Source organism: Aegilops tauschii, chromosome 2 (assembly GCF_002575655.3).
Source record: "Aegilops tauschii subsp. strangulata cultivar AL8/78 chromosome 2, Aet v6.0, whole genome shotgun sequence".
Taxonomy (NCBI): Eukaryota; Viridiplantae; Streptophyta; class Magnoliopsida; order Poales; family Poaceae; genus Aegilops; species Aegilops tauschii.
In genome coordinates, this window is record NC_053036.3 from 556,713,990 (window position 1) to 556,786,078 (window position 72,089).

General features: G+C 43.5%; 2 protein-coding genes, 1 long non-coding RNA gene and 1 pseudogene across 8 annotated transcripts; 2 read left to right on the forward strand and 2 right to left on the reverse strand.

The window, feature by feature from the left end:
• The first annotated feature begins 30,341 nt into the window (after positions 1–30,341).
• Positions 30,342–32,950, forward strand: LOC109785002 (uncharacterized). Of its 5 annotated transcripts, none has more exons than XR_012203300.1 (3): positions 30,342–31,894; positions 32,234–32,323; positions 32,432–32,950. XR_012203300.1 is itself a non-coding variant. In XM_073508991.1 (2 exons), exon 1 carries the CDS (start codon positions 30,427–30,429, stop codon positions 31,852–31,854), a length of 1,428 nt encoding a protein of 475 aa, XP_073365092.1. In that variant the 5' UTR covers positions 30,342–30,426; the 3' UTR covers positions 31,855–31,894; positions 32,432–32,950. The 5 variants fall into 5 exon arrangements, 3 of the variants coding, with proteins under 3 accessions (XP_073365092.1, XP_020199202.1, XP_073365091.1); XR_012203299.1 differs by having other exon boundaries at positions 30,343–31,894; positions 32,207–32,323; XM_073508991.1 differs by lacking the exon at positions 32,234–32,323.
• Positions 32,951–34,443: 1,493 nt separating this feature from the next.
• Positions 34,444–39,929, reverse strand: LOC109785001 (uncharacterized; annotated as a pseudogene).
• Positions 39,930–46,649: 6,720 nt separating this feature from the next.
• LOC141041777 (uncharacterized) lies at positions 46,650–51,042 on the forward strand. 2 transcript variants are annotated; one of them, XR_012203302.1, is made up of 3 exons: positions 46,650–47,338; positions 49,082–49,313; positions 50,274–51,042. It is a non-coding gene; the product is annotated as an uncharacterized lncRNA (long non-coding RNA). The 2 variants fall into 2 exon arrangements; XR_012203301.1 differs by lacking the exon at positions 46,650–47,338 and adding an exon at positions 47,402–47,719.
• Positions 51,043–51,141: 99 nt separating this feature from the next.
• LOC109784999 (norbelladine synthase) lies at positions 51,142–51,983 on the reverse strand. Its single transcript, XM_020343611.3, has 2 exons — positions 51,686–51,983; positions 51,142–51,583 (listed from the first exon to the last, which is right to left on the reverse strand). Exons 1-2 carry the CDS (start codon positions 51,960–51,962, stop codon positions 51,270–51,272), a joined length of 591 nt encoding a protein of 196 aa, XP_020199200.1. The 5' UTR covers positions 51,963–51,983; the 3' UTR covers positions 51,142–51,269.
• Between the last annotated feature and the right edge of the window lie 20,106 nt (positions 51,984–72,089).

Consider the following 72,089-nt stretch of genomic DNA (forward strand, 5'->3'; position numbering starts at 1 on the left):
AAGCTCCGGCGCAATGGCGATAACACCGATGACACCACAGTTAATGCCGGATTCAGCGGCTCCAAGTCCGGTCAACGGAAGAAGCCCTACAAAAGGAACAATGAGGGACCATCTAGCTTGGACCGCATACTCGATCGTCCGTGCCAGATACATGGCACCCCAGACAAACAAGCCAATCATACCAACAGAGATTGTTGGGTTTTTAAACAGGCTGGCAAGTTAAATGCCGAGAACAAGGAAAAGGGATCACAAAGCGAGTATGAAGACGAAGAGCCCCGGCAGCCGAACACTGGGGGGCAGAAGAAATTTCCCCCTCAAGTCAAAACGGTGAACATGATATACGCTACACACATCCCCAAAAGGGAGCGCAAGCGAGCACCCAGGGACGTCTATGCGGTAGAGCCAGTCACCCCAAAATTCAATACGTGGTCGTCATTCCCGATCACCTTCGATCGTCGAGATCATCCAACTCGTCTCTGCCATGGCGGTTCGGCCGCACTAGTCCTCGAACCAATCATCGACAGATTTCACCTAACACGAGTCCTAATGGACGGTGGTAGCAGCCTCAACCTGCTCTATCAGGATACAGTGTGTAAAATGGGCATTAATCCCTCACGAATCAAGCCCACAAAGACTACCTTTAAAGGAGTCATACCAGGCATAGAGGCCCATTGTACGGGCTCAATCACGCTGGAAGTAGTCTTCGGTTCTCCGGACAACTTCCGAAGCGAAGAGTTAATCTTCGATATCGTCCCCTTCCGCAGCGGCTACCATGCACTGCTTGGACGAACTGCATTTGCTAGATTCAACGTAGTGCCACACTATGCTTATCTCAAGCTCAAGATGCCCGGTCCACGCGGCGTCATAACAGTCAATGGAAATACCAAACGCTCCCTCCGAACAGAGGAGCACACAACCGCCCTAGCAGCAGAGGTACAGAGCGGCCTTCTCAAGCAGAACCATAATCCGGCTGCCGAGCCCCTGGACATCATTAAGAGAGTCCCGACCACACTGCAACGGGACGGTTCGGCTCATCAAGAGCTCGACTAGCAATTCGTCCTCTGTCCCGGTCCTGATGAGGTAGCCGCATCCACACCACGCGTACATAATTACGCACTCAAGATCCCATGGGCATCGACGGAGGCACAACTAGCTTGTAGTTCAGCTACACCGATCCCGGACTCACTGGTATCTCTACTATTCTCTTTTTTCTTTTCCTTTTCCCTTTTTTTCAGGTATCTTTTATACCGGCCTCCTCCGATGGCCTGACTACCGGTCCTGTCAAAGGACAAGTACACCAGATTGGCACAGAGCACAGGCATACAGGGGAAGCCCTAGAGGACAATCCAACGACTACTCTACCTATCTTTCAGTACCCAAATGCAGCTCTCCTCTGGTTCTGGCATGTTAAATAGCCGGTTGCTTATTGCATTATTTGTATAAATGTGCTTTGACACATTAACCCAACCATAATGGAAGCAGTTTACGGCCCAAGTCAAGGGGCCCCAGATACTACCTCTGCTCTTTTTCTGTTTCCCGTTGCTATTAATTACTTATATCCTCGCACCCGTGCACTTTGGTACGTTTCATATTCGCCAGGGGCTCCTTATCACCCCATAATACGGCAACAAAGTCCGAACACTTCTTATAGATAAGTTCGGCACCCCGAATTTAGCATTATATGCATTGACTCCGAATCATGTCTTTGGTCAATAGTTGGGTTGCCCGGCTCCTGTGCTTGCTACCCTACGTTCCGCTACATTGGCTAGGGTAGTAAAGGGAGAACTACTGCGATTGTGCCCTGGTCTAAACCGGATGAGCACCTTAGTAGAGAAAGCCGAAAACTGACTGTCATGATGCGGCGAGAGCCGGTCAGCTGTTCGGAGGTCACAAATCGTTGGAGATTTTTTTCCACATTTCGCGAAGGATCGGTACTTCCCGATCAGACGCTAACAGCACTCTGGTTCGTATACCAGGGGTTGCGCCTATGTTTTATTATAAAACTCCTATGGCTAAGTGAGGGCGTTTAAGCCGCATAGTCTGATTGCATGGTTCGTTGCGCTAAACAACTCCTTCAAGGACCATATAATTGGATCAAGATTGTTTAGATTACATCCCGAACACCTCCGTACTACCTACGTGAGGGCAGAAGCCGACGACTGGTCAACCCTCAGATTCCATACAACACAGCCGCACAGGAGGAAACAATCAAAACATAACAAACATTATATTACAAACTGGATTTGTTTTCATCATACAAGACAAAAAAAGAATGTCTTCATTCAAAAATAATGTCCTGCCCGCACTGCGCTGCTGCAAGTCGAGACCCCTCCAGGACATCCGCAAAATATCGCTCGAGTGTGCGGTGCTCCTTGCCCTCCGGCGGCCCCTTGGCCACCTCGACGTCGTCCATCTTCGCCCACCACATCTTGCAACGAGCGAAGGCCATGCTGGCACCTTCGATGCAGACTGATCGCTTGACGATGTCTAGCCGCGGACAAGCCTCCATTACCCGCTTCACGAGGCCAAAATAACTGCTAGGTATAGCTTCGGCTGGCCAAAGCCAGATTATTAAATCCTTCATGGCCAGTTCGGCCACCCTGTGCAGCTCGACCAACTGTTTCAGCTGATCGGCAAAGGGCACCGGATGTTCTGGCACAACATACTGCGACCAGAACAGCTTCACCATGGAATTCCCTTCTCCGGCTCGGAAGAACTCCGCAGCATCGGACACGCTGCATGGCAGATCCGCAAAGGCCCCTGGGCAACTCCGAACCCCGGTTAGTAAAAGGTACTTCTTCTCCGCATACTTGCTTTGCATGTTAAAAGCCTTACCCGTTGCGATCTTCTTGGCCTCCTAGATCTCCTGGAGAGCGCCCCGGGCTTCATTCTGTGCGCCCCCCATGCTCTGGCGAGCTTTGGTAAGTTCGGTCTCTTGAACCGACGCTTCGCGCTCCAAAGCCTCACACTTCTTCACCGCGTCCTGGAGCTCCTGCTGGATCTCGCCGACCCGGGCCTTGAGCTTCTTACGGGCGGCTTGCTGCTGAACAGCCTTCCCCTCGGCTTCGGTCAGGGCATTTTTTAGGGCCTCGACCTCGGTCGCCGCCCCTACACATATTATGACACTCCGGTCAATACTCACCGCTTACTCTTTCCGAATACACAGCAAGTCATTACTCACCTTGCTTCTCGCGGAGCTGAATTTTCACCTCGCCGAGCTCGTTCTCGGTCCGCTCCAATCTCTGCTTCAGTTCAGAGACTTCGGCAGCATGCGAGGTCATGGCCAACAGCGACGCCTGTTTAATCACAAAATTAGTCTCCTACAAAGGGTTGATCCTCTGTCCGGCCTTTCTTTCCGAACACCGGACAGTGTCTCAGGGGCTACTGTCAGCACGGGGTGTTCTCTTTCTACGTGACTTACCTCGAAACCTGTCAACAGGTTGTTGCAGGCCTCGTTTAGTCCGCTCTTGACGGACTGAACCTTCTCGATCACCGTACCCATAAGGATACGGTGCTCGTCCACAATGGAGGCGCCTCGTAGTGCCTCCATTAGGTTATCTGGTGCCCCGGTTGGACAGGTGCCATCGGTGGAATGGGCGCGCCCCCCTCCTTCGAAGGAAGACGCGCGCCGGATTCCGGGGCCATATCGGTACCTGGGATCGTATTCGGCTGAGGGCCGAACTGAACACGTCCCTCTTTGCAAGTCTCCATGGGGATCTGCTCCCCCATGTGTCCGGCAGCGGAGGTCTCACCTTGCGGCGCCTCCTGGACAGTGTCCTGGGCCCCTTCCCGGCTTGGAGCGGACCTCCGGAACAATACTTCGGTGTCTTCCTTGGCCTCGGGGGAATAAGCGGGCGGCGGCGACGTACTGACCATTTCCACCGGATCCAACGAACCCCCAGATGAGGATCGCTGGATGCTACCACGGGCCGGACTGCAATGGCACAATTAATCACGATAAAACAATGAAAAGGAGAGGTCGGGCACACTTATGTACGAGAGTCATAATACTTACGGTGCGGCCCAAGGCTTAGTGCGAAGGCGTCGCTCCGGACTGCTGTCGACGTCCCACGCGGTGTTGACCGCAGGGGCGCCCTTCCCCTTCTTGGGCGTTCCCGCCTCCAGATTCGTGGAGGCCCCCCTCTTCTTCTCCTTAGGGGGAGGGTTCTTCTCCTCCTCCTCCTCTTCCTCGTCGACGTCCTCAGGGACGGAGGAATGGGCTTCCTCGTCTTCGGACGTCACGTCCGAAGTGCCCTTGCGACGGGGGCCACTTTTGGCCCCCTTGGGCTTCTTCTTGGCCTTCTTCTCCGGCACCTTATATGGCGCCGGCACTAGCATCTTCACCAGACGCGGGATGACCGGTTCTTCAGGCTGCGGAGCCGGACATTGGATCCGCTTCGCCCTCTCTGTCCAATCCTGAGAAAACAATGATAAAAGCTCAGACATCATCCTCAAAACAAGCAAGTAGGGGATGCGTTAAAAATAACATACCTCGCTGGCGGGGTGTTTACTGTCGTGCCCACGGTCTGAATCTGTGGCCGGCGGTTTCTCGTTGCCCTTAAAGAGCAACCTCCAGGCACCCTCGTGAGTGGTTTCAAAGAGCCTCACCAGGGTTTGGTGCTTCTTCGGATTAAACTCCCACAGAGGGCGGCTTCTACGCTGGCACGGGAGGATCCGGCGAACCAGCATCACCTGAATTACATCGACAAGCTTGACGCTCTTAGCTATCATACTTTGAACACGCGTCTGTAGCGCAATCAGCTCGTCGGGCGAACACCAGTTCGGACTCTTCTTGACCCAGGAGGTGAGACGCATGGGAGCACCGGAGCGGAATTCAGCAGCTGAGGCCCAGGTGGTGCCGCGGGGTTCTGTGATGTAGAACCATTCTTTCTGCCACTCCTTTACTGTCTCCACGAAAGTACCTTTCAGCCAGGAGACGTTTGACAGCTTACTCACCATGGCTCCCCCGCACTCCGCGTGCTAGCCATCCACCACCTTCGGCTTCACATTGAAGACTTTGAGCCATAGCCCGGAGTGGGGTTGGATGTGGAGGAAGGCCTCACACACGACGATAAACGCCGAGATGTTGAGGAAGGAGTTCGGGGACAGATCGTGGAAATCTATCCCGTAATAATACATCAGCCCGCGGACGAAAGGGTGGAGAGGGAACCCTAGTCCGCGGAAGAAATGAGGGATAAATACCACCCTCTCGTTGGGCTCCGACGTGGGGACGACTTGTCCCTCGGTCGGCAGACGGTGGGCGATTTCCTTCGCCAAGTATCCGGCTGCCCGAAGCTCAGTAATGTCCTCCTCCTTGACGGAGGAGACCATCCACTTGCCCTGACCTCCGGATCCAGACATGGTCGAGTGCTAGCTAGAGTGGAAAGGAGATGAGAACTTGGGCGCTGGAGCTCGAGATTGGAAGGGCAGAGATGGAGAGAAGGCGTGGGAGAGGAAGAGGGAATCCTTATCCCTGTATAAAGGCAGTGAATATTGAACGCCTCCCCGCTCGCCTTAGAATTCGCCTGTTCCCAAGGGCTGTATAAACAGACTGGTTGGGTTACCCATACCCACATTGATGAAAATCCCACGATAAGGGGACACGATCTCTGCTTTGACAAGACGTGCCAATGGCAACCGTGTCTCGGGACGTGGAGCGGCGGACACAGAAACGGTTCGGAATTATGACCGGTCGAACGTGATGTCATTCTACAAAACATTTGTCAGCGGATTGGATTCGTGTAAAAACTATATTTTCTCTGTGGTTGTGTATGGTGCGTGTGACAGGTCCGGATACTATCATTGCGTCCCAAGACTATCTTGGAGTTCGGGAAGAAGGGAACCCGCCTTGCAATGCCGAAGACAATCTGCGCGCCGGACTCCTCGTCATTGAAGCTAGGTTCAGGGGCTACTGAGGGAGTCCTGGACTAAGGGGTCCTCGGGTGTCCGGCCTGTTATCCATGGGCCGGACTGGTGGGCTGTGAAGACATGAAGGCCGAAGACTCTACCCGTGTCCGGATTGGACTCTCCTTGGCGTGGAAGGCAAGCTTGGCGATCAACTATGAAGATTCCTTCCTATGTAACTGACCCTATGTAACCCTAGATCCCCCCGGTGTCTATATAAACTGGAGGGTGTAGTCCGGAAGGGATATACTCATTACCATAGTCATACAGGCTAGACTTCTAGGGTTTAGCCATTACGATCTCGTGGTAGATCAACTCTTGTAACACTCATATTCATCAAGATCAATCAAGCAGGAAGTAGGGTATTACCTCCATAGAGAGGGCCCGAACCTGGGTAAACATCGTGTCCCCTGTCTCCTGTAACCATCGATCCTAGACGCACAGTTCGGGACCCCCTACCCGAGATCCGCCGGTTTTGACACCGACAGCTCCCACTTTCAATATGTATCCAGATTGAGACTTAGAGTCATCTGGATCAGTGTCAAAACTTTCATCGACGTAACCCTTTACGACGAACCTTTTGTCACCTCCATAATCGAGAAACATATCCTTATTCCACTAAGGATAATTTTGACCGTTGTCCAGTGATCTACTCCTAGATCACTATTGCACTCCCTTGCCAAACTCAGTGTAGGGTATACAATAGATCTGGTACACAGCATGGCATACTTTATAGAACCTATGGCTGAGGCATAGGGAATGACTTTCATTTTCTTTCTATCTTCTGCCGTGGTCGGGCTTTGAGTCTTACTCAATTTCACACCTTGCAATGCTGGCAAGAACTCCTTCTTTGACTGTTCCATTTTGAACTACTTCAAAAATTTGTCAAGGTATGTACTCATTGAAAAAACTTATCAAGCGTCTTGATCTATCTCTATAGATCTTGATGCTCAATATGTAAGCAGCTTCATCGGGGTCTTTCTTTGAAAAACTCCTTTCAAACACTCCTTTTATGCTTTCCAGAAAATTCTACATCATTTCCGATCAACAATATGTCATTCACATATACTTATCAGAAAGGTTGTAGTGCTCCCACTCACTTTCTTGTAAATACAGGCTTCATCGCAAGTCTGTATAAAACTATATGCTTTGATCAACTCATCAAAGTGTATATTCCAACTCTGAGATGCTTTGCACCAGTCCATGGATGGATCGCTGGAGCTTGCACATTTTGTTAGCACCTTTAGGATCGACAAAACCTTCTAGTTGCATCATATACAACTCTTCTTTAAGAAATCCATTAAGGAATGTAGTTTTGACATCCATTTGCCAGATTTCATAAAATGTGGCAATTTGCTAACATGATTCGGACAGACTTAAGCATCGCTACGAGTGAGAAAATCTCATCGTAGTCAACACCTTGAACTTTGTCAAAAAAAAATTCGACAAGTCTAGCTTTGTAGATAGTAACACTACATCAGTGTCCGTCTTCCTCTTGAAGATCCATTTATTTTCTATGGCTTGCCGATCATCGGGCAAGTCAACCAAAGTCCATACTTTGTTCTCATACATGGATCCCATCTCATATTTCATGGCCTCAAGCCATTTCGCGGAATCTGGGCTCATCATCGCTTCCTCATAGTTCGTAGGTTCGTCATGGTCAAGTAACATGACCTCCGGAACAGGATTACCGTACCACTCTGGTGCGGATCTCACTCTGGTTGACCTACGAGGTTCGGTAGTAACTTGATCTGAAGTTACATGATCATCATCATTAGCTTCCTCACTAATTGGTGTAGGAGTCACAAGAACAGATTTCTGTGATGAACTACTTTCCAAGAAGGGAGCAGGTACAGTTACCTCATCAAGTTCTACTTTCGTCCCACTCACTTCTTTCGAGAAAAACTCCTTCTCTAGAAAGGATCCATTCTTAGCAATGAATGTCTTGCCTTCGGATCTGTGATAGAAGGTGTACCCAACTGTCTCCTTTAGGTATCCTATGAAGACACATTTCTCCGATTTGGGTTTGAGCTTATCAGGATGAAACTTTTTCACATAAGCATCGCGACCCCAAACTTTAAGAAACGACAACTTTGGTTTCTTGCCAAACCACAGTTCATATGGTGTCGTCTCAACGGATTTAGATGGTGCCCTATTTAACGTGAATGTAGCTGTCTCTAATGCATAACCCCAAAATGATAGTGGTAAATCGGTAAGAGACATCATAGATTGCACTATATCTAATAAAGTACGGTTACGATGTTCGGACACACCATTACGCTATGGTGTTCCAGGTGGTGTGAGTTGCGAAACTATTCCGCATTGTTTCAAATGAAGACCAAACTCGTAACCCAAATATTCTCCTCCACGATCAGATCGTAGAAACTTTATTTTTCTTGTTACGATGATTTTCCACTTCACTCTGAAATTATTTGAACTTTTCAAATGTTTCAGATTTATGTTTCATCAAGTAGATATACCCATATCTGCTCAAATCATCTGTGAAGGTGAGAAAATAACGATACCCGCCGCGAGCTTCAATATTCATTGGACCACATACATCAGTATGTATGATTTCCAACAAATCTGTTGCTCGCTCCATTGTTCCGGAGAACGGAGTCTTAGTCATCTTGCCCATGAGGCATGGTTCGCAAGCATCAACTGATTCATAATCAAGGATTCCAAAAGCCCATCAGCATGGATTTTCTTCATGCGCTTTACACCAATATGACCTAAACGGCAGTGCCACAAATAAGTTGCACTATCATTATTAACTTTGCATCTTTTGGCTTCAATATTATGAATATGTGTATCACTACGATCGAGATTCAATAAACCATTCACCTTGGGTGTATGACCATTGAAGGTTTTATTCATGTAAACAGAACAATAATTATTCTATGACTTTAAATGAATAACCGTATTGCAATAAACATGATCATATCATATTCATGCTTAACGCAAACACCAAATAACATTTATTTAGGTTCAACACTAATCCCGAAAGTATAGGGAGTGTGCGATGATGATCATATCAATCTTGGAACCACTTCCAACACACATCGTCACTTCACCCTTAACTAGTCTCTGTTCATTCTGCAACTCCCGTTTTGAGTTACTAATCTTAGCAACTGAACTAGTATCAAGTACTGAGGGGTTACTATAAACACTAGTAAAGTACACATCAATAACATGAATATCAAATATACCTTTGTTCACTTTGCCATCCTTCTTATCCGCCAAATACTTGGGGCAGTTCTGCTTCCAGTGACCAGTCCCTTTGCCGTAGAAGCACTTAGTCTCAGGCTTAGGTCTAGAATTGGGCTTCTTCACTTGAGCAGAAACTTGCTTGCCGTTCTTCTTGAAGTTCCCCATCTTCCCTTTGCCCTTTTCTTGAAACTAGTTGTCTTGTCAACCATCAACACTTGATGTTTTTCTTAATTTCTACCTTCGTCGATTTCAGCATCACGAAGAGCTTGGAAATCATTTCCGTTATCCCTTGCATATTATAGTTCATCATGAAGTTCTAGTAACTTGGTGATAGTGACTAGAGAACTCTGTCAATCACTATCTTATCTGGAAGATTAACTCCCACTTGATTCAAGTGATTGTAGTACTCAGAAATTCTGAGCACATGCTCACTAGCTGAGCAATTCTCCTCCATCTTGTAGGCAAAGTGCTTGTCAAAGGTCTCATACCTTTCGACATGGGCATGAGTCTGAAATACTAATTTAAACTCTTGGAACATCTCATATGCTCTGTGGCATTCAAAACGTCTTTGAAGCCCCCATTCTAAGCCGTAAAGCATGGTGCACTAAACTATCAAGTAGTCATCATATCGAGCTTGCCAAACATTCATAATGTCTGCATCTGCTCCTGCAATCGGTCTATCACCTAGCAGTGCATCAAGGACATAATTCTTCTGAGCAGCAATGAAGATAATCCTCAGATCACGGATCCAATCCGCATCATTGCTACTAACATCTTTCAACTTAGTTTTCTCTAGGAACATATCAAAAATAAAACAGGGGAGCTAAACGCGAGCTATTGATCTACAACATAGATATGGAAATACTATCAGGACTAAGTTCATGATAAATTAAAGTTCAATTAATCATATTACTTTAAGAACTCCCACTTAGATAGACATCCCTCTAGTCATCTAAATGATCACGTGATCCAAATCAACTAAACCATGTCCGATCATCACGTGAGATGGAGTAGTTTTCAATGGTGAACATCATTATGTTGGTCATATCTACTATATGATTCACGCTCGACCTTTCGGTCTCCAGTGTTCTGAGGCCATATCTGCATATGCTAGGCTCGTCAAGTTTAACCCGAGTATTCTGCGTGTGCAAAACTGGCTTGCACCCGTTGTATTTGAACGTAGAGCTTATCACACCCGATCATCACGTGGTGTCTCGACACGACGAACTATCGCAACGGTGCATACTCAGGGAGAACACTTGTACCTTGAAATTTAGTGAGAGATCATCTTATAATGCTACCGTCGAACTAAGCAAAATAAGATGCATAAAAGATAAACATCACATGCAATCAATATAAGTGATATGATATGGCCATCATCATCTTGTGCCTTTGATCTCCATCTCCAAAGCACCGTCATGATCACCATCGTCACCGGCGCGACACCTTGATCTCCATCGTAGCATCGTTGTCGTCTCGCCAACTATTGCTTCTACGACTATCGCTACCGCTTAGTGATAAAGTAAAGCAATTACATGGCGATTGCATTTCATACAATAAAGCGACAACCATATGGCTCCTGCCAGTTGCCGATAACTTTATTACAAAACATGATCATCTCATACAATAAAATTTAGCATCATGTCTTGACCATATCACATCACAACATGCCCTGCAAAAACAAGTTAGCCGTCCTCTACTTTGTTGTTGCAAGTTTTACGTGGCTGCTACGGGCTGAGCAAGAACCGTTCTTACCAACGCATCAAAACCACAACGATATTTCGTCAAGTATGTGCTGTTTTAACCTTCAACAAGGACCGGGCGTAGCCACACTCGATTTAACTAAAGTTGGAGAAACTGACACCCGCCAGCCACCTGTGTGCGAAGCACGTCGGTAGAACCAGTCTCGCGTAAGCATACGCGTAATGTCGGTCCGGGCCGCTTCATCCAACAATACCGCCGAATCAAAGTATGACATGCTGGTAAGCAGTATGACTAGTATCACCCACAACTCACTTGTGTTCTACTCGTGCATATAACTCCTACGCATAAACCTGGCTCGGATGCCACTGTTGGGGAACGTCGTAATTTCAAAAAAAAATCTACGCACACGCAAGATCATGGTGATGCATAGCAATGAGAGGGAAGAGTGTTGTCCACGTACCCTCGTAGACCGAAAGTGGAAGCGTTATGACAACGCGGTTGATGTAGTCGTACGTCTTCACGATCGACCGATCCTAGTACCGAACGTACGACACCTCCGCGATCTACACACGTTCAGCTCGGTGACGTCCCTCTCTATGGCGCGCCCTAGGGGAGTCCTACTCCCACCGGGAGTAGGATTCCCCCCCCTTCCCTAGTTGGAGTAGGAGAGGAAGGGAAGGAGGAGTAGGAGAGAAGGAAAGGCCCCCCCAAACCTATTCCGATTCGGTCTCCTGCCCAAGGGGGCGCACTAGCCCCTTGTGGGCTGGTGTGCTTCCTTCTTATGGCCCATAAGGCCCATAACTTCTCCCGGGGGGTTCCGGTAACCTCCCGGTACTCCAAAAAAATGCCCGAACCACTCGGAACCTTTCCGATGTCCGAATATAGCCTTCCAATATATCGATCTTTATGTCTCGACCATTTCGAGACTCCTCGTCATGTCCGTGATCTCATCCGGGACTCCGAACAACCTTCGGTACATCAAATCACATAAACTCATAATACCGATCGTCACCAAACGTTAAGCGTGCGGACCCTACGGGTTCGAGAACTATGTAGACATGACCGAGACACGTATCCGGTCAATAACCAATAGCGGAACCTAGATGCTCATATTGGATCCTACATATTCTATGAAGATCTTTATCGGTCAAACCGCATAACAACATACGTTGTTCCATTTGTCATCGTTATGTTACTTGCCCGAGATTCAATCGTCGATATCTCAATACCTAGTTCAATCTCGTTACCGGCAAGTCTCTTTACTCGTTCCGTAATGCATCATCCCGCAACTAACTCATTAGTCACATTGCTTGCGAGGCTTATAGTGATGTGCTTTACCGAGAGGGCCCAGAGATACCTCTCCGACAATCGGAGTGACAAATCCTAATCTCGATCTATGCCAACTCAACAAGTACCATCGGAGACACCTGTAGAGCACCTTTATAATCACCCAGTTACGTTGTGACGTTTGGTAGCACACAAAGTGTTCCTCCGGTATTCGGGAGTTGCATAATCTCATAGTCATAAGAACATGTATAAGTCATGAAGAAAGCAATAGCAACATACTAAACGATCAAGTGCTAAGCTAACGGAATGGGTCAAGTCAATCACATCATTCCCTAATGATGTGATCCCGTTAATCAAATGACAACTCATGTCTATGGCTAGGAAACTTAACCATCTTTGATTCAACAAGCTAGTCAAGTAGAGGCATACTAGTGACACTATGTTTGTCTATGTATTCACACATGTACTAATTTTCCGGTTAATACAATTCTAGCATGAATAATAAACATTTATCATGATACAAGGAAATATAAATAACAACTTTATTATTGCCTCTAGGGCATATTTCCTTCAACCGGATCTCCCAAATGGTGGTGAGAGCCTCGGGTCCCGGGGAGGGGGCGATCGCCTGGTATAGGGATTTAGTGGAGAATTGGCCAGATGGCATTAGACGCCACCTGGTGCGGTCATCACCCATATCCAGGTCAGGCTCGTGCAGCACGATGCAATCGAGCAAGTCATGCCAATCGGCGGTTTCCGCAGGTCCGAATGGTCACCGGAACGCGAGTTGCCCTAAGTCAATAAGGGCCACCGTGACAGATATCCGCGGCTCTACCGCAATGGCGAACAAGCCAGGAAAGCGATCCGCGAAGGGTGCGTCCCCAGCCCAACGATCGAACCAAAACAGCGTGGCGGTGCCAGATCCAACCGCAATCGAGGTCCCTATGCGGAGGACTGGGAGGAGCTGTATGTTGAATTGCCAGAGCTGGGAGCCCCCGGACCGCTGATAGAAGGCGAGTGGCTGGTCACGGAGGTATTTCTGCTGGATGATGCGGAGCCACAAGCCGCCCTCTCCATTAGTAATCTGCTAGAGCCACCTAGTCAGCGGAGCAATGTTCATGCGTTTGGAGGACATGATCCCGAGGCCACCCTGATCACGAGGCTTACATATCTCAGTCCACCAAACCATGTGGTACTTTTGTTTATCGCCCTCGCCAGCCCAGAAGAAGCGTCCCTGGACTCTAGCAATCTCATGGTGCAGCGTCTCAGGCAGGCTGTAGAAGCTCATAATGAATAGGAGCAGGCTAGATAAGGACGAGTTAATGAGCACAGTCCGGGCTGCTTTAGAAATCCACTGCCCCTGCCAAGGCTCGATGCGGTGCTGGAGCTTGCCCACCGTAGGGCACAGCTCGGCCACCGTGAGCCATGTGTCACTAATGGGGATCCCCAAATAAGTCGTGGAGAAGCTCCCGAGCTGACAGTTAAACCAATCCGCGATGCTCTTGCATTCGTCTTGGGGGTAGCCCAAGAACATTACCGAGCTCTTATCAAAGTTAATCCTAAGACCAGACATCCGCTGAAAGCAGAGCAGGAGAAACTTCAAGTTCGTGATGTCGCTAGCAGAGCCTTCTACCATTATAATGGTGTCATCCGCATATTGGAGGGAGAGCCCATCCCAACAAGATGCGGTACTATGCCCTTGATATGCCCCGCAGCCTTAGCTCTATCTAAGATGGCTGCCAGGGCATCAACAACCATGTTAAAGAGGAACGGGGAGAAGGGATCGCCCTGCCGCACCCCACAGAAGGTGGGGAAGTATGGGCCAATCTCGCTGTTAATGTTGACCGCGGTCCGGCCCGAGGAGACCAATTGCATCACGCGGGTCACCCAACGATCGTCGAAGCCCTTCCGGAGCAAGCATTCCCAAAGGAAAGCCCAACTAACTGTGTCATATGCCTTGTGGAAGTCAAGTTTCAGGAAGACCGCCTTGAGGTGTTTGGCGTGCACCTCGTGGAGTGCTTCGTGAAACACCAGGACTCCATCAAGGATATAGCGTCCCTGGATAAATGCCGACTGATCCGGGTGAGTGATCCGATTGGCTATTGGGGTCATCTATTGGCGTACCCCTTCGCAAGGATGCGGAAGATGACATTGATCACCGTGATCGGGCGGAATTGGCGGATATCTGAAGCGCCAGTTACTTTGGGGATGAGGGTGATTATCCCAAAGTTGAGCCTGGAGAGGTCGATGGATCCTACGTAGAACTCCTCAAAAAGGGCCATCACCTCAGGCTTGATGACCTCCCAGAAGGTCCGGAAGAACTTGACCGGAAGGCCATTGGGGCCAAGCACCAAGGACGGGTTCATGCCCTTAATGGCCGCCCACACTTCTGCCTCGGAGAATGGGGTCGTTAGTGCCACATTATCCGCAACCGAGACACAGCAGCGAGGTGGCCATATATCGTGAGCAAGGGCCAGCCCTCCCTGAGGGAAGGCAAAGAATAGGTCTCTGTAAAAGCCATCTACATGGGCCCGAATGGCCTCCGGCTGCTGCAGAAGGGTCTCTCCGTCCCATAGAAGCGGGATGGAGTTACGGCGCCACCGGCCATTGGTGATGGCCTGGAAATAGGCAGTATTGGCATCCCCTTTGAGGACCCAATTCTGCGTACCCCTTAGGCGCCAGTATGCCTCCTCGTCCATGTAGATAACCGTGAGCTGGTCTTCCAAATCGTACCTAAGCAACCATTCCTCGGCCGATAGGCCCAAGGCATCTGCCTAGAGATCTAGGGACTGGATGTCCTCTAGGAGAGCTCTCTTCTGCTCCCGAATGTCGCGGCCCAAGTTCGCACCCCAGCCTTTCATGAATTGGCGCGACCGCTTAGCACAAAATGCCAGGAGTCGACGGCCGAGAGGGAGCGGTGGGCTCCTTCACGTGCCTCGCGCCAACGTGCGACCACCGCAGCGGCAAACCCAGGCTGCTTCAGCCAGAAGGTTTCGAAGCGGAAGGGGGGGCTGGGGGGGTCGATCGTTCTTAGAAGAGAGAAGGAGGGGGACGTGATCGGAACCAATCCGAGTAATCGCTCGGAGCGACGCTAGGGGGAAATGAATGTCCCACTCAGGTGATGCGAAGACCCGGTCAAGGACCGACCGGGTCGGGTCAGCGTGGCGATTGTGTTCGGAATCGTAGCATAATTTAAAATTTTCCTACGCTCACCAAGATGCATCTATGGAGTCTACTAGCAACGAGGGGAAGGGAGTGCATCTACATACCCTTGTAGATCGCGAGCGGAAGCGTTCCAATGAACGTGGATGACGGAGTCGTACTCGCCGTGATCCAAATCACCGATGACCGAGTGCCGAACGGACGGCACCTCCGTGTTCAACACACGTACGGTGCAGCGACGTCTCCTCCTTCTTGATCCAGCAAGGGGGGAGGAGAGGTTGATGGAGATCCAACAGCACGACGGCGTGGTGGTGGATGTAGCGGCTCTCCGGCAGGGCTTTGCAAGCTTCTGAGAGAGAGAGAGGTGTTGCAGGGGAGGAGGGAGGCGCCCAAGGCTTAGATGTTGCTGCCCTCCCTTCCCCCCACTATATATAGGGCCAAGGGAGAGGGGGGCGCAGCCTTGCCCCTTCCTCCAAGGAAGGGTGCGGCCAGGGGGGAGTCCTTCCCCCCCAAGGCACCTCGGAGGTGCCTTCCCCCCTTTAGGACTCTCCCTTTTTTCTTATCTCTTGCGCATGGGCCTCTAGGGGCTGGTGCCCTTGGCCCATATAGGCCAAGGCGCACCCCTTACAGCCCATGTGGCCCCCCGGGGCTGGTGGGCCCCCTTGGTGGACCCCCGGACCCCTTTCGGCACTCCCGGTACAATACCGATAAAGTGCGAAACTTTTCCGGCGACCAAAATAAGACTTCCCATATATAAATCTTTACCTCCGGACCATTCCGGAACCTCTCGTGACGTCCGGGATCTCATCCGGGACTCCGAACAACTTTCGGGTTTCCGCATACATATATCTCTACAACCCTAGCGTCACCGGACCTTAAGTGTGTAGACCCTACGGGTTCGGGAGACATGCAGACATGACCGAGACGCCTCTCCGGTCAATAACCAACAGCGGGATCTGGATACCCATGTTGGCTCCCACATGCTCCACGATGATCTCATCGGATGAACCACGGTGTCGAGGATTCAATCAATCCGTATGCAATTCCTTTTGTCAATCGGTATGTTACTTGCCCGAGATTCGATCGTCGGTATCCCAATACCTAGTTCAATCTCGTTACCGGCAAGTCTCTTCACTCGTACCGCAATGCATGATCCCGTGACTAACGCCTTAGTCACATTGAGCTCATTATGATGATGCATTACCGAGTGGGCCCAGAGATACCTCTCCGTCACACGGAGTGACAAATCCCAGTCTCGATCCGTGCCAACCCAACAGACACTTTCGGAGATACCCGTAATGCACCTTTATAGTCACCCAGTTACGTTGTGACGTTTGGCACACCCAAAGCACTCCTACGGTATCCGGGAGTTGCACGATCTCATGGTCTAAGGAAAATATACTTGACATTGGAAAAGCTCTAGCAAACGAAACTACACGATCTTTTATGCTATGCTTAGGATTGGGTCTTGTCCATCACATCATTCTCCTAATGATGTGATCCCGTTATCAATGACATCCAATGTCCATGGTCAGGAAACCGTAACCATCTATTGATCAACGAGCTAGTCAACTAGAGGCTTACTAGGGACATGGTGTTGTCTATGTATCCACACATGTATCTGAGTTTCCTATCAATACAATTCTAGCATGGATAATAAACGATTATCATGAATAAGGAAATATAATAATAACCAATTTATTATTGCCTCTAGGGCATATTTCCAACAGTCTCCCACTTGCACTAGAGTCAATAATCTAGTTCACATCACCATGTGATTAACACTCACTGGTCACATCACCATGTGACCAACATCTAAAGAGTTTACTAGAGTCAACAATCTAGTTCACATCATTATGTGATTAACACTCAATGTGTTCTGGTTTGATCATGGTATGCTTGTGAGAGAGGTTATTAGTCAACGGGTCTGAACCTTTCAGAACCGTGTGCTTTACGAATATCTATGTCATCTTGTGGATGCTACCACGCGCTATTTGGAGCCATTTCAAATAATTGCTCTACTATACGAATCCAGTTTACTACTCAGAGTCATCCGGATTAGTGTCAAAGTTCGCATCGACGTAACCCTTTACGACGAACTCCTTTCCACCTCCATAATCAAGAAAATTCCTTAATCCACTAGGTACTAAGGATAAGGTCGACCGCTGTCACGAGATCCTTTCCCGGATCACCATTGTACCCTCTTGACCAACTCATGGCAAGGCACACTACATGTGCGGTACACAGCATAGCATACTATAGAGCCTACGTCTAAAGCATAGGGGACGACCTTCGTCCTTTCTCTATCTTCTGCTGTGGTCAGGTCTTGAGTCTCACTCAATACTCACACCTTGTAACACAGCCAAGAACTCCTTCTTTGCTGATCTATTTTGAACTCTTTCAAAATCATGTCAAGGTGTGCTGTCTTTTGAAAGTATCATCAGGCGTCTTGATCTATCTCTATGGATCTTGATGCCCAATATGTAAACAGCTTTATCCAGGTCTTCCTTTGAAAAACTCCTTTCAAACAACCCTTTATGCTTTCCAGAAATTTTACATCATTTCGGATCAACAATATGTCATTCACATATACTTATCAGAAATGTTGTAGCGCTCCCACTCACTTTATTGTAAATACAAGTTTCTAACAAACTTTGTATAAACCCAAAAACTTTGATCACTCCATCAAAGCGTATATTCTGACTCCGAGATGCTTGCTCTAATCCATGGAAGGATCGCTGGAGCTAGCATACCTTTTAGCATCCTTAGGATCGACAAAACCTTTCTGATTGTATCACATACAACCTTTCCTTACGAAAACTGGTAAGGAAACTTGTTTTGACATCCATCTGCCAGATTTCATAAATGCAGCTAATGCTAACATGATTCCGACGGACCTAAGCATCGCTACGGATGAGAAAAACTCATCGTAGTCAACTCCTTGAACTTGTGAAAATACTCTTTGCCACAAGTCGAGCTTCATAGACGGTAACATTACCGTCCATGTCCGTCTTCTTCTTAAAGATCCATTTATCTCAATGGCTTGCCGATCATCGGGCAAGTTCACCAAAGTCCATGCTTTGTTCTGATACATGGATTCTATCTCGGATTTCATGGCCTCGAGCCATTCGTCGGAATATGGGCCCACCATCGCTTCTCCATAGCTCGTAGGTTCATTGTTGCCTAGCAACATGACTTCCAAGACAGGATCACGCATTACTCTGAAGTAGTGCGCATCCTCGTCGTCCTACGAGGTTTGGTAGTGACTTGATCCGAAGTTTCATGATCACTATCATAAGCTTCCACTTCAATTGGTGTAGGTGCCACAGGAACAACTTCCTGTGCCCTGCTACACACTAGTTGAAGCGACGGTTCAATAACCTTATCAAGTCTCCACCATCCTCCCACTCAATTCTTTCGAGAGAAACTTTTCCTCGAGAAAGGACTCGTTTCTAGAAGCAATTACTTTTGCTTCCAGATAGGAGGTATACCCAACTGTTTTTGGGTATTCTATGAAGATGCATTTATCCGCTTTGGGTTCGAGCTTATCAGCCTGAAACTTTTTCACATAAGCACCGCAGCCCCAAACTTTTAAGAAACGACAACTTAGGTTTCTATAAACGGTGTCGTCTCAACGGAATTGCGTGGTGCCCCTTTTAAAGTGAATGCGGTTGTCTCTAATGCCTAACCCATAAATGATAGTGGTAATTTGATAAGAAACATCATGGTATGCACCATATCCAATAGGGTGCAGTTATTATGTTCGGACACACCATCACACTATGGTGTTCCAGGCGGTATTAATTGTGAAACACTTTCCACAATGTCTCAATTGTGCGCCAAACTCGTATCTCAGATACTCATCTCTATGATCATATCACAGACATTTTATCCTCTTGTTACGACGATCTTCAACTTCACTCTGAAATTACTTGAACCTTTCAATAATTCATACTAGTGTTTCATCAAGTAAATACACTCAGCATCTACTCAAATCATCTGTGAAGTAAGAACATAACGATGTCCACTGCATGCCTCAGCACTCATTGGACTGCATACATCAAAATGTATTACTTCCAATAAGTTGCTCTCTTGTTCCATCTTACTGAAAACGAGGCCTTTCAGTCATCTTGCCCATTGATATGATTTGCATGTCTCAAGTGATTCAAAATCAAGTGAGTCCAAACGATCCATCTGCATGGAGTTTCTTCATGCATATATACCAATAGACATGGTTCGCATGTCTCATTCATTTCAAAAACGAGTGAGTCCAAAGATCCATCTACATGGAGCTTCTTCATGCGTTCTATACCAATATGACTCAAGTGGCAGTGCCACAAGTATGTGGTACTATCATTACTATCTTATATCTTTTTGGCATGAACATGTGAATCACTACGATCGAGATTCATTTTAGGTGCAAGACCATTGAAGGTATTATTCAAATAAACAGAGTAACCATTATTCTTCTTAAATGAATAACCGTTTTGCGGTAAACATAATCCAATCATGTTCAACGCAAACACCAAATCTCGATAGTAGAGGGAGCATGCGATGCTTGATCACATCAACCTTGGAAACACTTCCAATACATATCGTCATCTCACCTTTAGCTAGTCTCCATTTATTCCGCAGCTTTTATTTCGAGTTACTAACACTTAGCAACCGAACCAGTATCTAATACCCTGGTGCTGCTAGGAGTACTAGTAAAGTACACATTCGTATAACGTATATCCAATATACTTCTGTCGACCTTGCCTGCCTTCTCATCTACCAAATATCTAGGGTATTACTGCTTCAGTGACCGTTCCTCTCATAGAAGCACTTAGTCTCGGGTTTGGGTTCAACCTTGGGATTCTACACTAGAGCAGCAAACGACTTGCTGTTTCATGAAGTATCCCTTTTGCCCTTGCCCTTCTTAAACTAGTGGTTTTACTAACCATCAACAATTGATGCTCCTTCTTGATTTCTACTCTCGCGGTGTCAAACATCGCGAATAGCTCAAGGATCATCATAACTATCCTTGATATGTTATAGTTCATCACGAAGCTCTACTAGCTTGGTGGCAATGACTATGGGGAACTATCACTATCTCATCTGGGAGATTAACTCCCACTCGATTCAAGCGATTGTGGCACTCAGACAATCTGAGCACATGCTCAACGATTGAGCTTTTCTCCCTTAGTTTGCAGGCTTAAGAACTTGTCAGAGGTCTCATACCTCTTGACGTGGGCACTAGTCTGAAATCCCAATTTCAGTCTTCGGAACATCTCACATGTTCTGCGACGTTTCAAGAACGTCTTTGGTGCCACAATTCTAAACCGCACTGAACTATCACGTAGTCATCAAAACGTGTATGTCAGATGTTTCGTAACATCTACAGACGACGCTGAGGTTCAGCACACCGAGCGGTGCATTAAGGACATAAGCCTTCTGTGCAGCAATGAGGACAATCCTCAGTTTACGGACCCAGTCCGCATAATTGCTACTACCAACTTTCAACTAAATTTTCTCTAGGAACATATCTTAATCAGTAGAACTAAAGCGCAAGCTATGACATAATTTGCAAATACCTATTTGACTATGTTCATGATAATGAAGTTCATCTGATTATGAACTCCCACTCAGATAGACATCCCTCTGGTCATCTAAGTGAAACATGATCCGAGTTTAACTAGGCCGTGTCCGATCATCACGTGAGACGGACTAGTCAAGATCGGTGAACATCTCCATGTTGATCGTATCTTCTATACGACTCATGCTCGACCTTTCGGTCCTCCGTGTTCCGAGGCCATGTCTGTACATGCTAGGCTCGTCAAGTCAACCTAAGTGTATTGCGTGTGTTCCGAGGCCATGTCTGTACATGCTAGGCTCGTCAACACCCGTTGTATTCGAACGTAAGAATCTATCACACCCGATCATCACGTGGTGCTTCAAAACGACGAACCTTCGCAACGGTGCACAGTTAGGGTGAACACTTTCTTGAAATTATTATAAGGGATCATCCTACTTGCTACCGTCGTTCTAAGAAAATAAGATGCTAAAACATGATAAACATCACATGCAATCAAATAGTGACATGATATGGCCAATATCATTATGCTCCTTTGATCTCCATCTTCGGGGCACCATGATCATCTTTGTCACCGGCATGACACCATGATCTCCATCATCATGATCTCCATCATTGTGTCTTCATGAAGTCGTCACGCCAACGATTACTTCTACTTCTATGGCTAACGCGTTTAGCAACAAAGTAAAGTAATTTACATGGCGTTATTCAATGACACGCAGGTCATACAAAATAAAGACAACTCCTATGGCTCCTGCCGGTTGTCATTCTCATCGACATGCAAGTCGTGAATCCTATTACAAGAATATGACCAATCTCATACATCACATATATCATTCATCACATCTTCTGGCCATATCACATCACATAGCACTTGCTACAAAAACAAGTTAGACGTCCTCTAATTGTTGTTGCAAGTTTTTATGTGGTTTGTAGGTTTCTAGCAAGAACGTTTCTTACCTACGTATGACCACAACGTGATTTGCCAATTTCTATTTACCCTTCATAAGGACCCTTTTCATCGAATCTGTTCCGACTAAAGTAGGAGAGACAGACACCCGCTAGCCACCTTATGCATCTAGTGCATGTCAGTCGGTGGAACCTGTCTCACGTAAGAGTACGTGTAAGGTCGGTCCGGGCCGCTTCATCCTACAATGCCGCCGAAACAAGAAAAGACTAGTAGCGGCAAGAAGAATTGGCAAACTCAACGCCCACAACTACTTTGTGTTCTACTCGTGCATAGTAACTACGCATAGACCTGGCTCATGATGCCATTGTTCGGAATCGTAGCATAATTTAAAATTTTCCTACGCTCACCAAGATGCATCTATGGAGTCTACTAGCAACGAGGGGAAGGGAGTGCATCTACATACCCTTGTAGATCGCGAGCGGAAGCGTTCCAATGAACGTGGATGACGGAGTCGTACTCGCCGTGATCCAAATCACCGATGACCGAGTGCCGAACGGACGGCACCTCCGCGTTCAACACACGTACGGTGCAGCGACGTCTCCTCCTTCTTGATCCAGCAAGGGGGGAGGAGAGGTTGATGGAGATCCAACAGCACGACGGCGTGGTGGTGGATGTAGCGGCTCTCCGGCAGGGCTTTGCAAGCTTCTGAGAGAGAGAGAGGTGTTGCAGGGGAGGAGGGAGGCGCCCAAGGCTTAGATGTTGCTGCCCTCCCTTCCCCCCACTATATATAGGGCCAAGGGAGAGGGGGGGCGCAGCCTTGCCCCTTCCTCCAAGGAAGGGTGCGGCCAGGGGGGAGTCCTTCCCCCCCAAGGCACCTCGGAGGTGCCTTCCCCCTTTAGGACTCTCCCTTTTTTCTTATCTCTTGCGCATGGGCCTCTAGGGGCTGGTGCCCTTGGCCCATATAGGCCAAGGCGCACCCCTTACAGCCCATGTGGCCCCCCGGGGCTGGTGGGCCCCCTTGGTGGACCCCCGGACCCCTTTCGGCACTCCCGGTACAATACCGATAAAGTGCGAAACTTTTCCGGCGACCAAAATAAGACTTCCCATATATAAATCTTTACCTCCGGACCATTCTGGAACCTCTCGTGACGTCCGGGATCTCATCCGGGACTCTGAACAACTTTCGGGTTTCCGCATACATATATCTCTACAACCCTAGCGTCACCGGACCTTAAGTGTGTAGACCCTACGGGTTCGGGAGACATGCAGACATGACCGAGACGCCTCTCCGGTCAATAACCAACAGCGGGATCTGGATACCCATGTTGGCTCCCACATGCTCCACGATGATCTCATCGGATGAACCACGGTGTCGAGGATTCAATCAATCCGTATGCAATCCCTTTTGTCAATCGGTATGTTACTTGCCCGAGATTCGATCGTCGGTATCCCAATACCTAGTTCAATCTCGTTACCGGCAAGTCTCTTTACTCGTACCGCAATGCATGATCCCGTGACTAACGCCTTAGTCACATTGAGCTCATTATGATGATGCATTACCGAGTGGGCCCAGAGATACCTCTCCGTCACACGGAGTGACAAATCCCAGTCTCGATCCGTGCCAACCCAACAGACACTTTCGGAGATACCCGTAATGCACCTTTATAGTCACCCAGTTACGTTGTGACGTTTGGCACACCCAAAGCACTCCTACGGTATCCGGGAGTTGCACGATCTCATGGTCTAAGGAAAATATACTTGACATTGGAAAAGCTCTAGCAAACGAAACTACACGATCTTTTATGCTATGCTTAGGATTGGGTCTTGTCCATCACATCATTCTCCTAATGATGTGATCCCGTTATCAATGACATCCAATGTCCATGGTCAGGAAACCGTAACCATCTATTGATCAACGAGCTAGTCAACTAGAGGCTTACTAGGGACATGGTGTTGTCTATGTATCCACACATGTATCTGAGTTTCCTATCAATACAATTCTAGCATGGATAATAAACGATTATCATGAATAAGGAAATATAATAATAACCAATTTATTATTGCCTCTAGGGCATATTTCCAACAGATTGGTCCAGGTAAACCTGGCACCCACTCTATCTAGCTCACGGAGTCCCATGTCCACGATATAGTCGTTGAACATTTGCATCCAGGGGAAGTTGATCAAGTTATTGCTCTTATCCTCCTCCGACCGGATGAGGCTAAAGTCGCTGCCCACCACGACCGGTAGCTGGGCGGCCGCGACCTTCATGCGGAGCTCAGCGAGGAAGGCCTCAGAGCGGCTATGATCTACATGTCCGTAGACGGCAATGATCTCCCACTTGAAGTTGAGAGCCTGCTCAAAGATCTCCATGCTGATGAAGAACTCGCCCCGGTCCATGCTTCCTACCTCAAAGGTGGCATCCTTGACTCCTAGAAGGATGCCACCCGAGTGGCCTGCGCTCCCACTAGAAGGGAGCCAGTGCCAAGCAAAAAGGTCGAAACTCAAATGCTCGAGTTCCGAGAGTGAGAATTCGGTGCGCATCGTTTCTTGAATGGCCACAATGTCTATTCGCTCGTTACGCATGTATTCGATCAATTGGCAGCGCCAGCCATATTGACCGAAGCCACGGATGTTCCAGAAGAGGGTCCGCATCACAAGATCATCGGAGGGGCTGCTTGACCCCAAGACTCGGGATGCACTCTGTGCCCGGAGGGCTGCGGTGCAAGAGCGAGTGCGTCCCCGGATCTCAGCTGAGTCAGCCACTGCACGAGGCAGGGTGCCCACAGGGGCATCGGCAGCGGTGCTGGAGGTGGCCTGAAGGCGTACACGGGTCTCGGCAAGGCGCCCATCGAGGATCTCTCGAGCATGGATCGCTTCAATCTGGACTAACGGGGATCCTATTTCACCTCTGAACACGATGGTCGAATCTGCTGACACCTTTGCGAGGTGGCCTAGCGGTGCCGACTCAAGAGCAAAGAACGAGCAAGTATCGGTGGTAGCTGGGATGGGCGGAGTACCCGGCTTGAGGTTTCGGGCAGTTGCCCCGAGCTCTGCCCGCTTTGGAATAGGCAGAGCTGGGCTGCCCTCCGGTCTGGCCGCCTCGATCCTGGCACTGCGGCGCGAGGACGTCACCGGAGTCGAGGTCGATCTGCCCCGCCTAGAGTAGGCTTCATTGTCTTGAGAATCTTCATATATCTTTAGTACGGAAAAGTCTTGCATCTTCTTGATTGTCTTAATCCTGAAAAATTGAGAATATTTGATCTTGTACCATCTATGTTTTCCAAAAATCCTGTGAAAGATATAAGGAGAGCGAATAGGAATTTGATATATATACAGTTAGTATAATTAATTATCTCATTCAAACCTATATGAGGAATCCGTTGGAAAACTCATAAGGAAAGAATTCAATTTATTTATCATCAGAGGATAATAATAAATAAGTTTTAGTTCTAGGAGTTTTCTCCCCCTGAACTTTGCAAATTTCGTAGTTTTCTCATACCAATGCCATGAATGCACTTTTGAAATGGCGTTGACGGTAAAGACTTAGTGAACAAAACTGCAAGATTCACAATATTTTATTTGCAAAATATCAATGTCTCCATCTTTTTGTAATTCATGAGGAAAAAATAGTTTTGGAGAGATATGTTTTGTGATATTACTTTTAATATATCCCATATGCATTTGAGCAACACATGCAACATTATCTTCATAGATAAGGGTTGGTGATTCTAATGAACCAGTACCGCATGATGTTTGAATATGATTTATCACCCTGCAGAGCCATACACATTCTCGTGAGGCTTCAAATAATGCAATTATTTCAGAGTGGTTAGTGGAAGTTGCTACTAATGTCTGTTTAGTTGACTTCCGTGAAATAGCAGTTCCACCAGGTAAAAATACAAACCCTATTTGTGATCTGACATTATGGGGATCAGAAAGATATCCAGCATCATAATAACCAATCATGGTCATGTCTTGATTTTTCTGATAAAATAAACCAAGATCTTTAGTGCCTTGTAAATATCTGAAGATATTATTTACTCCCGTCCAGTGGCGTTTTGTTGGAGCTGCACTATGTCGAGCCAGTAAATTTACTTCAAAGGCGATGTCTGGTCTAGTACAATTTGCAAGGTACATTAGTGCTCCTATGGCACTAAGGTATGGGAACTCAGGTCCCGATACTTCCTCGTTATCGTCCCTAGGTCTAAAAGGGTCCTTCTTCATATCAAGGGATCTGACGACCATAGGTGTTTTGGATGGATATGATTTATCCATGTTGATATTTTCCAAATTTTTCTGAATATAAGCGGGTTGATAAACGAGTATTCCTGAGGTGCTCAAGTTGTGTACGTGGAATTTGGTTTTTCTCAAATCTTTCATATCAAACTCCGTCATTAAATGATTGCGTGCCACAGTTATATTTGTTGCGTTACCAATGATGTTGAGATCATCAACATATACTAAGATGATACAAAAATCCCTTTGAGGATTTATTTATAAAAACGCATGGGCAATCATTGTTATTCGAGTATCCTTTATTGATAAGGAATTTACTGAGTCGGTTATACCACAATTTTCCTGACTGCTTCAAGCCATAGAGTGACTTTTGTAGTTTTACACAATACATGTTGCGATCTATATTTGGATTTGGAATTTTAAGTCCACCGAGAACTTCCATATAAATTTCTGCATCGAGTGACCCATATAGATAAGCGGTCACCACATCCATTAACTGCACTGATAGATTCATTTGTACTGCCAAAGATATTAAGTATCAAAATGTAGTTCCATTCATTACACGAGAATATGCATCGTCGTAGTCGATACCAGGTCTCTGCATAAACACTTGAACTACTAGTCTCGTTTTATATCTCACCACCTCATTGTTTTCGTTTCTTTTTTGTACAAAAACCCATTTAGCTCCCACATGGAAGACTTTGTGAGGAGTAGGCATTATTTCAAAAAATACCTCTCTTTTGTTAAGCGAGCGCAATTCTACCTCAGTTGGTTCCTTCCATTTAGGCCAATCTGAGCGCTTGAGGCACTCTTTCATAGATTTTGGCTCTGGATCCAGTTGAAGGGTTTCAACAATTTTTGAGGAGAAATCTGTGTCGACAACTGTAGTGTTTCTATTGTAAGTTTCTCCTGAATCAATATAATTTAAGGATATTTCATTAATTTCTTCAGGCATTGTGTGATTTCCCATAACAACGGAGTCTGATTATTTTGATATCCCAACATTATAATTTGTGTGCACATTTATGTTGGGTTCTTGGTGTTAAACATCTATTTGTCATAGATTTTGATTTTCTTTGTTTCCGCGGAGGTTTTAGAGAAGACTTTTCCCCCGTGACTAGATTTCTCCCCTTTTATTTATAATTGGGAGTTTTGTAGTTTTATTTGGTACCTCTACTCGTTCTGATACATCAAGTGCAGGGATATAAGATTTAGTGACACTTTTATGATCAGTAAATGTGTCTGACAGGTTATTTGCGAAGTGTTGCAAATCTACAATTTGCTAAACTTCAGATTTAGATTCTTTAGTATGTGGAACTAAGGACTGAATGCCTGTAACATTCCAATCTATTTCCTGGCATTCTTTGTGGTTTGTTTCTCCCCCTAATGCCAGGAAATGGTCCCCATCAAAAATTGAGTCGGCATACCGGGATGTGAACAGGTAGGGGTTCTAAATATTTTATAATTTACGGAGAATTATATCCCACATAGATTGCTAATTTTATATGGGGGCTCATAGAGGTACGCTACGGTGGTGATATCGGTACGTATACAGCGCAACCGAATTTTCGCAGATGGAAAATAATTTGGTGATTGCCACGCACTATTTGGAACGACGAGGTTTCTTGATATGCAGTTGGTCTGACTTGCATCAGATCTGCGGCGTGTAAAACCGCATGTCCCTAACAAGTGGTTGGTAAATTGCAACTCTGTAATAGAGGTCTAGCAATTACTTTTACTCGTTTGATTAAAGATTCGGCCATTCCATTTTGAGTATGAACGTAGGGTACTGAATGTTCTAGATGGATTCCTAAAGCCATACAATAATCATTTAATGCACATGAACTAAATTCAGAAGCATTATCCATTCTTATTGTTTTTATCCTATGTTCAGGATGATTCGTTCTCAATTTGATATTTTGAGCAATTAATTTGGCAAGAGCATGGTTACGTGGGGATAATAGACACACATGTGACCATCTAGTAGATGCATCGATTAGCATCATGAAGTACCTAAATGGTCCAGATAGAGGTTATATTGGATCACATATACCTCCTTGAATTCTTTCAAGAAAATTAAGTGACTCATTTTTTATTTTAAGGTAATATGGCTTAATGATTAATTTCCTGGTAGCACAGGCGGTGCATACAAAAATATGATGATTTGGAAAATCTTTAATTTGGTAAATTATGACCAACAAAATTACTTGTAATTTTTCTCATCATACGTATTCCAGGATGACCAAGGCGATCATGCAAAGTCTTGAACTTATCAAGATTTTGAAAAATTATTTTGTACGCAACATAAGGTACGGGTTTTATGTATATAAAGTATAATCTGGATGAAAATGAAGGGAACTTTTCAAGAGTATGTTCCTCATATCCATTGCTTCTTGTTAAAAGCAAATATTCTTTGTTATCCACCTCTACTATTTTTAGATGGAAATTGTTAGATCGGATATCTTTGAAACTTATAAGGGTACACGTAGATTCAGGATACAAGAGTCCATTCTGAATTATTATAGTAGTACCCATAGGAAGTATGAATGTGGCTCTTCGTGAACCAATAATTGCTTTGTTATTTCCAATTATATATGGTCATAACATTTTCCTTTCTCTTAGTAAGAGTTTGAAAGACTTGAAGTCCCGAAACCTTATGAGAGACAATTCTCTTTGGGCTTCCGGCAACATTACGGCTCTTTATTGGTCATATCTCTCCTTGAGGGAGTCCCATAAAGTTAATGGATCCTCCTCTATTAAATATACAATTTTTAAATCGGGATGGAGGTGGTGCCTTATGTAGTGCAATGCCGCATACTTTACCATTTGAGGTATTTCTGGAGCATTTTCAGGGGGTGCGCAATGCAAGGACCAGGCGTCGGCGCGGCGGCCTTGATCTCCTCTGTCTTCACCTTTGGCAAGAGGTTGATGACGAGCCTGTGCTTGAGTGCGTCCAGGGGGACTGCACAGCAGGCGTCGAGGAGAACTCCGACAGTGGATCGTAGCCCAGCGGGTTGAAGTGCTCCAGGTCCTCGTTAGATGACGTCGGGGACGGGAGGCCTGGCCCGTACCCGTAGCCTGGGCAAGAGTACATCAGCGGAGGCGGTGCTGCGAGTTCCTTGTATGAGAAGTAGCAATCTGGGTCATCGACGAGCCATCCGACGCTTGGTCCGGCAAGCATCCACTCCATGGGCACGTACACCGATGGAGGAGGCAGCAGTTCAACGGCATCCGCGGTGATGTTGGAAGCAGAGGCCTCATCAATGCCAACCTCTGCAGCAACTTCCGGCACAACAGCAACCTGTTCGTCGACAATGTTTGGTGCGGCAACATCCTCCAGGGGCATGATCAGAACCTCTTCCCTAGGCTCAACCGCCTTGGTACTTGTTCCTGGCCCTCTAGGGGAATGGCTGCGCTGCATCCAGCGGTGACCATAGTGGCCTGACAATGGGCATGGCGGCGACGGAGGCCACCACCAGGACCGCAACGACGAAGAGGAGCACGATATGGTGTATTGTGACGTTGGAGGCCGTTGTTCCTGTCCAAGCGATGTTGATGGCGGCATCCAAAGTTCCGATGACGAACAACCTCCAGACCAAAAGTCCGGCGAGGAAAACGGAAGCCATGATGCTCCCTGGTCACAAAACGAGCGAAAGCAAGGTCCGGCAGAGAATCCACCTCCACCTTTCCTTCTCTCCTGTAGCCTATTCTCTGGTCCCAGCAGTGTTGATAATGTGAAGAGAAACAAGAGAGATTGAAGTGAATAAATTGATTTCATTGATAGTGACTGCAGGTATTTATATGTCCTGAATAGTCGTGAGTACATATCGGTTACAGTGGTTGCCTCGATTCGGAACGACGCAGCGACGGTTCGCTGGGATAGCGTCTGGACAACGCAGTATGTAAACTACTACATAGAATATTCTAAGGATATGTCTAATTAGTCTAAACATAAAGCTAAATAATTCCTAACATCTTTAACTGGAATTTGGAGACTCCATCAATTAATAAAGCAGATGAGAAATGTTCAGATAATTCACCCGCAAAAAAAAGAAAAATATTCGGATAATTAGCAGAAAACCGGAGGAAAATCATTATAAGACACCCAACACAGAGTCTATGCTGTCTCTTTGCCGCAGGCTGGAGTTCGAGCTAGGAGAGTCTATACTGTGTTGTATCCTTTCTTGTGTCTTTCCCACACTTTGTGTGGTATTTTTCTTTTTTCTTCGTATATGTTTATGTAATTTCTCTTCTATCTATCAATGAATGATACGCAAGCTTTGCGTATTCGCGAAAAAAGACACCCAACACAGAATAGCATCGGCCGGTCTGGCTACCAACAAAATCCCGCATAACTTCTTCTATTTTTAACCATTCCAGAAGAACAAGAAAAAGTAAGCCGATAGCACTTCTGACTCTGAAGCCACTCCCCACACCTCTATGCACGCCGACGGCCGCGCCGCCGCGCCCGGCGGAGATGCCACCACCGACCCTTCCTCCGCGTACTTCATCGACGCCGCCCACCCGTACGCGGCCGCCGCCGCTTCCGCGCTCACCTCCCACCGCGCCAAGTCCAAGTGGTCCCAGCTCGCCTCCCTGCCGCTCCCCGACCCCCTCCCGGCGTCCGCCGTCTCCGCCGTCCTCCTCCTCCTCCGCCACCGGCCCCACGTAGCGCTCAGCTTCCACCAGTTCGCCCTCCGCCGCCTCCTCCCCGCCCGCTCCCCGCCCCCGCTCATCCTCTCCGCCTCCGCCGCGCACGTCGCGGCCGCCTCCCGCCTCCGCCGCGCGGCCATATCCGTCCTCTCCTCCGCCACCTGCCACTACTCCCCCTCCCAGATCTTCAACGCCCTCGCCGCCACCTACCGCCGCTTCGCGTCGGCCCCCTTCGTCTTCGACCTCCTCCTCCTCGCCTACCTCCGCTCCCGCCGCGAACCCCTCGCGGCGGCCTCCATCGCCCGCCGCTACCTCGCCTCCGGCGCCTGCCCCCTCCCCTCCACCGTGGCGCTGCTCTTCCGCTCCCTTCCCTGCGCCGAGTCCGCCCTCGAGATGTACCGCCAAATCTACACGCGTCCGGGTCCAAGAACCAACCGCGTGCTCCAGCCGACGGCGCAGACCTTCAACTCCCTCCTCCTCGCTTTCTACCGCCATGGCAAGCCCGAGGATTTCGACATTGTGCTCGACGAAATGGACAGGTACTCCTGCAAGCACAATGTGGGCACTTACAACATTCGGATGGCCGCGTGCTGTGATGACAGGGAGATGGAGAAGGCGCGAGGGTTGTGGGATGAGATGGTTCAGGGAGGGATCCAGACAGATGTCACCTCATACAACACGATGATTGGTGGGTATTGTGCTGCCGGAGAGATGGGGATGGCAGAGGAGATGTATAAGGACATGGAGATTTCTGGGATTGAGCCAAGTGTTACAACATTTGAGTGGTTGGTTAGAGGGCATTGTAGGTCAGGGGATGTTGATGCTGCGATGCTTGTTCGCGTAGACCTCAGAAGGAGGGGATTTGGTATGGCAGCGGAGGTTGTCGAGGAGATGGTTGATAGATTGTGTCAGAAGAGGAGAGTTGAGGAGGCATTAGATATTTTGAGGGCAGAGATGAAGAGGGAAGAGTTCACACCGAGTCGGGGAAGCTATGAGGTGCTGATAAGGGGATTTTGTGAGAAAGGGGAAATGGAGGTGGCGATGAGACTCCAGGCAGAGATGGCCGGGAAGGGATTCAAAGCCGGTGCTGAGGTATACCATGCTTTTGTCCGCGCTTATGAGAAGGATGAGGACCACGAGATGGTTGAGAGGTTGAGGAAGGAAATGGCAGCGATAGGCATTGAGGATGGAAGTGACCTGGATTGTATGCAATGATGGGTTCTTTAAGCTTCGTATGTTGCTGTTCAGCACACTGGTAAATTCATGTTGTACTTGTCTCATCCAGTTTTGTTCATCTCCAGTCTTTACACTGTACATAGGAGAGCACAAAAATCTCGAGTTGTATCCTTAGAAATATATGGAGTCTGAGGGTCTTCCACCTCTATTTGTGAATTTTTTTGTTAGGTTCATGACTTCTGGCTGGTTACGTTAACTGCTTCAGTGATCATCTCCTGGGTTATTACCATATATTTCAATGTTTACAGCTTACATCAATCTTTGCATCATGCATGCCATCGATATATAGTTGTTGCAGAATACGTAAAGAGATATAGTATGATTTTTGCAGGTTCGTTAACATCTGCGGTGCTTGTAGGCAAAGAGTTAATTGGCCAACTCCCTTCATTATTTGAGGCATGTACCACATGGAATGCAACTATGAAATTATACAAATTTCATGGTCGATGTATGTAGTGTGCGCCCTTGGTTCTGAAATCTAATGTTCCGGTTGGCATCGATGCTGAAAGTACAAAATATGGCGCCAAAAATAACAATATTCATTTCTATGTCACAGTTCCGCCCCTAAGGGAGTTGGCAAGCACTGCATGCATACTCCAGCAAGGAAGATCCCTGAGACAATGCAAAGTATCCATTCCTGAGTGCATCACTGAACTGACCTCTCATGATCAGTGCTTTCTATGTGTTTGCTTGATTTACAGACCTGGATATTGACAAGGGTGGGAGCGTGTGTTATATACATGCGTCGGAGAGCTGGCAATTGCAAAGGACGAACTCGCCAAGAGAGAAAGGAGCAAGACAGGCAGTGAGAGGCAGTATGTTCATCGCCGTGGTCAGTGTTCTGTCAGTAGGCAAAACCACGCAGCAGGCCAGAGAAGCCAAGCGTTTTGGTGTGATGTGTGTATGTAAAGTGATTAAGTAATACTAGCACCCTGGCACTCTTTACCTTGCTTTAAAACCAATTTGCTTCTGTCATTCAAATGATTTTACGGAAATTTCAGAGGACTGTATTCTTCAGGAAATTTCTTCTAGGCTTGGCTGTTTGATTTCGGGACGTATCTTTGTAGGAATTCTTCATTACGTCTGAACCTTTTGAAAAAAATCTTAGCTTTTTTTTTCTCTGGTGCAATCAAACAAAGACAACTTTGTGTTTATCTGTGAATGGCATTGCGCCCCTGAACTATAATGTCTTTTCATCAGTTCAAGCTTTTCGATGAACTAAAATGAAGGCAAAGCTTTCCTGTGAACTGGATGCTACATGAAACTCAGTTTTCATGAATTCAAGACCTTGCTCAAGCAATAGTATTAAAAAGAGTATAGTTGTTGGCTAGCACAACATTTATAGAATTAGTACTCCTAATATGAACAAATAATTTTTTTAAAAACAAATATGATTATTATTATTTTGACAACAAACATTGCTTAGTTTTCTGCCAATGTGCAAATTGTAGTGATCAAATTATATTCGTGGAGGTCTAGGCAAAAATAACAGAATCAACACTCTGAAATGCTTCCGAAAATAGTCTCTTTTTTACGAATCACAGAATTTATTACTTATTCAGGAGGATTACAATGGATTTGAATACATCCTAGAAGAAAAGAGGGGGTACGGTTTACCCATGAACATTTTCTAGATCCTCACTAGACTGCTTGGTGAATCTATGTGCAGCTTCATTTGCTTCCCGGTTGACATGGACAAGAAAAAAGGATTTAGCGCCGGAGCTCACATCCTGTCTCAGTTCAAGGCAGCTGCCATAAAAAGTTTTGTGATGTTTTTGTGCTTGATCTGTGAAAGGATGGCGACCTCATTGACGAATTGGTCAATCTCACCTTGCTCAATGACCTTAGATTTCTTTATAGCGACCACATGATGATCAGATAAGATGCATTTTGTACACCATGCCATGCCCTCGACGGCCAAGGATCTGTGTGTGATCAAAGTTGTTTGTTGCATGCTCCAGCTCTTCCAATGAGAAAATCTTTGTCCTTTCACTTGCATCTTCACTCGATGATATTAGTTTTTCTATATAAAAGGAGGCCATGATTCCCTGCAAAATACTTCGTTCTTGGTTGCTTTTGGATGTCTCTTCTCCATCTACGTAGGGCAAACATTGCACCTAAGCTAAGAAGTAGAAGTTAGTAGAATCCAATACCAAGCCCAATAGGGATACCTGCACTGAAGGGCAGTGCAACTTAGGTGTGCCGATATTTTAGTTTATATGGATGTTTGCCCTGTTGGTTCATGAATATGGTCCCTCTCCAGCTTTTCCCTCGGTCTGCCTCTGATGCTGGATTCATAGCATATCCCGTGGTGTCGAAGTAGTAGTACTAAAAGTAGTGAGATGATTATATACTCCCTCTGTCGCATAATATGACACATTTTTTGCAAGCTAACATAGCTTTGCAAAAAGGTCTTATACTGTGGGACGGAGGGGGTAGGATTCATCATACACTGACGCCACAGGTCAAAAAAGAGGGCATCATACTCGTACACACGTCAAACTGCCGAAATATGGAGAAATATCCATTAACACACTGTAAATTTATTTGCAGACATGGAACAAATCACGACACAACCACCAGTACCAGTAAATATCAAAGATTTTTGCAAGGTTTCACTGCAACGGTTCCGTTCATGATACAAGGGGACAGCTGGCATCCTGAATATGCAGATTCTTCTCAACAACAGACACGGAAACGAATGGGCTAAAGACGCAGATTTATGTTCATAAACACTATAAATAACTGAGCGAGCACACGGATGTAGGAGAGTTGGAACCAAGTTCGCCGCCAAGGCAAATGCACCTTGGGACGGGTGTGTATGCACATACAGGGAAGCTTCGGAAACTGCGCTTGCACCGAGGCTGGAGATATGGGAGAGCCTGCGTCAGTCGTCTGCGGTATGTTGCTTGCATCCCCTGGGGCCAAAATGCTGCGACGTCTTGAGGACGACCTTCCGGCACAATGCACAGAAGTGTCGTTGGCATGCCCAGCAGTAGAGATGGTTGTTGTTTCCGATCTGCACCAAGTTACCAAAGCAAATACAGAATCATGAGGAAGGGCAAAGTATTCGTGCAATGCAGAAAGAAAAATGGAAGTACAATCTGAAGTCGTTGAGATCTATGAATTCACACCCGTAAAAGAATATCTGTGAATTCACTAGGAGTATGTGGGGAATGGTTATAGCCAAGAAATCTGTTGGCTGAAGCAAGAAAAAAAGGCAAACTGACCTAAATATCACGCTGATTTAATTGCTAGTCATGACTCAGAAGTTATTTGCAACTGAATCGGAACAAACAGTTAAACTAAGTAATCATGACTAGAGGTGAAAGCACCACCACGGTAGTAAAAATCCTGAATGGCAACATTTTTCTGAAGAAACAAAGTAACCACAAGCAGTTGTACGTGAAATAGCACATTTTGGTTTCTTGACGCAAAATGCAGGCAATTGCATCATTCTCATGATTACTAGAGATGCTGCTCCTGAGATACCTTTACAAATAAAGGATTTTGACAGTACCTTTGGAATTGGGTTGCGGCAAGTGGGACATGGGTAACCATATTCTCCTTCGAAGATTTCAGCCTGCGCTTGCGCAACTACTTGGCGTTGTTGCCTTTGATTCATTTGCATTTCCCATCTATCAATTTCCTCCTGATCAAATACCACACAATCACCCCTGGAGGCAACATGATTATTTGTCAAGTCACAGCTATGCCAATGAACAAAATTAGATATTACTGAAAGAGAACATACTTGAAATGATCGTATCCACTGATTGCAGCATTACACTGGTAGCAGAAGAACCGCCCGCAGTTCCAACAGGTCATCTTATTGCATCCTTCTATCTTAGATATAGCCATCTTGCATCGTGGACACTGTTTTGCATCCTTCAAAATTTCCTTGATGCTGCGTACTTCATCCATAACCTTCTGGATATCTCCCTTAACTTGCCCAGACTTTTGACGTCTCTGTGTGAAATAAAAGTTAGAATGCCAATAAACATATGTGACTTTCTCCGGGAAGAATACAGTCTCATTGTTACTGAAGTTGGTCAAAATGTAAATTCTCTTCAACATAATCATCCAGTGGATGGATAAATAAAAACACATGTACATCATACTTGCAGACACCTAGCCATGAAGTGTGGTAATAACTGTTTAAAAAGATGGTCAAAAGGCATTCAGTCTTATCACGATAAAATATGTTGGCAACTCAGACAATCATACTTATCTATCAAGCCTACAAGTAGAACACCATGTAACCTCTTAGATTCAGGACTGATATTTAGATCCATATTGGAAAGCAATCACTTTAGAAACTTTCCATGTGAGTCACTAGTGGATACGATATCCCCAGATCCTCTTAACTGCACCCAAGGCCTATCAGCTTCTGATAGCCACCATACATGCCTTACCATAGTCACTAATCTCCATCCTACCAGGTCTCACCATTGGCCAGAATGTAGTAAATCAGTAATTTCTTGGCATGAACTTGTATCTCGTCATTTGTTGAACTGGTTATACTAATCTATATTCAGGTCTTATACACTGTCCTAGAATGGAAACCAATGATTTAAGAACAGAAGAGACAGGATTAAAGCCTCAGCTTAGGGTAAAACATCTACTTCATCATGTATTGCTCGAATCAACACCTCGTTGTATGCCAGGATCCAAGAGGCACTGATTCTAGACGCTTCTAGTAAATTACTCCCTCTGTTCCCTAACATAAGACCTTTTAGCTATTTCAAAATATTGACTATATACATACTAAAATGAGTGAACATGCATACTAAAATGTGTCTAGATACATACGAATCTAGGAAAAGCTAAAAGGTCTTATATTAGGGAACGGAGGGAGTACATGTCAGTATCTATTGAGAAATTGCTGCTAGTGTTAGTAAACATTTTCTATTAGTTCATGCTCAGGGACCGTGGGACATGATTTGCCAACCTTGGCCTACTGAGCCATATTCCGTTCCTAAATGTAATGTGAATTATTTTGTGCACGTTAAACAAGTCATAGGTTAAAAGGTGAATTTGAGACAATAGTGCCCCTAACTAATTCGGTAATAAAAAAACTAATTCAGTAATACATGCCATGATCCATGCATGGCATTCATATCTCCAATAATTCCCGATGGCCATATGGCACGCAACATGGAAAAAATAAATCGGAAAGATACTCCATGTAATTAACTACCAAAAGGAAGCAGAATTGGCCCTCGCAAAAAAAAGGAAGCAGAATTGGAGTAACTACTCCATGTAATAGTTGGAAGGCAGTGGTAGGGGCAGGAACGGAAATCCCATGGGAAAATAGAACTACACCTTACAATATGGAATGTTAGTAAAAAAATAAATACACCTTATATAATGGAACGAAGGGAGTATTTGCTAAATGTATGCATGTGAGATACAGTCCACCTACCTCCAAAATAATAAGTTTTTCTTCTGGAGATAAACATTCCACCCCAACATGACGGCGCTCTCTACAAAGTGTGCAGAAGCTGAATAAACAACTTGAACACACAGCTTCATCACCTACATCTTCCAAGCAAGCAGTTTGACATCTCGGACAATAAACTACATCAGCCATGGCGTCAAGAGTTCTCTGAAGAAGCAATCCTTCCCAACGTTCAAACTCGTCTTCCCCCAGCAGCCTTTTCAATATATTGGGAGGAACAACACCTTCACATTTTGTATCAGGACACAGCAACTTCACTACAGTTCCTTCCTTGACATGCATTTTGCAATATGTTTGCATGCATTTCTGGCAAAAGAAATGGTGGCATGGAAGTTTGATGAAATCGACACCTGATGAGGTAACAGATTAGACTCAGAAATATGGGCGCCCTTAATTCAAATAACATGGACAAACAAAAATGTAAATGGAGAACATCCAAGCTGGAGATGATGCATCACGAAGACCTCAGTATCGTGATTCTAAAATTTACAATTTTACAAACAAGACAATTTCACACAGAACAAGGACAAATTGCTATCTCAAATGAGAACCTCTAACATGGCATCTACATAATTATGTTACGGTTACCGTATCTAGTCATTTTCTTGTCAGAAAAATGGATAGTTTGGGAACCAAACTGTACTGAGTAGTAATAACTAACCAAGAGAAGTTCCAAGGCGGCAATATAAAACAATTGTGGCAAGTATAACACATCACAAGACTCCTACAGCACTAGTGCAAACAGTTACTTGAAAATGGAAGAAAGAGTTACCAGGAAGCTCGCTGAAACAAATCATGCAGTCATGGATACCATGCAAAAAGGCTTCATGACGCTTATCATCGTTGTATCTAATAATCCTTGGAATTGTCAAATCAGGTGGAGCATCATCTGGACAAGCACGGTTATCCCCACCATCTTCAACACACGTTAGATCACCCTTGCTTAAAACTATCTCATTATCAAACCCTAAGTAAGAAAGGGAAGAGCTTTGGAGCCATTGCACCCACTGATATACTACTTCTATGCCCAGTTGCTCTTCCCAAATCATATCCAGCATGTGACATAATGACGAAAGCATCACTTTGTCCAGCCATTCGGTGGATAGAGTGAAAAAGGGAGGCTGATGGCTCGGGTATGACGAAGGCAGGAGACATGTCAGGAGGATAGGAGGTAAATGCTCAACTCTAAACTAAGATCATCAGAGGCATCTTTATCATGTGCTCCCTTATAATTTAGTGTTCCAGCACCAAAACTGAGCCTTGCCGACACATCTGTGCCATCTGGGATCTCAATATGCACGTGAACCTGTAATTACAACGACAGGTGAAACACTTGCCCTAATAGGTAAGAAGAATATGGCCTGAAAATTGGTCGTGAGGGGTGTACCTGGAAAGTCCGCTGGCCTTCCTTTCTATTCAGCATGACTACAGTGTCGCCAAAAATTGCTTCCAGGGCACATATCTGAGCATTGGATTTAGATTCGATCAGACTTAAAGAAGCGATAACCGCACGTCCAATTAGAAACTAAGATAACGACAAAATAAGAGTTAACGGCATCTGAGGACTGCCTCTCAATGGTACGATTGGACAATTAATACACCTAGGCAATTGAATGTGCACGACACGGTTTTAATTTCACCGGTTCATTTCCGATGAATGGCGCGAACCCACCCAATCATAGAAATTTACCAACGAGATTGACCACAAATGCAGGCATGACTGTTAAACTGCAGGGCTCTCAGTGTGTGTGCACTACATGATCCTTTGGCAGCCACTCCACATAGAGATCAGGATGGCAAACAATTCCAGCCCTCTGTTGGACTTCAAGAATCAGCAGGTAAAGCAGCAGGAAAGAAGAATCATGAAGTTCACTAGGGTGTCATGTCTATGATAGAAGCTACTCATTGCATTTATTCATTTCTATGAGGCAATGAAGCTGCTCAATTGTGCTTCGCCATATACTGAACAGCAAAGACAATTTACGAATCAGAGAGGGAGAGATTAAGCCGTCACCTCGTCCTCCTGCCTCTGATCGTTGGCGCGCACCTCCTCCTCAGTCAACTCCACCTCCTCCCGACCAATCCCCACCAGCTCCCGCAGCCTCCTCAAGGCCCCTTCCTCCCGGCCCCCACCCGTGGCGGCGCTCCCAGACCCAGACGACGAAGCCTCCACCGGCGGCTGAGACGGCGGTGCCGGCGCGGGGACCTCGGGCGGGGGAGGCGGCGGCGGCGGCGTCTCCACCGGAGGATCCTCGGCGGCCGCGGAGACGTCGAGGCGCTCCAGGGCCTCTGCGGCGGCGGCCGCCGAGGCGTCGTAGGGGTACTCGTGGGCGGGGTTAGGGTGGGCGGCGGCGGACTTCCCGTGGGGCCTCTGCGCCGGGCCGCGGCTGCTGCCCTTGGGCTTCCACGACTTCCGAGGAGGCATCGCCGCCGAGCGCGTTGGCGGCGGCGGGCTAGGTTGCGCAGGACCGGGGGTAGAAGAGCTAGACTGCGTTTTGCGGCGGCGCGGCCCGGAATTTGACGGCGGGAGTGAGGCGGTGTGGGGGCGCCGGCCGCGGGCCGGCACGAATCTCGGGGCACGCGATTAGAACTCTCTCCGGCTCGACGCGCAGCTGGACCAGTTCTGGAGCTGGGCTGGACCGCTGGAGACCGCGGGTTTATGGAAGGCGTATTTCGCTCGAAGAAAAATGTGGAAGGCGTACTCTCACTTCTCTCTCTCTCTCTTCGTTTTTAACGGGCAGCAGTGATCGGACATAGTTGACTGTTCGACGCAAACGTGGGTCAACGGTAAGCGGACGCAAATATGGGTCCGTAGCTGACAAGTTTGCTGCAGTTTTTCTTTCCGGTATGCGTAGTTTGACCACAAACCGTTGACTATTCAAAGAAGATGTTTTGTGATTTCAGTTTGATTGTTAATATAGGGGTGTGATTTTGATTGGTTCTTGTGCTTTGCTAGTACTCCCTCTGTTCATTTTTATAAGTCGTTTCAGACAACTGAAATTAAGTTTTTTTGGACGTTGTCTAAAATGTCTATAACTTCTTATAGAAGTGAACAAAGGGAGTAGTAAATTTTGGCACACTACTTAACTAACTACGACATTTCTCAAGTAGTTCATGTAAATTATTCATCTTTATCGAACGGCTTGAAATAACTAGCGTGCTGAAGATAGTCGGTGATGTCATGCACATCTCAGTCTTCTTCAACGACCACACCGTAAGCAACTTTTGAAAGGGAAATTAAGTTATGATGATTTATGTTGTTATCTCTGCTTTAGAAAAGTGCATGATTAAAAAACGAGGACCGGTTCGGACCTTCGGGGGAAGTGTTAACTTCAACGGTCTTAAATAAAAAAAACTCTACAGTCTTGCATTGCAAAGTTTCAAAACAAAAGGGTGTCTAGATTTTTTTTAGGTAAACAAGGGTATCTAGATGTTTGTTATGGTATGCTAACTTGCAGAAACAACTAGGTGATTCTTTGAATTTTCAATGAAGCATTATAGTTGGTTGATCCCAAAAAAGTTTTTTCCAACTCGAGAGGAACATAAGTAATGACTTTGCCTAAAAAAAATAAGTAATGACTCCATTGATGTCATGTCCCTAGTTGACTCCAATGTATAATGGGACAGTACGACATTATGCAATGACTAAATACATCTTTTCGCAGGGTTATGTGGAAGGCGTATTTCGCTCGAAGAAAAATGTGGAAGGCGCATTTCAACCTTTTTTTTGTTTCTCTTTCGTTTTTAACGGGCAGCATTGACCGGACATAGTTGACTGTTCGACGCAATCGTGGGTCAACAGTAAGCGGACACATCTGAGTCTGCTATGACGTAGCTGACAAGTTTGTTGCAGTTTTCCTTTCCGGGATGCTGCAGTGGTTTGACCACAAGCCGTTTGACTAATCATAGCAGATGTTTTTGTGATTTTTAGTTTGATTGTTTAATACTCCTTTATATTATGGGTATATTATGGGACGGAGGGAGTATATGAGTATGATTTTGATTGGTTCTTGTGCTTTGCTAGTAAATTTTGGCACACTGCTTAACTGACTACGACATTTCTCAAGCAGTTCATGTTAATTGTTCATCTTTATCAAACGGCTCGAAATAACTAGTAGCGTGCTGAAGATGGTCGGTGATGCTGTGTGCATGAAGAGCTCATGCACATCTTAGTCCTCTTCAACGACCACAAGGTAAGCAACTTCTGAAGGAAAATTAAGTTATGATGATTTATGTTGTTATCTCTGCTTTAGAAAAGTGCATGATTAAAAAATGATGACCGGTTCAGGGGAAATGATAACTTGGGCGGTGATCTATTTTCACGAATGACACATTTGAAATGAGTCCAAGACATCTCTTCTTACAGCCTTGCCTTGCATAGTTTCAAAACAAAAGGGTGTCTAGGTTCTTTTGTTAGGAAAACAAGGGTATCTAGATGTTTGTTATGGTGTGCTAACTTGCAGAAACAGTTCGATGCTTCTTTGAATTTTCGATGAAGCATTTTAGTTGGTTGATCACAGAAACCTTTTTCCAACTCGAGAGGATGATTCCGTGAACATAAGTAATGACTCCATTGATGCCACGTCCCTAGTTGACTCCAATGTATAACGGGACAGTACGACATTATGCAATGATTAGATACATCTTTGACTCATCCGAAACATCGTATAGCATGTCGCTATTTTTTTCATTTTTTTTCCTTTTATGCCAACACATGAATACGTTTTTCCTAAAAAAAACTTGGATATTTTTTTAAATTACGCGGAGACGAGGGCTGCCAACATGGCGGCGACGACACCACCTTGATCGGGGAGCAGATGGCTGGAATTGCCGGCCCGGCAGGGCAGAAATGCACGGACTGCCGAACTGATATATTTTTTTGAAATGGAAGGTAGATCATGTTCTACCTTATATATTCCAAAAGGCTAAAAGGCTAAGCCTAGAAGCCAAGGTCAAAGGTTGAACTGACATTTTTGGATCCGGAGATGTAAAAACTAAGCGTACTTTGCCTCTTTTTGGTTGTAATGGTACATACGATCTGGCGCTGGTGTGATCCGACGCGCAGTGTGGATCGGAGTGCATTTGAATTTGAATTTTCTGATGAAAATATACAGGATAGCGTTGGATGATGGCCTCCCGCATCCGTCCGCGGACTGATCTCATTGTTCGCGGACAGATGCAGGAGGAAATTTACGAGTCGCCTGTTGGAGATGCCCTAAGGAGTCCTTTTTTTTTTGCGAATGAGATGCCCTAAGGAGTCCTTTTTTTTTGCGAATGAGATGCCCTAAGGAGTCTGTTGTGCATGAACCATGTTGCTGTGTTGAGGCATCGCGTTTATGGTGGGACACGCTCTTTCTCTACAACTCTTGTGTGATCTAAAAGGAAATACTAACGGTCCTTTGTCTATTTTTGCATGCCAAAGCAAAACCATGTCATGCAGAGTTGTACAGAAGGTGCGGTCTACGTGACAGCGTCGGCGGCAACGGCAGAGAGAAACTTCTTCCGGAGACCTCCTCCTTGGCGCCTTCAGCGCCAGTTGGCGAACGCAGCGCCCGCTGCGTGGCTTGACTGGGCCTGGCCCAGCAATGATCGCTAGCTGGCTCCTCCGCTCGCTGGCCCCTACTGCTCGCTCGATCGCTACCCGCTCGCTCGATAGTTGGCTCCCACTTGATTGTTTTTTCTATATCGCTAAATTGCTACGGTATGTACACATTTTCTTAGAGAAAAAACAACCAGCTGGCTACAGTACGTATTTCTTGTTCTTAGGAAAAATTTCATCAATTCTAAAAAATCTTCATCGAATTTGGGACAAAAATCATTGAATTTGAAAATAACTCATTGAATTTCAAAAAAATTCATCAAATTTGAAAAAAGTTCATCAAATTTAAAAAAATCATGAAAAGATGAACTAGCACGTCCAATTGGGGATGTCGGGGTGGTTAACGCAGCTTGCATTTTAGCAGGTCGTCTCCGGTTCGAATCACAGTACTGTAGCAGGCGTAGAGGCCGCCCAATAGGATTTAGTTAGCCTTCTTTCGGCCAGCGCGACTCGGAGAGGGGGAGGCATTTGGGCCAGGACCAGGCGGTTGGTTTCTTCAATCTAATACACTGGAGGCCCAAACCCACCGAATGGTCACGCTGCGCATCAGCATTCTTCGGCCAATTCGCTCCACCCCGACCAAAACCCTAGCCGCCGGGGGACGGCCAGCTCCGTCGCGGCGTTGCGGGGAGGCCAAGGCGCGAGGCGAACATCAACAGCGACTCTGTGCCGTCCTTGGTCGCCCAATAGGATTTAGTTAGCCTTCTTTCGGCCAGCGCGACTCGGAGAGGGGGAGGCATTTGGGCCAGGACCAGGCGGTTGGTTTCTTCAATCTAATACACTGGAGGCCCAAACCCACCCAATGGTCACGCTACGCATCGGCATTCTTCGGCCAATTCGCTCCACCCCGACCAAAACCCTAGCCGTCGGGGGACGGCCAGCTCCGTCGCGGCGTTGCGGGGAGGCCGAGGCGCGAGGCGAACATCAACAACGACTCTGTGCCGTCCTTCCCGCTTCGACGATGCGTGGGGGGCCACGGGTCTGTGTATTGGCACGGGTCTTTCCTAAATTAAGGATAAGGTCCTATAAATCTGCTGCTTCAATTTTGTGCTTTAAGATTCTAGCATTGCCCCAACTGCTTTCTACAACTTGGAAGCTAACATCTTCAAAATTAATCTACTTTGGTGCTTTAAGATTCTAGCATTGCCCCAAATGCCAGCTGAATTTGAATGCTGCTGTGACGGTCCACTTCATGTACTATGTCAAAGTATCTGCAAAGGGGGAAGAGAACAGAGATAGACGATCTGAAACTCTGCTTGCATTTCTTTATGCGTAACCGCTACCATCTCTTGCAGTTCATATGCATGGTAGTCCTCAACTCTTATTTGAGGCTTTGGTTTGATGAATTATCATTAGTAGCATATATATATCTGGATAGGTAGAGTTTGTGCTAACATTACCATACTGCACTTCAAGAAAACCCCAGTGCTTCTTTGATATTTCAACAATTAACTCTGCTTTTCCCTTCCATGTTATAATTAGCAAAGCACGATTTTCAAGTGCAAACCTCAACTCCACATGATTTTATGCAGCCCATACTGATTCTAATCTACTTCTCTGTCTTGCAGGATTTTTTAAGGAAACAGCAGTGTGCTGCCTATGCATTAAGAAGGAAGAGTTTTACAGGAGAGCTGTAAAATAATTACAAGAAGCTGATACCCTGAATCAGCTTGAATCCGATTTGAGCTTGAAGGAAGCTGATACTTGGCCTGCCGAGGTATGTCCATAAAAGTACTATGTCATATTTTTATATTAATCTGAAGGGTAAAAACATCCAAATTTTAATTCCTCGAATGTACTGTTAGAATAAATCCGAGGCCACCGTCGATCATCCGAGGACCAAGCAATCAAACGAGCACAACACCGAGATTTGTTAAGAGATTCACCGATATGGCTACATCTCCGGGGCTTGACTACGGGTGCTCCTCCCCGTGACACCGTCACAATACCGCACACCGGCCACCCCGGCGCCGGCACACGCCGCCGGCTCCCCCTTGCGCGCCTGTGTTATTGTGTTGGCATAGGTTACATCGTGTGTCTAGCCTCGCTATATATGAGAGGTCTAGGATACAAGTGTCCTACTTGGGCACAACTACATATACTGTCTAAACACAATACAACTCAGAGTCCAACTGTAACCTACCTTGTACACAATATTCGACACAACTCTAACAAACTCCACCTTGGCGAATATTCTCCACCACCTTGAATTTGTTCATGCGCCAAACTTTCATGTACATTGGACTTGAGGTTATCCCATGAGAACCACTTCTACTCCAAAGACTCCATGTGACTCCACCTGCAACTTGTAGTCCCTTCTTTTCTTGACCACAGTCAACACTCGAGCAAAATTAAGTTCCTCTTTACTCTAGTGTATGCTCCCAACTTCCAGAGCCCCGTTCAACGTCATCACACACTGATCACTGACCTGTGTAAAAATGAACAACTCATATATTGGGTGTCACATAAAAGAGTTACCTGAACTCAACATCACCGCTCCTTTCTTGACCGCCTGTCTGAAACTTGAAAGAATTTCACCATTACTTGTAGTCATCCCGAGTCAAATTCGCAGTTGTCTCACCACATGTATGACCACCAGAGCCCTGGCCCGTCTCCATGCCCCGTGCTAACCGCACGCCTCGCCGCTATTACCGCGTTGAGCCTCTGTTGTCCCGGTCGAGTCTCAAGGGTCGCGAACCCACACCACTCAACCCCCACTTCAGAGTACCATCGATCATCACCGACCGATGACGAGTTTCACGCTTCCATCAGACCACTGGGCTCCAGTCCGAATTACGTGCCACTCGCTTTTCCCCGCTGAATAGGCTTCTCTGGATCCTTACACCGTAGCCCCTCAATCCAGCTCCACCTTCAACATGACTCCATGGTAGATGATCAGTCCACCCTCGCGCCTCGTCGACTTCAAGCTTACACCACCTTGAATCAACCCCGCGCCATAGTCTTGTCGAAGTCACACAAGCACTCGGGCCTGCGCCACGTGTTTCCACGCCCAGAAGTCGGTCACCATCAGCATCACGTTCCTACGTCGCCGTCGCCGATCCCACCACCGTCTTCTGTACCAACCGACATCTTGCGTCGCTCCTGTCAGACTGTCAGTCCGACCCAGTTGAACTTGTTTGACTGCACGATATGCTCGAGACTCCACAAGCCATATAAGCACATCACCAATCTGCCATTGTCATGGTAAAACCTCGTGTGCAATTAGAAACACTTCCAAAAGAAAATTTTACTTTCCTTGATAGTCTCCATGGGTGCACCAAAGCCTTTGCCTCCCATAATCTCCAAAGCACTCTTTCTTTATTGTGTTGTTGTCCATGCCACGTCAATACCATATATAATGCAGATTTTTCTTTTGGTCCAAACAAATCTCGTGTCTGCTTTCCATCCTTCCGTGTGCTCTTCCGTGACTCAGCTCCAAACAGCCGCCAACAGTACACACGATTGGTACACGGCAATCCAGTACAGCACCAGGGGCTTCCAACGCGACTCCGCCTGTGCTGCGCACACGTCTGCCACCGCGTGGCCTTCAGCGCACGCACACGCACACGCCAGCCCGTGGGCTGCCACCTTATGCACGCCTGGCCACCCGTACGCGCCCCGGATTGGGCGATTCCGAGTGTCCGCCGCCGCCTGCTATCCGATTTCGCTCCCTGCCGATCGCTTCTTCCAAACACGATGCCGTCTTCCCGAACCTTCAACTCGAGTAACCTTGATCCACCGACGCGACAACTTTGCTGCCATGTCTCCAATCACACACGTTGCACCTTGTCAAATCCCATTGACAACTTTCACGTGCTCTCCTCTAAATCAACGATCCGCAACCTCCGAACAACCTAGCTCATGATACCACTTGTTAGAATAAATCCGAGGCCATCGTCGATCATCCGAGAACCAAGCAATCAAACGAGCACGACACCGAGATTTGTTAACGAGGTTCACCGATATGGCTACATCCCCGGGGCTTGACTACGGACGCTCCTCCCCGTGACACCGTCACAATACCGCACACCGGCCACCCGGGCGCCGGCACACGCCGCCGGCTCCCCATTGCGCGCCTGTGCTATTATGTTGGCATAGGTTACATCGTGTGTCTAGCCTCGCTATATATGAGAGGTCTAGGATACAAGTGTCCTACTTGGACACGACTACATATCCTATCTAAACACAATACAACTCAGAGTCCAACTGTAACCTACCTTGTACACAATATTCGACACAACTCTAACATGTACTCCAAAATTTATCCTCAAGATGCCTGTGGCCGTGAGAAGGCCGCAACTGAGCTGAGTTGTGCAAGCACTACAACACACCAGAGGACTTTGTCATTCATTGCTGTGTTGGCCATTTCTACAGTGTTGATGGACAATTTGAGGCCTGGAAAGGTAAATCCACCAACTCCTGAGTTGATCGATCATATGACATCCATAGGCAATAATTCAGTTTGCAATTTCTAGGCGGCCACGAGAAGGCACTGGTTGCCTTCTGTGGAATGGCTCGTACTTCCACAAAACATCTGCATGCAGAGTTGCAGAAATAGTGTGGTCTGCGTGGAGCTGTGCAGACTGTTGTTGTGTTGCAATAGGTTAAACCGTTAAATATTTAAGTGTTGCCAAGGTCTTGATGGATAAGTGTTCCGAATAGTTTGTTGTATGGAATACATTGGTAATACAAAGGCTGACTTGAAGCTGGTGAAACTGCTACTCAGGGAGGCGTTTGTGCTGGAGGCGATGGGTATCATGCCTTCCAAGGATGCTGTGTTGGCTGTGAGTATTTGTTTTCTACTGCTGATTTCTTGTTTACCAATTGGGGAGCTCTCATGAGGTGTTTTTTTTATATACAAGAGATAGGATGACTGAGCACCAAACCAAAGTTTTTTGTTTCTTCTCTTGCCACTTTCTAGTTCCTGAATTTTACTGCCTTTAATTTCTTCCATCACTATTGTTTCTCTACATTTAGCTTAGCATCTTAAGTATTTCAATTCTTTGAAGCGTTTTATCCTTTAAATAATTGAACACTTTAAAGTGTTTTATACCGAGAATAGCACGGTGGCAAGACCTCCACGAGTAGGACTGCCAACAAGGGCTTGAACCTTGGTTCTCACAAAAGGCCGCTTGCTAAGTTTGTTCCATGTGCGTATTAGGTCGCCTATTGTGCCGCCGTGGAGGGTGGAGCCATCGCTCTTGACGCAAAAAGCGATGCGCTCGGGTTTCTTCCCCCAAAATTTTGTTTAGTGTTTTATACTACGAACATTGGATCAAGCCATTATAGAACAAACAAATAGTGTAATACTCACTGCAAGCTTGTGTATGAGATATATTCTGGATATGGATATGTGATGTAAATGATTGGCCTAGGCTCAATATTTTCTGCTGAAGGTAGATCGCAAAGTTCCATTCAGATGGAAAATTTGGTACTCTGAGCTTCTGGCAATGGGTAGCCTGGGCTTTTGTTTTATCATCTAGCCATTTTTTTCCCCAAAAACTTAAAATCAACCCTTTTAGCACTGCACTCATTTGACGCATCATTATTGCATCCCCAAAATTGCATCCTTTTGAGAACCATCGAAATCATATGCAATACTTGGCTATGCATGACGGCAAATGGCAACAATATCGTATAATTATCCAAGAAATATAAAAGGTAATACAGTGAATAACAAGATATAAAGAAAATTTCTCTGAACTTGTTTCACACTTGGGGGTGGGGGTTGCTTTCTTCTTATGCTGTTTCTTCACGAGCTTGCTCAGGCGCTTTTCTGTGCCTTGATATACTCTGTGATTGCCTCAGCTAGGCAAGCTAGTGCACTGGTGCTGACAAAGGATGTGTTGCCTGTCTTCTCGTCATCAACTTCATATTCGATGGTTGACCTTATTGTAGATGTTTTATCGCTTTGCCCTATAATCTCAATTCTCATCAAATATTTCAGAAATCCATGATCTAGAAGGCCTCCTTCTACTATTATGGCCTCCTTGACATAGTTTTCATGGTCAATCTTGATGAACTTTTCCTTTTGATATTCTAATGGAGCAACCCCTAGCAACATGGACCACGGAAATTGAAATTACTGAAGCTGATGCATATATTACGAAGCCAAAAAAAGGCATAACTGAAGTGCATGTGTTCAGGTTCTAACCATGAGAAAAGGTGAGATGCAAAACTGTCCCGACACCGCCATCTCCTTCAACAAGCTCGGCCTTTTTGAAGATATCGGGAAGCAATTGAGGAACTACCTGGCTAATACGGAGACCTCGATACATCTCCCATACCTCCGCCGCGGGGAGGCCTGTCTCGAAGTCATGGCAAAGGCTACCTTTCATTGCTTCTATGAGCTCTGGGTGGAATGCCAAAGATTGCACGGTGAGTTCTAGCTTCTCGGTACACAGATTTATAGGTCATTGCATTCTTAGAATATGTGGCTGACAGATTGAGGCGACACCCCCAGAACATGACAAGTCTGAATAGACAATGCGGTGTTTATTTGATATAGTTAACAATAAGGTGCCAGGCCTGCCAGGTTGCCATCAATTTGAGTTACATCTTATCTGTATTTGGCTTGACTGGTCATAACAACAAAATGCCAATGCATGAGTATCTTTTTCGAGGAAAGGCAGCAGCGCTGCTTTAATTGTTTATATGATGTAACCAAACATAAGGTGCCATGTCACCATCAATCTAAGTTATATTTTTTTCCTCGTTCGGCTTAACTGGCCTTAAGAACAAAATGCCTATGAATGAGACTCGTTTCCTAGTATGTGATGATACATCATGAAATTTAAGGTAAATTTTATCATCAAAAAGAGTTACCCCAGCTTCATTAACGAAAGGAAGTTAAGTTACATGGACCGCACAATATCTGTGTATCACTATGGGTGGCGTTCATATGCTCAAACATACTATCCTATTATGTTTATCATTAGTCTGATCTGGCTCTCAAATTCACACAATATTTGTGCAAGGAAAATTACGTGGAACCAGACTTTTATCTGTCTTTAAGTATACACACGTTGTGCTGAGCTATTGCAAGAATTAATTGCTCTGAGCAATCTTCTGCTACTTGACGTATCCTGCAAAATTTTCAGCAGTAGCAGCCAAAGGTGCGGTACTGACCATAGCTTCAAGCTTGGGGCGCCCTTCATCTATCTCGTACTCAATAGCCGATCTTATTACTGAAGGACTGGGTCCTTTCCCAATGATCTCGAACCTGATCATAATAGAGGAACCCGACCCGAGTTTCAGAATGTCTCAGTCGTTCGTTTCTGCTTCCTTGATGTAGTTTTCATTGTCAACCTTGATGAATTTCTCCCTGTATTTCTCCAGGCCAGGAATCCCTAGCAAGCAGCAAGCAGTTACTTGGCCAGTATACTCATTCGCAGCATCACTCTGGTCTCTGGCCAGTCATGTTTGCAGCTTGCAGTGTTAAACTTTGGCGGAGTAGAAATGACAGAGTTTTCAACAGAATACAGACTTCCACTGCATTGATCAAAGCCAGGATCTGGGACAACCTTAGGTTGTGGACCGCCGTTGAAGGAAGGATTCAGAAAAGACCACACTTCTCGCCTGGGTCAACAAATTTACAGTCGAATAGGGCATATTTTCCGGTTTTCAGTTCAGCCTTCAGCCAGTTCTTTTGTGGTTTCTATTCTGTTCTTGTTTGTCTGGTTCTTCCTGTAATCTTTTGGCTGTTTCCAGATCCCCAGTCTGTGCCCCTCTTTGTGCTTCCCGCCCCCTGTGGCTTTTCTGAATATAAGGTAGGAGCTACCTTCTCTAAAAATATATTTTAAGTGTTTTATACTGAAATAACTTTTTTTTTAATAAATGCATAGAGTTAAGTCAGTTTAGAAAAAAAATGCAATACTTCATGCAAACTTGTATCTGAGATCATATTTTGGAATTTGGATGTGAATATGTGATGTTCATAATTAGATTAGGCCCAAGAATTCCTGCTGAAGGTTGATCGTGAAATTCATTCAGATGGGAACTTTGGCAACCTGGGCTTCTGGCAAAACGGTATAGCCTGGGATTTTGTTTTATCAGCTATCTATTTTCCCAAGAGTATGAAATCGTCCCTTTTTTGCATCACCCTCATTTGATGCACCATTATTGTGTCCCCAAAACTGCATCCTGTTGAGAACCATCGAAATCATCGACAATAGTTGACTACACATGACTGTAAATTGCAACAAGATCATATAATCATCCAATAAATATACAGTGAATAACAAATCCAAGAACTACAAACAGCAATACAGCAAATAACAAGCTATAAAGGAAGTTGCTCTGAACTTATTTTACACTGTGGAGAATGCTGTGTTCTTACAACGTTTCTTCACGAGCTTGCTCAGCGCTTTTCTGTGCCTTGATATAGTTTGTGATGGCCTCAGCAATATGAGCTACACCACTGGTACTGACGAAGGATGCGTTATCTGTCTTATCGTCATCAATTTCATATTCAATGGTTGATCTTATTGCAGATGTCTCATTTGTTTGCCCTATAATCTCAAACCGTACCAAACATTTCTGAAATCCATGATCTAGAACGCCTCCTTCTACTACTAGTGCCCCTTTGACATAGTTTTCATTGTCAATCTTGATGAACTTCTCTTTTTGATATTCGAATCCAGGAATTCCTAGCAACATCAATCACCAAAATGAAATCACCTGAAGCTGATGCGTATATTGTGAAAGCCAAACAAAAGGCATAACTGAAGTGTATGTGTTCAGGTCCTAACCAGGAGAGTAGGTGAGATGCAAAACTGTTCCGACGCCGCCATCTCCATCAACAAGCTCGACCTTTTTGAGCATATCTGGAAGCAATTCAGGCACCAACTGGCCAATACGGAGGCCTCCATAGATCTCCCATACATCGGCCGCGGGGAGGCCTGTCTCGAACTCATGGCAGAGGTTCCCTTTCATTGCTTCTGTGAGTTCTGTGTGGCTTGCCAAAGATTGCAGAGTGAGTTCTAGCCTCTTGCTACATGGATTTTTTCTGTGTAGAACACGAGTCATCGCAGTTGTTGGAATATGTGGCTGACAGGCTGAGATGTCACCGTCAGAATATTACAGTGTGAATAGACAATTTACGTTAAAAGAAATCTGGTGTTTATATGATCTTGTTTTCCTAGTCACGATGTCATAAGAAAATACTAAGTTGTGTGATTTTTCAATACTAATGATAATGATTTCGTTAGTACTCTCACTAGTAGAAAACAGGGCTTAGGTCACAGGACAGTTTTCACATTAGCCCCGGTTCAGTCACGAACCGGGACTAATATGAGCATTGGTCCCGGTTCGTGAGCCCAGGGGGCCGGCCGGGGCCTCGTGGGCATTGGTCCCGGTTCGTATAGACCCTTTGGTCCCGGTTGGTGGTACAAACCGGGACCAATGGGCCACGCTCCTGGCCCACCACCCTTTAGTCCCGGTTCATACCACAAACCGGGACTAAAGGACTGGTCCTAATTGCGGCCAGTGTTTAGTCCCACCTCGCCAACCGAAGGGCGTTCACACCAGTTTATAAGCCCGTCCCTCTATGCCTCGTTGAGCTTCTATTAAAGTGAAAATAGATGCCCTTATACAGGAAATTTAACTTAAATTCATAGTAAAATTCAAAGAAATTTAAAATTTAGTATGAATTTAGGTTAAATTTTCTCTATAAGTGCATCTATGTTCATTTTTTATATTTATAAAATAAATAAACCTTAATAAAATAAATAAAACTAAATAAAATAAATTAAACTATAGTAACTACAATAAATAAACCTTAATTAATTAAGTAAAAATAGCAGCAGTAAAATTAATAAAAATAGCAGCAGTAAAATAAATAAAAATAAAATAATTAAAGTAAAAGACATAAGTAATTAGAAATAAAATAAATAAGTTTTTTGTTGTAAGTAGACAGAAAACCTTTTAAGAGTTCATTTGAAATGCTTTTCAATTTTAGGGTCTTATAGCTCAAAATAATTAGTAAATGCATGAAAAATAACAAATGAAGTCAGAAAGGATTGAAAAATGATGATGTGGCTTTGAATGGTGCATTTTGAACACACAAAAAGTCAGGAGTTCAAATAAGTTTTAAAAAAGGAAATCCCTTTGTAACAGACGAGTTTCCGGATGAAATCCTGATACTTTGAAAGAGATTGTCCGTTTTGTACACGAAGTGCATCCAGTTTTTGCCGTAACCCTCTCAACTTTCTTGCACATGCTATGTGGATGAAATGATGATATCATGCCAACTTTCAACCTTTTCAGAGTTCATTTGAAATGCTTTTCAATTTTAGGGTCTTATAGCTCAAAATAATTAGTAAATGCATGAGAAATAACAAATGAAGTCAGAAAGGATTGACAAATGATGATGTGGATTTGAATGGTGCATTTTGAACACACAAAAAGTCAGGAGTTCAAATAAGTTTTAAAAAATGAAATCCCTTTGTAACACACGAGTTTCCGGATGAAATCCTGATACTTTGAAAGAGATTGTCCGTTTTGTACACGAAGTGCATCCAGTTTTTGCCGTAACCCTCTCAACTTTCTTGCACATGCTATGTGGATGAAATGATGATATCATGCCAACTTTCAACCTTTTCAGAGTTCATTTGAAATGCTTTTCAATTTTAGGGTCTTATAGCTCAAAATAATTAGTAAATGCATGAGAAATAACAAATGAAGTCAGAAAGGATTGAAAAATGATGATGTGGCTTTGAATGGTGCATTTTGAACACACAAAAAGTCAGGAGTTCAAATAAGTTTTAAAAAATGAAATCCCTTTGTAACAGACGAGTTTCCGGATGAAATCCTGATACTTTGAAAGAGATTGTCCGTTTTGTACACGAAGTGCATCCAGTTTTTGCCGTAACCCTCTCAACTTCCTTGCACATGCTATGTGGATGAAATGATGATATCATGCCAACTTTCAACCTTTTCAGAGTTCATTTGAAATGCTTTTCAATTTTAGGGTCTTATAGCTCAAAATAATTAGTAATTGCATGAGAAATAACAAATGAAGTCAGAAAGGATTGAAAAATGATGATGTGGCTTTGAATGGTGCATTTTGAACACACAAAAAGTCAGGAGTTCAAATAAGTTTTAAAAAATGAAATCCCTTTGTAACAGACGAGTTTCCGGATGAAATCCTGATACTTTGAAAGAGATTGTCCGTTTTGTACACGAAGTGCATCCAGTTTTTGCCGTAACCCTCTCAACTTTCTTGCACATGCTATGTGGATGAAATGATGATATCATGCCAACTTTCAAACTTTTCAGAGTTCATTTGAAATGCTTTTCAATTTTAGGGTCTTATAGCTCAAAATAATTAGTAAATGCATGAGAAATAACAAATGAAGTCAGAAAGGATTGAAAAATAATGATGTGGCTTTGAATGGTGCATTTTGAACACACAAAAAGTCAGGAGTTCAAATAAGTTTTAAAAAATGAAATCCCTTTGTAACAGACGAGTTTCCGGATGAAATCCTGATACTTTGAAAGAGATTGTCCGTTTTGTACGCGAAGTGCATCCAGTTTTTGCCGTAACCCTCTCAACTTTCTTGCACATGCTATGTGGATGAAATGATGATATCATGCCAACTTTCAACCTTTTCAGAGTTCATTTGAAATGCTTTTCAATTTTAGGGTCTTATAGCTCAAAATAATTAGTAAATGCATGAGAAATAACAAATGAAGTCAGAAAAGATTGAAAAATGATGATGTGGCTTTGAATGGTGCATTTTGAACACACAAAAAGTCAGGAGTTCAAATAAGTTTTAAAAAATGAAATCCCTTTGTAACAGACGAGTTTTCGGATGAAATCCTGATACTTTGAAAGAGATTGTCCGTTTTGTACGCGAAGTGCATCCAGTTTTTGCCGTAACCCTCTCAACTTTCTTGCACATGCTATGTGGATGAAATGATGATATCATGCCAACTTTCAACCTTTTTAGAGTTCATTTGAAATGCTTTTCAATTTTAGGGTCTTATAGCTCAAAATAATTAGTAAATGCATGTAACAAATGAAGTCAGAAAGGATTGACAAATGATGATGTGGCTTTGAATGGTGCATTTTGAACACACAAAAAGTCAGGAGTTCAAATAAGTTTTAAAAAATGAAATCCCTTTGTAACAGACGAGTTTCCGGATGAAATCCTGATACTTTGAAAGAGATTGTCCGTTTTGTACACGAAGTGCATCCAGTTTTTGCCGTAACCCTCTCAACTTTCTTGCACATGCTATGTGGATGAAATGATGATATCATGCCAACTTTCAACCTTTTCAGAGTTCATTTGAAATGCTTTTCAATTTTAGGGTCTTATAGCTCAAAATAATTAGTAAATGCATGAGAAATAACAAATGAAGTCAGAAAGGATTGAAAAATGATGATGTGGCTTTGAATGGTGCATTTTGAACACACAAAAAGTCAGGAGTTCAAATAAGTTTTAAAAAATGAAATCCCTTTGTAACAGATGAGTTTCCAGATGAAATCCTGATACTTTGAAAGAGATTGTCCGTTTTGTACACGAAGTGCATCCAGTTTTTGCCGTAACCCTCTCAACTTCCTTGCACATGCTATGTGGATGAAATGATGATATCATGCCAACTTTCAACCTTTTCAGAGTTCATTTGAAATGCTTTTCAATTTTAGGGTCTTATAGCTCAAAATAATTAGTAAATGCATGAGAAATAACAAATGAAGTCAGAAAGGATTGACAAATGATGATGTGGCTTTGAATGGTGCATTTTGAACACACAAAAATTCAGGAGTTCAAATAAGTTTTAAAAAATGAAATCCCTTTGTAACAGACGAGTTTCCGGATGAAATCCTGATACTTTGAAAGAGATTGTCCATTTTGTACACGAAGTGCATCCAGTTTTTGCCGTAACCCTCTCAACTTTCTTGCACATGCTATGTGGATGAAATGATGATATCATGCCAACTTTCAACGTTTTCAGAGTTCATTTGAAATGCTTTTCAATTTTAGGGTCTTATAGCTCAAAATAATTAGTAAATGCATGAGAAATAACAAATGAAGTCAGAAAGGATTGAAAAATGATGATGTGGCTTTGAATGGTGCATTTTGAACACACAAAAAGTCAGGAGTTCAAATAAGTTTTAAAAAATGAAATCCCTTTGTAACAGATGAGTTTCCGGATGAAATCCTGATACTTTGAAAGAGATTGTCCGTTTTGTACACGAAGTGCATCCAGTTTTTGCCGTAACCCTCTCAACTTTCTTGCACATGCTATGTGGATGAAATGATGATATCATGCCAACTTTCAACCTTTTTAGAGTTCATTTGAAATGCTTTTCAATTTTAGGGTCTTATAGCTCAAAATAATTAGTAAATGCATGAGAAATAACAAATGAAGTCAGAAAGGATTGACAAATGATGATGTGGCTTTGAATGGTGCATTTTGAACACACAAAAAGTCAGGAGTTCAAATAAGTTTAAAAAAATGAAATCCCTTTGTAACAGACGAGTTTCCGGATGAAATCCTGATACTTTGAAAGAGATTGTCCGTTTTGTACACGAAGTGCATCCAGTTTTTGCCGTAACCCTCTCAACTTTCTTGCACATGCTATGTGGATGAAATGATGATATCATGCCAACTTTCAACCTTTTCAGAGTTCATTTGAAATGCTTTTCAATTTTAGGGTCTTATAGCTCAAAATAATTAGTAAATGCATGAGAAATAACAAATGAAGTCAGAAAGGATTGAAAAATGATGATGTGGCTTTGAATGGTGCATTTTGAACACACAAAAAGTCAGGAGTTCAAATAAGTTTTAAAAAATGAAATCCCTTTGTAACAGACGAGTTTCCGGATGTAATCCTGATACTTTGAAAGAGATTGTCCGTTTTGTACACGAAGTGCATCCAGTTTTTGCCGTAACCCTCTCAACTTTCTTGCACATGCTATGTGGATGAAATGATGATATCATGCCAACTTTCAACCTTTTCAGAGTTCATTTGAAATGCTTTTCAATTTTAGGGTCTTATAGCTCAAAATAATTAGTAAATGCATGAGAAATAACAAATGAAGTCAGAAAGGATTGAAAAATGATGATGTGGCTTTGAATGGTGCATTTTGAACACACAAAAAGTCAGGAGTTCAAATAAGTTTTAAAAAATGAAATCCCTTTGTAACAGACGAGTTTCCGGATGAAATCCTGATACTTTGAAAGAGATTGTCCGTTTTGTACACGAAGTGCATCCAGTTTTTGCCGTAACCCTCTCAACTTTCTTGCACATTCTATGTGGATGAAATGATGATATCATGCCAACTTTCAACCTTTTCAGAGTTCATTTGAAATGCTTTTCAATTTTAGGGTCTTATAGCTCAAAATAATTAGTAAATGCATGAGAAATAACAAATGAAGTCAGAAAGGATTGACAAATGATGATGTGGCTTTGAATGGTGCATTTTGAACACACAAAAAGTCAGGAGTTCAAATAAGTTTTAAAAAAGGAAATCCCTTTGTAACAGACGAGTTTCCGGATGAAATCCTGATACTTTGAAAGAGATTGTCCGTTTTGTACACGAAGTGCATCCAGTTTTTGCCGTAACCCTCTCAACTTCCTTGCACATGCTATGTGGATGAAATGATGATATCATGCCAACTTTCAACCTTTTTAGAGTTCATTTGAAATGCTTTTCAATTTTAGGGTCTTATAGCTCAAAATAATTAGTAAATGCATGAGAAATAACAAATGAAGTCAGAAAGGATTGACAAATGATGATGTGGATTTGAATGGTGCATTTTGAACACACAAAAAGTCAGGAGTTCAAATAAGTTTTAAAAAATGAAATCCCTTTGTAACAGACGAGTTTCCGGATGAAATCCTGATAATTTGAAAGAGATTGTCCGTTTTGTACACGAAGTGCATCCAGTTTTTGCCGTAACCCTCTCAACTTTCTTGCACATGCTATGTGGATGAAATGATGATATCATGCCAACTTTCAACCTTTTCAGAGTTCATTTGAAATGCTTTTCAATTTTAGCGTCTTATAGCTCAAAATAATTAGTAAATGCATGAGAAATAACAAATGAAGTCAGAAAGGATTGAAAAATGATGATGTGGCTTTGAATGGTGCATTTTGAACACACAAAAAGTCAGGAGTTCAAATAAGTTCTAAAAAATGAAATCCCTTTGTAACAGACGAGTTTCCGGATGAAATCCTGATACTTTGAAAGAGATTGTCCGTTTTGTACACGAAGTGCATCCAGTTTTTGCCGTAACCCTCTCAACTTTCTTGCACATGCTATGTGGATGAAATGATGATATCATGCCAACTTTCAACCTTTTCAGAGTTCATTTGAAATGCTTTTCAATTTTAGGGTCTTATAGCTCAAAATAATTAGTAAATGCATGAGAAATAACAAATGAAGTCAGAAAGGATTGACAAATGATGATGTGGATTTGAATGGTGCATTTTGAACACACAAAAAGTCAGGAGTTCAAATAAGTTTTAAAAAATGAAATCCCTTTGTAACACACGAGTTTCCGGATGAAATCCTGATACTTTGAAAGAGATTGTCCGTTTTGTACACGAAGTGCATCCAGTTTTTGCCGTAACCCTCTCAACTTTCTTGCACATGCTATGTGGATGAAATGATGATATCATGCCAACTTTCAACCTTTTCAGAGTTCATTTGAAATGCTTTTCAATTTTAGGGTCTTATAGCTCAAAATAATTAGTAAATGCATGAGAAATAACAAATGAAGTCAGAAAGGATTGAAAAATGATGATGTGGCTTTGAATGGTGCATTTTGAACACACAAAAAGTCAGGAGTTCAAATAAGTTTTAAAAAATGAAATCCCTTTGTAACAGACGAGTTTCCGGATGAAATCCTGATACTTTGAAAGAGATTGTCCGTTTTGTACACGAAGTGCATCCAGTTTTTGCCGTAACCCTCTCAACTTCCTTGCACATGCTATGTGGATGAAATGATGATATCATGCCAACTTTCAACCTTTTCAGAGTTCATTTGAAATGCTTTTCAATTTTAGGGTCTTATAGCTCAAAATAATTAGTAATTGCATGAGAAATAACAAATGAAGTCAGAAAGGATTGAAAAATGATGATGTGGCTTTGAATGGTGCATTTTGAACACACAAAAAGTCAGGAGTTCAAATAAGTTTTAAAAAATGAAATCCCTTTGTAACAGACGAGTTTCCGGATGAAATCCTGATACTTTGAAAGAGATTGTCCGTTTTGTACACGAAGTGCATCCAGTTTTTGCCGTAACCCTCTCAACTTTCTTGCACATGCTATGTGGATGAAATGATGATATCATGCCAACTTTCAAACTTTTCAGAGTTCATTTGAAATGCTTTTCAATTTTAGGGTCTTATAGCTCAAAATAATTAGTAAATGCATGAGAAATAACAAATGAAGTCAGAAAGGATTGAAAAATAATGATGTGGCTTTGAATGGTGCATTTTGAACACACAAAAAGTCAGGAGTTCAAATAAGTTTTAAAAAATGAAATCCCTTTGTAACAGACGAGTTTCCGGATGAAATCCTGATACTTTGAAAGAGATTGTCCGTTTTGTACGCGAAGTGCATCCAGTTTTTGCCGTAACCCTCTCAACTTTCTTGCACATGCTATGTGGATGAAATGATGATATCATGCCAACTTTCAACCTTTTCAGAGTTCATTTGAAATGCTTTTCAATTTTAGGGTCTTATAGCTCAAAATAATTAGTAAATGCATGAGAAATAACAAATGAAGTCAGAAAAGATTGAAAAATGATGATGTGGCTTTGAATGGTGCATTTTGAACACACAAAAAGTCAGGAGTTCAAATAAGTTTTAAAAAATGAAATCCCTTTGTAACAGACGAGTTTTCGGATGAAATCCTGATACTTTGAAAGAGATTGTCCGTTTTGTACGCGAAGTGCATCCAGTTTTTGCCGTAACCCTCTCAACTTTCTTGCACATGCTATGTGGATGAAATGATGATATCATGCCAACTTTCAACCTTTTTAGAGTTCATTTGAAATGCTTTTCAATTTTAGGGTCTTATAGCTCAAAATAATTAGTAAATGCATGTAACAAATGAAGTCAGAAAGGATTGACAAATGATGATGTGGCTTTGAATGGTGCATTTTGAACACACAAAAAGTCAGGAGTTCAAATAAGTTTTAAAAAATGAAATCCCTTTGTAACAGACGAGTTTCCGGATGAAATCCTGATACTTTGAAAGAGATTGTCCGTTTTGTACACGAAGTGCATCCAGTTTTTGCCGTAACCCTCTCAACTTTCTTGCACATGCTATGTGGATGAAATGATGATATCATGCCAACTTTCAACCTTTTCAGAGTTCATTTGAAATGCTTTTCAATTTTAGGGTCTTATAGCTCAAAATAATTAGTAAATGCATGAGAAATAACAAATGAAGTCAGAAAGGATTGAAAAATGATGATGTGGCTTTGAATGGTGCATTTTGAACACACAAAAAGTCAGGAGTTCAAATAAGTTTTAAAAAATGAAATCCCTTTGTAACAGATGAGTTTCCAGATGAAATCCTGATACTTTGAAAGAGATTGTCCGTTTTGTACACGAAGTGCATCCAGTTTTTGCCGTAACCCTCTCAACTTCCTTGCACATGCTATGTGGATGAAATGATGATATCATGCCAACTTTCAACCTTTTCAGAGTTCATTTGAAATGCTTTTCAATTTTAGGGTCTTATAGCTCAAAATAATTAGTAAATGCATGAGAAATAACAAATGAAGTCAGAAAGGATTGACAAATGATGATGTGGCTTTGAATGGTGCATTTTGAACACACAAAAATTCAGGAGTTCAAATAAGTTTTAAAAAATGAAATCCCTTTGTAACAGACGAGTTTCCGGATGAAATCCTGATACTTTGAAAGAGATTGTCCATTTTGTACACGAAGTGCATCCAGTTTTTGCCGTAACCCTCTCAACTTTCTTGCACATGCTATGTGGATGAAATGATGATATCATGCCAACTTTCAACATTTTCGGAGTTCATTTGAAATGCTTTTCAATTTTAGGGTCTTATAGCTCAAAATAATTAGTAAATGCATGAGAAATAACAAATGAAGTCAGAAAGGATTGAAAAATGATGATGTGGCTTTGAATGGTGCATTTTGAACACACAAAAAGTCAGGAGTTCAAATAAGTTTTAAAAAATGAAATCCCTTTGTAACAGATGAGTTTCCGGATGAAATCCTGATACTTTGAAAGAGATTGTCCGTTTTGTACACGAAGTGCATCCAGTTTTTGCCGTAACCCTCTCAACTTTCTTGCACATGCTATGTGGATGAAATGATGATATCATGCCAACTTTCAACCTTTTTAGAGTTCATTTGAAATGCTTTTCAATTTTAGGGTCTTATAGCTCAAAATAATTAGTAAATGCATGAGAAATAACAAATGAAGTCAGAAAGGATTGACAAATGATGATGTGGCTTTGAATGGTGCATTTTGAACACACAAAAAGTCAGGAGTTCAAATAAGTTTAAAAAAATGAAATCCCTTTGTAACAGACGAGTTTCCGGATGAAATCCTGATACTTTGAAAGAGATTGTCCGTTTTGTACACGAAGTGCATCCAGTTTTTGCCGTAACCCTCTCAACTTTCTTGCACATGCTATGTGGATGAAATGATGATATCATGCCAACTTTCAACCTTTTCAGAGTTCATTTGAAATGCTTTTCAATTTTAGGGTCTTATAGCTCAAAATAATTAGTAAATGCATGAGAAATAACAAATGAAGTCAGAAAGGATTGAAAAATGATGATGTGGCTTTGAATGGTGCATTTTGAACACACAAAAAGTCAGGAGTTCAAATAAGTTTTAAAAAATGAAATCCCTTTGTAACAGACGAGTTTCCGGATGTAATCCTGATACTTTGAAAGAGATTGTCCGTTTTGTACACGAAGTGCATCCAGTTTTTGCCGTAACCCTCTCAACTTTCTTGCACATGCTATGTGGATGAAATGATGATATCATGCCAACTTTCAACCTTTTCAGAGTTCATTTGAAATGCTTTTCAATTTTAGGGTCTTATAGCTCAAAATAATTAGTAAATGCATGAGAAATAACAAATGAAGTCAGAAAGGATTGAAAAATGATGATGTGGCTTTGAATGGTGCATTTTGAACACACAAAAAGTCAGGAGTTCAAATAAGTTTTAAAAAATGAAATCCCTTTGTAACAGACGAGTTTCCGGATGAAATCCTGATACTTTGAAAGAGATTGTCCGTTTTGTACACGAAGTGCATCCAGTTTTTGCCGTAACCCTCTCAACTTTCTTGCACATTCTATGTGGATGAAATGATGATATCATGCCAACTTTCAACCTTTTCAGAGTTCATTTGAAATGCTTTTCAATTTTAGGGTCTTATAGCTCAAAATAATTAGTAAATGCATGAGAAATAACAAATGAAGTCAGAAAGGATTGACAAATGATGATGTGGCTTTGAATGGTGCATTTTGAACACACAAAAAGTCAGGAGTTCAAATAAGTTTTAAAAAAGGAAATCCCTTTGTAACAGACGAGTTTCCGGATGAAATCCTGATACTTTGAAAGAGATTGTCCGTTTTGTACACGAAGTGCATCCAGTTTTTGCCGTAACCCTCTCAACTTCCTTGCACATGCTATGTGGATGAAATGATGATATCATGCCAACTTTCAACCTTTTTAGAGTTCATTTGAAATGCTTTTCAATTTTAGGGTCTTATAGCTCAAAATAATTAGTAAATGCATGAGAAATAACAAATGAAGTCAGAAAGGATTGACAAATGATGATGTGGATTTGAATGGTGCATTTTGAACACACAAAAAGTCAGGAGTTCAAATAAGTTTTAAAAAATGAAATCCCTTTGTAACAGACGAGTTTCCGGATGAAATCCTGATAATTTGAAAGAGATTGTCCGTTTTGTACACGAAGTGCATCCAGTTTTTGCCGTAACCCTCTCAACTTTCTTGCACATGCTATGTGGATGAAATGATGATATCATGCCAACTTTCAACCTTTTCAGAGTTCATTTGAAATGCTTTTCAATTTTAGCGTCTTATAGCTCAAAATAATTAGTAAATGCATGAGAAATAACAAATGAAGTCAGAAAGGAGTGACAAATGATGATGTGGATTTGAATGGTGCATTTTGAACACACAAAAAGTCAGGAGTTCAAATAAGTTTTAAAAAATGAAATCCCTTTGTAACAGACGAGTTTCCGGATGAAATCCTGATACTTTGAAAGAGATTGTCCGTTTTGTACACGAAGTGCATCCAGTTTTTGCCGTAACCCTCTCAACTTCCTTGCACATGCTATGTGGATGAAATGATGATATCATGCCAACTTTCAACCTTTTCAGAGTTCATTTGAAATGCTTTTCAATTTTAGGGTCTTATAGCTCAAAATAATTAGTAAATGCATGAGAAATAACAAATGAAGTCAGAAAGGATTGACAAATGATGATGTGGCTTTGAATGGTGCATTTTGAACACACAAAAATTCAGGAGTTCAAATAAGTTTTAAAAAATGAAATCCCTTTGTAACAGACGAGTTTCCGGATGAAATCCTGATACTTTGAAAGAGATTGTCCGTTTTGTACACGAAGTGCATCCAGTTTTTGCCGTAACCCTCTCAACTTTCTTGCACATGCTATGTGGATGAAATGATGATATCATGCCAACTTTCAACCTTTTCAGAGTTCATTTGAAATGCTTTTCAATTTTAGGGTCTTATAGCTCAAAATAATTAGTAAATGCATGAGAAATAACAAATGAAGTCAGAAAGGATTGAAAAATGATGATGTGGCTTTGAATGGTGCATTTTGAACACACAAAAAGTCAGGAGTTCAAATAAGTTTAAAAAACTGAAATCCCTTTGTAACAGACGAGTTTCCGGATGAAATCCTGATACTTTGAAAGAGATTGTCCGTTTTGTACACGAAGTGCATCCAGTTTTTGCCGTAACCCTCTCAACTTTCTTGCACATGCTATGTGGATGAAATGATGATATCATGCAAACTTTCAACCTTTTCAGAGTTCATTTGAAATGCTTTTCAATTTTAGGGTCTTAAAGCTCAAAATAATTAGTAAATGCATTAAAAATAACAAATGAAGTCAGAAAGGATTGACAAATGATGATGTGGATTTGAATGGTGCATTTTGAACACACAAAAAGTCAGGAGTTCAAATAAGTTTTAAAAAATGAAATCCCTTTGTAACAGACGAGTTTCCGGATGAAATCCTGATACTTTGAAAGAGATTGTCCGTTTTGTACACGAAGTGCATCCAGTTTTTGCCGTAACCCTCTCAACTTTCTTGCACATGCTATGTGGATGAAATGATGATATCATGCCAACTTTCAACCTTTTCAGAGTTCATTTGAAATGCTTTTCAATTTTAGGGTCTTATAGCTCAAAATAATTAGTAAATGCATGAGAAATAACAAATGAAGTCAGAAAGGATTGAAAAATGATGATGTGGCTTTGAATGGTGCATTTTGAACACACAAAAAGTCAGGAGTTCAAATAAGTTTTAAAAAATGAAATCCCTTTGTAACAGACGAGTTTCCGGATGAAATCCTGATACTTTGAAAGAGATTGTCCGTTTTGTACACGAAGTGCATCCAGTTTTTGCCGTAACCCTCTCAACTTTCTTGCACATGCTATGTGGATGAAATGATGATATCATGCCAACTTTCAACCTTTTCAGAGTTCATTTGAAATGCTTTTCAATTTTAGGGTCTTATAGCTCAAAATAATTAGTAAATGCATGAAAAATAACAAATGAAGTCAGAAAGGATTGACAAATGATGATGTGGCTTTGAATGGTGCATTTTGAACACACAAAAAGTCTGGAGTTCAAATAAGTTTTAAAAAATGAAATCCCTCTGTAACAGACGAGTTTCCGGATGAAATCCTGATACTTTGAAAGAGATTGTCCGTTTTGTACACGAAGTGCATCCAGTTTTTGCCGTAACCCTCTCAACTTTCTTGCACATGCTATGTGGATGAAATGATGATATCATGCCAACTTTCAACCTTTTCAGAGTTCATTTGAAATGCTTTTCAATTTTAGGGTCTTATAGCTCAAAATAATTAGTAAATGCATGAAAAATAACAAATGAAGTCAGAAAGGATTGACAAATGATGATGTGGCTTTGAATGGTGCATTTTGAACACACAAAAATTCAGGAGTTCAAATAAGTTTTAAAAAATGAAATCCCTTTGTAACAGACGAGTTTCCGGATGAAATCCTGATACTTTGAAAGAGATTGTCCGTTTTGTACACGAAGTGCATCCAGTTTTTGCCGTAACCCTCTCAACTTTCTTGCACATGCTATGTGGATGAAATGATGATATCATGCCAACTTTCAACCTTTTCAGAGTTCATTTGAAATGCTTTTCAATTTTAGGGTCTTATAGCTCAAAATAATTAGTAAATGCATGAAAAATAACAAATGAAGTCAGAAAGGATTGACAAATGATGATGTGGCTTTGAATGGTGCATTTTGAACACACAAAAAGTCAGGAGTTCAAATAAGTTTTAAAAAATGAAATCCCTCTGTAACAGACGAGTTTCCGGATGAAATCCTGATACTTTGAAAGAGATTGTCCGTTTTGTACACGAAGTGCATCCAGTTTTTGCCGTAACCCTCTCAACTTTCTTGCACATGCTATGTGGATGAAATGATGATATCATGCCAACTTTCAACCTTTTCAGAGTTCATTTGAAATGCTTTTCAATTTTAGGGTCTTATAGCTCAAAATAATTAGTAAATGCATGAAAAATAACAAATGAAGTCAGAAAGGATTGACAAATGATGATGTGGATTTGAATGGTGCATTTTGAACACACAAAAAGTCAGGAGTTCAAATAAGTTTTAAAAAATGAAATCCCTTTGTAACAGACGAGTTTCCGGATGAAATCCTGATACTTTGAAAGAGATTGTCCGTTTTGTACACGAAGTGCATCCAGTTTTTGCCGTAACCCTCTCAACTTTCTTGCACATGCTATGTGGATGAAATGATGATATCATGCCAACTTTCAACCTTTTCAGAGTTCATTTGAAATGCTTTTCAATTTTAGGGTCTTATAGCTCAAAATAATTAGTAAATGCATGACAAATAACAAATGAAGTCAGAGAGGATTGATAAATGATGATGTGGCTTTGAATGGTGCATTTTGAACACACAAATAGTCAGGAGTTCAAATAAGTTTTAAAAAATGAAATCCCTTTGTAACAGACGAGTTTCCGGATGAAATCCTGATACTTTGAAAGAGATTGTCCGTTTTGTACACGAAGTGCATCCAGTTTTTGCCGTAACCCTCTCAACTTTCTTGCACATGCTATGTGGATGAAATGATGATATCATGCCAACTTTCAACCTTTTCAGAGTTCATTTGAAATGCTTTTCAATTTTATGGTCTTATAGCTCAAAATAATTAGTAAATGCATGAAAAATAACAAATGAAGTCAGAAAGGATTGACAAATGATGATGTGGATTTGAATGGTGCATTTTGAACACACAAAAAGTCAGGAGTTCAAATAAGTTTTAAAAAATGAAATCCCTTTGTAACAGACGAGTTTCCGGATGAAATCCTGATACTTTGAAAGAGATTGTCCGTTTTGTACACGAAGTGCATCCAGTTTTTGCCGTAACCCTCTCAACTTTCTTGCACATGCTATGTGGATGAAATGATGATATCATGCCAACTTTCAACCTTTTCAGTGTTCATTTGAAATGCTTTTCAATTTTAGGGTCTTATAGCTCAAAATAATTAGTAAATGCATGAAAAATAAGAAATAAAGTTAGAAAGGATTGAAAAATGATGATGTGGCTTTGAATGGTGCATTTTGAACACACAAAAAGTCAGGAGTTCAAATAAGGTTTAAAAAATGAAAATCTCTTTGTAACAGACGAGTTTCCTGATGAAATTTAAACTATTCAAATTTGGAAACTAATGGAGTAACAGAAAGTTTATAATTATTCTGAGCTAAAAGCAAAAAGAATAAAAAAATAAAGCAAAAATCAAAAGAAAATAAATAATTCAAAAAACAAAAAAATACTGGAAAAATATAAAAAAATGCCGCCTAATGGGCCACACGGCCTGCATACGACTAGAAACCCATCTGCACATGGGCCAGGATGCAGGCCCGCAGGCCCAATAGGCCCAACATGGCAGTGACAAAGGTAGGCATGTATAATGCTTGCATATTAGAGAGGAGCTCAGCACCTGAGCTGCAACGCAGCTTATAAACAGGTGCTGAGCTCTCTCAGCTAGCGAGGTGGGACTAAACTTCCCACCGCACCGCGCCAGCACATTAGTCCCGGTTGGTGGCTCCAACCGGAACCAATGCTCCCCTTTGGTCCCAGTTGGTGCCACCAACCGGGACCAAAGCCCTCTGCTTCCCGCCCTTTGCGCTGGTGAAAAGAGGCCTTTAGTCCCGGTTGGTGGCACCAACCGGGACCAAAGGGTGGGTATTGGTTCCGGTTGGAGCCACCAACCGGGACCAAAGCCTTTGCTATATAAGTAGCACTTTGGAAATTTTCTGATTTCCATCGCCAGTGTCCCCCCGCCCGACGACGCCGCGAGCTCGATCTACGCCGCCAGGCTGCCCCGCCGTCGTCGCCATCGCCCGTGCCCCCGAGCCCACGCCATCGCCCGTCGCCGTCGTCCTCCGCCCCCGCCGCCGTCGCCGTCGGCCTCCGCCGCGCGCCCCCGAGCCGTCGTCCCGTACGTCACCGTCGCCGCCCTCCGCCCCCGGCCCGCCGCGGTCGCCGTCGCCCTCCGCCACCCTGTGAGCGCCGCCCTGATCCCCTCCTCCTCCTCCCTGTAATGGCCGCCGCCGCTGCCGCCGCGCCCCCTAGCTATAGTGTACGTAGTTTAATTTAGATTTGTAATTTAGTTGTATTAATTTGGATGTGTAGTTAATTTAGTTGTTGTAATTTAGATGTATTAATTTAGATGTGTAGTTTAGATTTTTCATATTTAGAAGTCATTTATGTATGTTCATATTTAGAAGAAAAAGAAGGAGAGAAAAAAGGAAAATAAGAAGAGGAAGAAGGAGAAGAAGAAGAAGAATAAGAAGAAGAGGAGAGGAAGTAGAGGAGAAATAAATAAGAAGATGAAAAAGAAGAAAAAAGAGAGTTGAAGAAGAAGAAATAGAGGAGAAGAAGAAGAAATAGAATAATATATTATTCTATTTCTTCTTCTTCTCCTCTATTCCTTCTTCTTCTCCTCTTTTTTTCTTTCTTTTTCTTCGATCTCCTCCTCTATTCCTTTCTTCTTCTCCTCTTTTTTTCGTCTTCTTCCTCTTCTTATTTTTTATCGGGTATGTCGTTGTCGATATATGTACCCCCCTCCCCGATAACTTTTAGTAAGTACTACTTAGAAAGTGTTTAATAGAATTAGTTAGAAAAATAATAGAACTAGTTAAACTAGCTACTTTATTTTTAGTAAGTACTACTTTATTCTATTTATAGTAAGGAAATTAATAGAACTAGTTTGTTTTTTTAGTTAAAGCAATTATTCCCGCATCGACGTCGACGATGCCTATCCCCCATCCTCGTCGTCGACTCGGCGGAGGAGGCCGGCTTGATCAGAGGGGCCATGTCCGGGACTGGGCTCCGCCGGGCTGGTTTTGGGAGGTGCTACCTTCCGGTGGGCGTAGGTTGGTGAGGAACCAGCCCGTCGTTGACCCGATCCTTGTTTGGTGGCGCTCGCGTGGGCCAGTGACGGTGCCGAGGCTTCCGGACACCGCGGAGGTGGTACGTCACCGTGTCAGCGAGGAGGACCAGCACGTCCGTCGCTACATGGTTGCGTTGGAGGGCAGGTTCGACAATACCTGGCAGGTTCTTCAGGGATCTCACTGGAGCTATGATCCTGTGATGGTTCCGTCCCTTTGGGTGTCCACCGCCTGCGCCGATACCCGTCGGGCGCTACTGTTCTAGCTGTACTAGCGATGCTATATGTATGATAGTATTCGAGGTGTATTAGTGATAATATTCGGCAATGTATGGACGCATGGAGATGATGTAGTTTTGCTTATAATTGAATGCATCCTAATTTGAATACTACTTTATTTTGTGATTTGATTTTGCTTATTGAATGCTCAAAGTGGAAAACTACTCCGATCCTACTTTGAATGCTAAAATTGGAGAGCACTATGATTAGTTGATAGCTTATAGGGTTTTTGTTTTCGCAGAAATCTAGGAGCCCCCGGCCCCTCCATCATCCCCGCCGTCGTCCCCGTCACCGCCCCCTCCGACATCGAGGTGAGACCAGCCAAATCCTCTTTTAGAAAGATAATTAAACGATATTTCGGGTTGACTGTAAGTCCGTCGAGTCTCCACCATATATGAGAGGACGAAGAATCCCAACTGTTATCATGGGGGTAGCTTCTCCTTCGTTCCCGTGTGCTAGAGAATTTGGTGTAATGCACTCGAGAACGAAAGGAGGAGCTACCATCACCGACGGTCGCAAATGTCAGAGAGGAATCAGTGAGGGAGAGTTCCACCATATATATATGAGAGGACGAAGAATCCCGACTGTTGTCGTGGGGGTCGCTTCTCCTTTGTTCCCGTGTGCTAGCTAGACATTTTGGTGTAATGCACACGGGGACAAAGGGAGGAGCGACCATCACCAACGGTCGAATGTATACACCACGTGAGCTGAGAGTTTTCAAGAAAAGACTCGACAAACCGATAGTCAACCCGTGATGAATAATAATGATCTAACTTAGGGTTTTTAGTACATATATTTAATTGTAGATGTTTAATATTTGAATTATGAACATAGGAAATGTCGTACTCGGACGACGAAAGTCTCCCGGGGGAGTGCAACTGGTGCCACGACGACCGAGGTCAGTGCGACAGGCCTCACCTGGACGAAGATCGGCGCTTCAGTATTAAGCTAGAGGAGACGTTCGATGTTGAAATGGTACGCAACGACGACAAGTGTTATTTTTTCGTAATTAAGCACGACTTCAACTATTTCAACGTGTACTTTTCATCTTTTACAATTCGGCTAGCTTATCCCATGCCATGCAAGACGCTACGTCTTGGAGAGGATGGGTTTTGAAGACCATGAAAGTATGGAAACAAAGAAAATTCACCTAAGGACCCATCATGATATAGATTTTGAAGTAAAGCTGTATAATTCTGAGAGCGTAACCCATTTTGGTTGCAAAAATTGGGAAGCATTTTGCAAGATGTATGGTTTTGATGAGGGTATGCTTGTCACCATGGATCTTGGTGATCCTGACATCGAGCAAGACAATATGGACATTTGGGTCCTTGTTGATACACCTCCAATTCTACCGCTATGTGAGTTTCTCAAACATAGTTATTAGCTAATTTATATTGTTCATTTCAAAATAGTTGACAGCTTATTTTCATTGACAGCTTATTTTGATTGTTCAAACAATGTGCGGAACATGGTAGACAGAACCTACTACACCGATGGCTCTGAGTTAACTTATAAGGAGAAAACTCATCTGGTCGGATTTTGTACTGATATTGAGAATTACAATATCTACAATCAAACTCCTCATCATTATGGTCCTCCATACGTGCCACTAGTGCACGTGTTGAACTACGGTAACTACTATGGAGATACCCTGGTAAGATTTCTTACTATTACGACATCCGTGCATATTTTGCATAGTTCTAAAACTAGTACATTATCATTGCTAACTATGAAGTTATTACTATGTTTTTCAACAGATAATCCCAGAGGATTGTGTGCCTCATTTGATGTATCAGAATGGTAGGCTTGATGTTTTGAATATACAACCAGGTCATCCTACGAATCTCAACTGTCCATACCGGATTTCTAAAAGAAGTGGAGACATGCAAATCAAAGAATGGAAAAAATGTATGGACAGTCGCAAGGAGCTTATTGGAAGCAAAAGGAAGCGAGGCGGAAGAATTGGAGACAGGATGATCTCCATTCTCCATAATGGAGAGTCAGGGTCTATATTGTTTTATGCTATTTTACCTTAAAGAGGGTATTTCGGTCCTACCTAATACTGATGATCATGTGCTAAGAACAATTAAGTAGGGTTGGTTCGATGACTGTGAGGATGATGATCGTATGACTTGTTATTAATAACGAGTAGAAGTTGTATGATGATGATTAGTAGGACTTATTATTATATATGATGATGCATGATGCACGCATGAAGAGTTATTATATATCAGCGGGTGAATTGAACATGGATTGGATTGAAGTGAAGGCAACATGCATGTGGTGCGTGTCGAAAGTAGTACAATCCAAACTTGATCAAGTCCGGATTAGTATTACTTTCGACATGCACCACATGTTGCCTTCACTTCAATCTAAGCCATGTTTAGGCATAGCAGTACGTAGCGTTGGTAAACCAAGCACGGAGATATAAGAGAGGACACTTCTCTCTAATAGCTACCTAATAACAACCTAAATTAACCCCCCAACCCCCCCCTTTCAAAAAAACAAAAACCTCAGCTCCTGCCAGGTGCTGACGCGTGGATGCCTATTGGTCCCGGTTGGTGGCACCAACCGGGACCAAAGGCCCTCCTGCCTGGGCTCCCCGCACCGGCCACGTGGACGGCCTTTAGTCCCGGTTCGTGTAAGAACCGGGACTAAAGGGCTAGGGCATTAGTAACGACCCTTTAGTCCCGGTTCCTGAACCGGGACTAAAGGCCCTTATGAACCGGGGTAAAAGCCCCTTTTCCTACTAGTGTCTGATTGCTCCTCTGTCACTAGTGCGGAGTCATGTGATATTAATGTCGCTTTGCTAAATCTCGTTATGAAAGAAAAATTTTCTAGTAGTCCTAATGAAGATGCTACATTCCAACTTAACACTTTCGTTGAATTGTGTGACATGCAAAAAAAAAAGCTGTGGATAATGATATTATCAAACTAAAATTATTTCCGTTCTCATTACGAGATCGCGCTAAAACTTGGTTTTCATCTTTACCATGTAATAGTATTGATTCTTGGGATAAGTGTAAAGATGCTTTTATTACCAAGTATTTTCTTCCCTCAAAAATTATTTCTCTTAGAAATCAAATTATGAATTTTAAGCAACTTGAACATGAACATATTTCCCAATCTTGGGAAAGGATGAAATTAATAATAAGAAATTGCCCAACTCATGGCTTAAG

What these genes read in the sequence shown, in the direction of transcription:
- LOC109785002 (XM_073508991.1), top strand. Translation starts at nt 30,427, where the DNA reads ATGCACGCCGACGGCCGCGCCGCCGCGCCCGGCGGAGATGCCACCACC.
- LOC109784999 (XM_020343611.3), bottom strand. Translation starts at nt 51,962, where the DNA reads ATGACTCGTGTTCTACACAGAAAAAATCCATGTAGCAAGAGGCTAGAA. An exon ending in GCATCTCACCTACTCTCCTG is followed by an intron (nt 51,584 to 51,685) that starts GTTAGGACCTGA and finishes TGATGTTGCTAG; the next exon opens with GAATTCCTGGATTCGAATAT.